This window comes from Vanellus vanellus (assembly GCF_965231255.1).
Source record: "Vanellus vanellus genome assembly, chromosome: Z".
Taxonomy (NCBI): domain Eukaryota; kingdom Metazoa; phylum Chordata; class Aves; order Charadriiformes; family Charadriidae; genus Vanellus; species Vanellus vanellus.
In genome coordinates, this window is record NC_138908.1 from 42,200,701 (window position 1) to 42,272,789 (window position 72,089).

General features: G+C 37.2%; 2 protein-coding genes across 2 annotated transcripts; both read right to left on the reverse strand.

Moving 5' to 3' along the window:
- Positions 1-998: 998 nt before the first annotated feature.
- LOC309682965 (DNA excision repair protein ERCC-6-like 2) lies at positions 999-23,471 on the reverse strand. The gene is made up of 5 exons (XM_082497148.1): positions 23,399-23,471; positions 20,484-21,681; positions 19,625-19,779; positions 4,106-4,293; positions 999-2,249 (listed from the first exon to the last, which is right to left on the reverse strand). The coding sequence occupies exons 1-5, from the start codon at positions 23,450-23,452 to the stop codon at positions 1,331-1,333; spliced, it is 2,514 nt and encodes an 837-aa protein (XP_082353274.1). The 5' UTR covers positions 23,453-23,471; the 3' UTR covers positions 999-1,330.
- A 1,097-nt stretch (positions 23,472-24,568) lies between these two features.
- LOC309683422 (DNA excision repair protein ERCC-6-like 2) lies at positions 24,569-60,428 on the reverse strand. The gene is made up of 14 exons (XM_082497704.1): positions 60,383-60,428; positions 57,350-57,774; positions 53,939-54,058; positions 52,353-52,546; positions 49,997-50,158; positions 48,553-48,760; positions 46,991-47,131; positions 45,380-45,493; positions 43,740-43,859; positions 37,403-37,474; positions 36,056-36,201; positions 31,016-31,111; positions 29,503-29,602; positions 24,569-24,773 (listed from the first exon to the last, which is right to left on the reverse strand). Exons 1-14 carry the CDS (start codon positions 60,399-60,401, stop codon positions 24,615-24,617), a joined length of 2,076 nt encoding a protein of 691 aa, XP_082353830.1. The 5' UTR covers positions 60,402-60,428; the 3' UTR covers positions 24,569-24,614.
- Between the last annotated feature and the right edge of the window lie 11,661 nt (positions 60,429-72,089).

Genomic DNA, 72,089 nt, shown 5'->3' on the forward strand with positions numbered 1-72,089 from the left:
GCAAAACTAACCCAACGGAAGATGACAGTTAACTTTCTATAAAAGTTACCTCACTGATTTTAAGAGCACACATGCCCAAGTTTAAAAGAAAGTGACCATAGAAATGCCCACAGAATTGCTCAAAATAAAATATCCACAGTTTAAATAACTGAAGAAAAAAAAAAAAGATCAGCCAGCAATCTGCACACGCAATTGCATATTTTCTAAGTGCACACGCAATACAACAATGTATTTAAAAGTTTTTCAGAATACAATGCTCTCAAAATGAAACTTGTTACATTAAGCCAAGCAAGAAATAAGTCTTCCCAGTATAAACCATGGGGTTGTCCTATCAGATACTCAAATGTATGAAACAGAGACAACAGTAAGTCTGAATTACTGAATGGAATTAGATTCTTCCTGAAATTCACTAGGAAAAAGTGCATTATTTTTTTTTTCTTTTAAAAGACTATTCCCGTTCTTCTTTCCTTGCACAGGAAAGTAAACACCAAAGTATTGTCCAGACCACACCACCTCACAAAGACATGACAGAAGTCTACAAAAATAAAAAGTGGGAGATGAAAGCATAGTGAAAGGTGAAATCTGGCACCTAACACCATTTAATGTGCTGTAGCTCTTGCACTGAAAAAGAATGAACAAGCAAAAATTGGTGATTTTTCAAATCAACCAAGCTGTGAAACTCACTGCTATAGGACACTGAAGATAATTAGGAGCTCCACAGCTTCAAAGAGAGACTAAGCAAAATCATAGAAGAAGAAGAAAAAAAAAAAAATCCATCAAAGCTTATTAGACAAAGACATCATCCCAATTTTATGAAGTCCCCGAGTTGCTAGCAGCTCAGAAAATATGTAAAGTACCATTGTCAAATCCTTTTAGTATCATTACATTCTGCTGAGGTGACTAAGGGTGTCCAAACGGAAGTAAGGGGGAAAGATTATTTAGTACTGCTACTGAGTCTAGAAATAAAATCAGGATGCAAGAAACCAAAGTGCACTCAGAACATTTTAAAAAGTTTAATTTAAAATTAATATATCATAGCTTACAATACTATATAGTACGTGTGTACTATATACGCACATATGTATTATATATTACATATGTAACTACATATATATTCACATCTGTAAAATGTAAATCCCTATCATCATAAATATGAATTCATCACTTTGCCTTTAATTTCATGGAGGTATCACATTTTGCTGCATACTGCTGAAGTTGTGCATATGTTAATGTTTAACTAAGATAATTATAGTGCAACTCACATAGAAAACTTTCATTTTACTACATTAAAAGACGCAGCAATGGATGGTTCATCTGAATCATCTGCACTCTATTTTTTCCATAGAAAATTTTCATTTTTTTTCCAAAGGGCACTTTCACACTCTTCTCTCTCTTCTGTCACTGGGGGATGAGGTGCTCTTTCACATAGCTTCTCTATGACTGCTACGTCCGTGAGCTTTCTGAGGCTCTCCTCATTCTGCTCATTCAGCATGTCCCAGAAGTCTTTTGGTCTCTCCTTTGATTTTTCTACCTGCCCTGAAGGGAAACTCCTTGGTGATTCTGTAGGCCCATCTCCATTATTTCTGAAGAGGTCATTGAGAATAGAGGTATCCCCAAGTAAGTCCACAAAAGACTTTTTCTTACAAGTTTGAGCTTTTCTCTCCCCATTTTCTGACTGAGACAGAGATCTTTTCCTTGGCAGCTGTGTTCCTTTGGAGTCCTGCTGTCCTTCACAACCTTTTACAGACGGCCCCTCAATTATTTCTGACTTACTGCTTAATGAGCCAGATACCACAAAATCCTTGAATGCTTGACTGTTTCTCCTTTCGATATGTTGACTAGCAACAGTGGGTGATTGTTTATATTTTGCATCAACACACATATATTGCACATAGGAGTCACTGTGAAGTTGCTCTGCTTCTCCCTTTTGGCTCTGCTGGCTCCGTGTTTCTGTAGTTCCGCTCAGAAGTAGACCTTTAGCTGATGAAGATCTAGACTTAGATCTTTGAAGATTAACAATGGATTTTCTTTTTCTGGAGCGCGTTGTACCTAATTCTCTTTCCTCATCATCATGTGAAGCTTGTGCCGGTATTTCAACGGTGAAGAAAGACTCCATCTCTGGATGCCTAGAAACATAGAATTCCTTCAACATCTTCTGCCTTGTTTCTGACGTAGCTTTTGCAATATGTTCTGCCAGTTCTTCCACTGATCCCATATTAAAGTGGGATACCATTTCCTCAAATTGTCTCCTGTAATTATCAAGAAGGAAAAATGCATTGACATCTTTAACTAGAAACAAAAGCAGCTCTCAAGCAATTCATTCAATTCACATACTTCACATATCCCAGAAAGTAATCACTAAAAGTAACTTCCTTATTAGGACCTTTGCTTGTTTTTATTAGCAAAGAGAGGAAAGAATAATGACCTTAAAAGAACTGCAGTGTCGTTTCCTCAGCTTATGACTCAAAGATTTATTGTCTTTCAGTTTAGGTAAGATTTTGTACTAAAGGACCAGAATTCAGAAGGATGCAGATGGACTGATGGTAGAGTGTTTTTTGGAAAAAAAAAAAAAAAAAAAAAAAACAACTACAAAACCCCAAAACCACAAAGTAGTTGCTCAAGCTCCTTTTAAAAGATGTACTATACAAGAGCTGGATGAACACATTCACAGAAGACAGGGACTGTCTCTCCATCCTCTCTAGTGAGCTACGCAATATTTGTTTCTGCTAAGAGACCAAGCTCTAACTAAAGGCGATCATATCAACCAAGTTCGCCATAGTTTGGGATCAGGTAACCTAACCAGAAGGCTGGAAAGGTGGGTTTATGCTCCCTTGACAGAGAATGGGTATGAAACATGTTGCCTTTCCTGTACAACGGCTTCAGCAGGTAATGAGAATTAACTCTGTTTGGCCTCAAATACCGCTTGACTGGCTAGCTCCAGCGATACCCTTTGCGTGTGGTGATTGCAGACAGCTTCCCACTCAGCCCTACAACTACAACACATCAAACTGAAGCACCTAACCATCCTCATTTATTGCACAGTGGATCCAGACGTGCTACAAAGTACACCTGCAAGCAAGGTGCTCAGATGACCTGCTTAGCGTTTACATGAACGTGCTTAAGCTTTTTGCTAGATATGGCTTTAGGATCTTGGAATAACATCCTTAATTGCTTCATTGCCTTTGAAAATCTTTACCTCAACAAATTATTGATAACTATGAATACAATTTCAAGTACTTTTGGCATGAAGGGTTCTCCTCTACCTGCCTCTTAAATATTTAGAATTTTCAGTATCTATAATAGGAAGTAAGTCTGGCACTTAACAATAACAGTTTGGATAGCCGAGGCCAGCTGGCTAATACAAGATTCTGAACACTTAGAAATGTTACCTAGACACCAACTCATATATAGTAATTTATTTGTCTTAAGACTAAATTAAAAATATATACCAAATCCCAGTTCTATACGTTTGCCTAATTAACCACAGCTTTCCGCTTTCTATAAAACATCTGGCTGTTGTTATTGAACTTCTATCTATGTAACAATGGAATTTCAGTATTTATATTAATAATAGAAATAGTTTGGGGAAAAAAAAAAATGAGGAGACATAAAAATTACTATCCTTCCAAACATGTGGAGGGAAACATATTAAAAATATTAAGTCCCATGTTAAAAAATAAATACAAAGTCATGGGTTTTTTTAAACAGTCTTTCAAATGGAAGTGATGAGAGATGGGCAAAACCAGTAGGCAGTCAGAAGCTCACACTGTAAAACTTTTTGCTTCCATACAGTTTAAACATTGGTTTGTAGTACTGCATGGTGCACATACCATGAATATTGGTGGCGATGACATCTGCACAGCTATGTAATATATGACACATTGAGTCAACACATTAAAGTGATTTGCGGGTTCAATTCATTTCATTAATCAATTATGGTATTCTTTGTACAGTGTGAGTGGAAGTTTCCCATTAGTTCAGCTCTTGCCACAGAAAATCATCAATATTCCCTGAGTATGGCTGAAACAAAGACAAAAGCAACTGCCCCGAGGTAAGTTCGTTTCAAGCTTAGAATTTTACTTCAATCTCACTGAAATAGTCTCACCTGCGGATTCCTTTGGGTGTCTTCCCAACCAAGAAGGTGGTCGAACCTACTCTATGTACTTTTTTGTTTTTCTGGGTCACAGGATGCATAATATACAGGTGGTGTCGCTTACTGTTCGCCAGTGTTTCTTGCCCTCCCTTAATGATGTTGTTCTCTGCTGTGTCTTCTTCTGGGTCTTCTTCATTTTTCTAGTAAAATCAGACATGGAAATCGTCAAAACAGCTGTGGCTGGGACATAGTGATGAGCTCTATTATGCCCAATTCTGTCACTCTTAGCTAGAGCTCAATAGTTTGAGTGCTAAGAATGGGGTTCAGAGCTGCAGTGTCAACTCCGTACTCAGTCACAACCTTTCAGGGACACTGACGGCAAGATTTGGTTCTCTAAGAGTAAGGTGGGATATTTTTTCCAAACGGTTTAATTGTGAGGCTAAATGAAAGATCTCTGTAAATTCTCTAATGCATAAACAGGGGTTACACAAATACTTAATACTGCACCACAGGACCCAAATCTCAGTTACAACCTCCATATATTACTATAAAATAGAAAACAGAAAACGTTAATAGCTTACAGTCTTAATGGATACATTAATCCAGGAAGATATTATGTATCAAGATTAATGGATTATTTGGATTCACTGGTTCCTGCTTGTTACTGTATGTTTTACAATTGTTGCACAGTACACATTCAGAACTCTTAGTTACTTCAGCAATTTATCACTCAAAGAAAAACCTTAAATAATCACAACACTATTCAAAGATACCAAAATCAAGATAGAATCATTTTTGTCAATACACAATCTCTAATACATACACACAATTATTTTGAGTTTTAAATATATTTTTGGGAGGAGGTACCACTATACTTACCCATAATTGAACAGGAAAAAAAATATTACACATTACACATTATAATACCAAGAAGATTAAAACTGGTAAGATTAAAATTTTAAATGTAATGGTCATAGAAAGCTAATGTTTTAATCAAATTCAAGCATATCCTGTTACAGATCATCATGCATTGACAGTCAACATCTTGCACAAAAAATATAATCCTATCTACACCTTAGTTATTTTTCAAAAATTCTTACAAATTCTTGACAGCTTCCGCTTTCCCAAAAGGCAAGCCAAGGGAAATATGAAAATTACAGAATGTGTTTGAAGAGCAACAAAAAACAGAGAAGCGATATCACTTTTTTTTTTTTTTTTTTTCTCCAAATGAGATCAGGGAGAGAATAGCTGCTTAGTGATGTCCCCAATCCCCCTACTAACACTATTTGAAAGATGAAAACACAAACTGTGTTCACACCTTGTCATCTGCAGTTCAAAATTTGGTTTTGGATCTACAGTGTTTCTTCCCAATGTGTTTCTGTTTGATCCATGTCCACTTCCTTTATTTCCATAGGCTGATCACAATGTTCTTGAGCTTTAGGATCTCACATCTGTTCTCAATCCATTACTTTGGCAAGTAACCTCAAACTAGCATACAGAGAGAAATGTTAATAGTAAGGGACCTACAGGCGTAAATTTTCACTCTTTAAGCTAAATGTACAACTCCGTAGATTAAACTTTCACTGCACTGTTAAAAGTTATACTACACAAAACTGAAACAAAGGTCTCAATTAAGATAAAAAACCTGCCTCCCCAAAATAATGTTATGATTATAGTAACAAAACTAAGATTGACTTACTAGACATTACCTATACCATAAATATTCTGCAGTTATCTTGCTAATTCTGTGTGCAATTAAAATGTTTCTTTTTTTTTTTTTTTAAGATATACATAGATAATATAGAACTTGAATTGGAAATGTATTTTGAAAGAAGAAAGCAATGCTAGTTTTAAAATATATTTACTTTGATGGAATTTCTGCTCAAAAAATATTTATAGTATTCAGATCTCACTGTAAGACCTAGTGTATTTGTCACTCTGTCAGGAAATCAGGACTGTATAATGTAATTCAAGCAAGCACAACCTGTGTAGAATACAAGCCTAACCATGTCAATGCCTGTCTTAAAAGTATTTTAAACCCCCATAAATGTGCATCCATCTACCTCTTATTAAACAAGACCAAAGTATATGAGGCAGTAACACTTTGGTTTACACATCTGTTCAAACACAGAAGATTAAAAATCTCTTTGGGAAAAAAGCCAAATCTTGTAAACACACTGAAAGTTGTAAAATGGCTTGTCTTTGCAGAGGATCAGAATTAATGTAAAATGTGCTGCTAATTGCAAATAAACTCACAAATGGCATACTTAGTTCTAGAAGTACAAAACTTCTAAGTCCATTGACCCACAATGCCAAGTCTGAAGGAACAACAGCAAAATAGCACTACATACACACAAAGAGCTCCTCTTCTTCTATCTAAATTAGCTGCTCAAAGTCTTTTCCTGAAGGTAGAAAAATCCACTATAAACAAGGTGTCCCAAGAGCTGCAGGAGCTAATGCCAGTGAAAGCCCATGGCCACTGGGAGTTACTCTTGAAAAACTTCTCAGCTTTCTGGAGCAAAACCATTTGACTAAACGGCACCCAGTTAAGTTAAAACACAATAACTGGCTCTGTTGAACCTATGAATGTTTTTGAAAGTTTGCCAACTTAAATTTAACACCCAAATCCCATATCCAATAATTTCTTTTTTTTTTTTTTAAATAAACATTTTGTCAGTAAAACTAAAACACTTATTTCAGTTTTTCTTAAAATGTCTCCATGTTCGTTAAAGATCAAATCTGAAGTTTGTTACTCTGAGTGATGCACAGATGAGGCTCTAGGTAGAGGTAAGCTTTACATATGTATAGATGAAAATATTACCTGTATCTTTCCACTAGCATTACCATTAAAGAGGAATGAAAACGTCAGTCAACATTCCAGCACTGTCAACATTCCACACTATTTTGCTTCCTTTTGAATTTCACTTCATGTATTGCTCTCCTTAATTCTTCCCTCCCAGGGCCCATTTCTTTCTGATTCTCTTTCAGTGTTTGCCTTCTAACTCACCGATTGACATCTATTTCATGATGAACATTTCCTTTCAACAGCTTTTTATTTTCTGTTCCTCAAGGACTTTCTCAACCAAACTATTGTGTGCTTGTCCCATTATTTGCTTCTACATGAAATCCCACGTTGACTTTAGTGCACTGGTCTTGTTCACTTGGATTATCAAGTGTATCATATGCATAAGGCAATCTTGCAAAGCAAGACTGAAATTAATACAATTTGATTCAGCTAGGAACCTCTGACTCTTGTTCTTACAATACCGGTACTAGTGCCTTTAATAATCTATTTACATCTTGAATGTCAGATCCTTTATGAATTAATAAATGGTATGACTGAAAGAATGGAATAATAAAGGAAACAAATTATTCAACACAAGAAGTATTCTGTGCATGTGGAAGTGCACATTATCTTTGTTTAACTTAAAATACTGTGTATTAACCAATATACTTCGGTAAATACAAGCACTGCTGAACTTCTTGAAAGAGCATTTTAGTGATCAAAGATCAGACTACAGCGTTTTCAAATCATTACTGGAAAAACGGGAAAGATGATAGTGATCAGTACATAAGCATTTCTCAGCAATAGAAAGAAAGAGCGATTCAAGAGAAAGGAAGGAGAATTAAGAAGAACAAGCCAAGTTTTTGTCAAAAAAATCCAACTGTTTTGCCAAATAGCAAGCCTGGCTTTGCTTTATGGCTCAGCCACGTAACTACTGAAAAATGTTAACAAATTTAAAACAGGGAGAAGAAAAACAGTCAAAAAATTCAAATTGCACAAATAGCAACACAATTCTTTCTCCTCAAATTAAGATTCCATCCAGTGCCTAAGTAAGTAATAGCATGTTTTTCCTCTCACTTTAAAATGTAAATATGCTTAAAAGCTTCAAATACATGACTATAAACAATTTATTCTGAATGACAACTAAAAATCACAGTATAGAAATCCAAAACCATTCTTGCCAAACATTGTACCATCACACATGTGTATTAAAACATATTCTTCATGCACTGCATAGCACATCTTCTGATTAGCCTTCTGAAATACACATGATGAAAAGCTAAAAAAATATTTAATATAGCATACAGTACCTTCTGTATGTATTTTAAAATAATTTCTACAAAAAGATTGACAGCATTTATGAAAGCAGTTAGTCTTTACTAAATGTTCCACTATATGGAAGACATTATGCATTTGCAGTGCATGTTATGAAATTTCCACTGTTCAAAGTGGAAAATTTTCACTTAAACTTGACCACATACTTACTGGTCATCTCACAAATTAAGTTCACCTATATTGAGTTATCTGTAACATCATTATATATTTGTGCCTTCTTCACATTTTCTCCTTTCTCAAACCAGTATCTTGGCAGGGGGAAAAAGGTAGAGCAAAATAATTCCTTCAACATCAAAGACAAAAAAATCTCTATTGAGTTACTGAATATAACATTTTTACTGTTTTATTCAACTTTGAGCACTTCCACTTTGCTAAGAAAATCTTCACACAAAGTTTAAAAGAAATAAACAATTTATTTTCAAAGGCATATGTATAAGACAAAGGGCCATAGATGCAGGTTGATTAGCAGAAGGCAACATTTTCTGGATTCAAAAAATTATGCGAGAAAAGGTTGCAGTACAGAAAATGTCCCAGTAAATGTAAAGAAATAAAGTTAATGAAAGTACAGTAAAATGAAATTGTGAAGTGCTATTGCAAACTAAGGAAAATAACATGTAAAAATGCAGCCGTTCCTTCCTGACTTTTACTTGTCTTTTTATCCTATCCCATCCCCTTTTTATTTACTACACTTACGCTGAAGAGGCTTTCCATATATTGCAATGGGAAAGAAGAGGGTTTACTACACTGTTGTGCAGAAAATAGTTTATGAAGTATTGAGAAAGCCTAGGGACTCTTACCTCACATGAGAAAAATACATCAAAGAAAGCATTTATTTTCACCTTTCATGTTCCATTTAGTGTATGGGATTTTCAACGTAAACACGTTATAACTTCCTACCACAGAAGACATTTTCCTCCACCACTTCTTTTGTTAGGTATGTCTCTTATTCTTAAAAGCATACAGCAATTTTTATATACCCAATAGTGAGCTTCCATTTCTTTGAGTTACATATTACATACAGGCGCTAATCAAGAGTCCAGCAAACATGGTAGCATCTGCACATTTAGAGTCCCACACCAGTTCACATTTAAGGGTAATGCTCTTCAAGAAGAATGAAGACATGCAGCTGAGCATCAACCAAGAATTTAAGTGCCACAATCCAGCAGTAACTTCTACTTAGAGATTCCATCTTGAATCTGCAACAACTCTTGGATCTGTTAGCTCCGTGTGACAATCCATCTCCTGCTGCATAGTTAGAGCAGTTTTAAAAATAGTATATACCTATCAAACCCAGTTTTTGTCTACCTTTGACAGTACAAAATTTCAGTATCTCTTCTTCCTACAACAGGCATAAAGAAGTGGCTCTACATTCTGGAGCAATGAATGCTAATCCACGTATAGGCATCCTCAGACACGACTGATCACCTTAAGCCTGTGACTTCCCTTTTCCTCTCTTTAGCCCCTTCCAGCAAGACAAAAGAGAACAATATTAATCTTTTTAAGTACAGCAAGATGAGAACGTATGGGAGAGCAAGTGAGCAGAGGCTAGGAATGAGTAGAGAAAAACCAGAAACCACAATTCAGGGATACACGTTTTTAAGCTGTCTCATGTTTGTGGCAATTCAAGTCACCAAACTTGGAGGATAATGAACTTCTTCCAAAAGCCTGAATCTGAAGTTGAAAATATGTTTGCATAATAATTGCTCAGCCATAGTTGTACTATGTCTGAGCATCATCCTCTCTTTTACTGCCTCACTACCAACAGCATCACTATGGTAAGTATCTTGCCAAATATTGACTTCCAGTCAGTGACAACCCCCTCTGACTTTCCCACTCACAGCTGAAACAGTGTTAACAGGCTTTTTTCCAGGTATGCATGAAACCAGTGCTGCCAGATATCCAGGATACTTTCCATTGCACAGTTTCATTGTTTGTTTTCATTTCTAAAACAAACAAGAAAGGCCTTCTCAAATACTTAGCTGCCTTGCAGTCATCTACATCATACAAAAGCATGAAATAGTGAATTCAGTAAGACTGTCCTCTTAAAACACAATTTGGAAGCAAATAACCCTTATACCATGTTGTACTTTGTATTTTCCCACTCTCATCAAAACCTGAGAAAAAAACGTGACCTTCCAGATATATTGGGAGTTGCACTGGGTTTTAGATGATAATTATTTTGATGAGGTGATACTTACTGCATTACAGTGAATTTCTCTACCCAAATTACAATTCTAAATTATTTCTGGTAATATTTTTTCAGTTTATAGTTTTCCATTCCCCCCCCCCCCCCCCCCCCCCCGGGAGTTTTTCCCATAATATCTATGAATCATTAAGACCTTTCTACATGCTTTTCTTGAACATATGCTATTCTTAGATAGCGTTTTTATTTTATGTATGTCTTCCATACTTGGCAGTACGTATATAAATACTTTGAAATATTTGCTGACTGTTCGTTCTTGGACTTGTTTCCTTCTCTCTTCTACACATAAACACACAAAACAAGAATTTCTTCCTAAGTTTTTCTGCATGCCAAGGAAGACAAAGCATAACAGTGTCCATATAAAACTACATGTAGTTTCTCTAAAAATGAGGTCCATATGGTCAAGATAATTAAAAAAAGTTAGCAAGTAATGAGAATGTGTCTACTCTCACCTGATTCATAAATAAACTAGAATTGCTCTTCTACTTACAGAGGATAGACTTCTGAACAAACTACATACTTCGGAGGGTTACAGTGACTTACACATTCCACAATTTGAAATAAGCCTGAATCTTACTGTATTTTAGAATGATTTCTGATGTAGACATTAGCCTTCTCTCTGAATTTAACTTTCTTAATTGAAAAATAGTCTCACTCAGACTGAATTTGTCCATTGTTCTAACAAAATAGATTTGTAGAACGAGAATTAGAGGTAATTCTATAGCTAATGGTCAGTACCTCAATTGTCTTCAAAAATGAAGCTAACCTACCTTAAAATTTTAGAACACTAGGATGATCACATCTATATTCAAACTTTCTGAACTGAGCAAGGCTACTCAGGGTGTTGGCTCTGAATACAAAGGTATCTAATATTTGATTGTATCACAGGAGACCAATAACCGAAATCTTCAAGCTATGAAAAATGTTAGACTTATTCTGGGTCCAAATTACTCCTCCAAAACATTCTCCCAACACCAAGATACCAATATTTAGCTAGACCTGCTGACAAAAGTAAAGAAATTTTATCAGAGTAATATGTAGTTATTTTACCCTCGTTGTCATATCTAGCTTTTCTGCTTGTATAAACCAAGACCAAGGACATTCCATAAACTCTAATCTTTTGCTTGGTAGTGGAGAATTGACTACTAAGTCAATTGATGATGGATTGTGTTCTCTCTATTTTGCATTTACTTCTGAGTCTCTTTCTTCTCCATTCAAGTAACAGGGCAAGAATTTCTCATTGGAAGCAGTTTTATTTAATTTGTTGAGTCTTTAATAAAAATAACTCCTATATGCTGTATCACTTTCTGGCACCAAAAGTCTGACCACAAATCAAAATAGTTACTATTACTGTTGAGAAGAAGAGAAGATAATCAGCCTGTCTCAGAATTCAAAGCTAAGATAATTGCTTATTTCAGCAGAAGCCTGTGGACTTGCACCTATTTTCTTTTGCCCTCTCATCACTCCACCAAATAGCAGCAAAACCAAAAGCCATGCACATACACCATAATGAATATGCAACTATATGCCTCACAGAATAACACGTACAAACTACCACATTAAAAAAAAAAAACAACACAAAAGCCATACTGAAATGGTTAATTCCATTGTAAATTGAAACTGTAAACTCAATAAAGCAGCATTGCAGGCCAATCATTTGGGAACAATTATTTCAAAGCTGAATAGCATTCCCCATCCTAGAAGAGCAAGGATAATGGAATGTTATCTCCCAAAAGCCTATTCTTTGTAAACAACTATCTAAACTTGTTGAATCTGAAAGCTGTGCAAACACACTGTAATCAGAGTTACTGTAACTGATAGAAAGTCTTTGTTTAAATAATCTACAAAATGTCAATGTAATACAAATACGATAAAGAGGAGTTCTTAATAACACAACTTTTGTATTTACAGTATTCTCAACAGCACTTAAATCTGCACTGGAGATACAAAGGGCATGTTTTTTCCTAGGCTGACAGCATGCTTAGTTCTCTCATTTACACCACATTGCAATAACATAAAGAGGGGTTTACCATTAATCCAGGTTTTACTACAAAGCATCCCGTTATTTCTCTGTCAAACACTGGCAAGAGTGCCAAATGTCTGTCATCCAATTCAGAGGATTAAGTCTTCTTTTATAGTGCAATTCTTGTACCAATTTATAAAAATACAGATATAGTTTCTTAGAGCTGGTCACAGTCTATATTTTGGCCTGAATTCATGCCGCAGAGGTTGAATATGACAGCTGGCAGGAAGCTGAGGGGAGAATACATCCTCCCCCTTTTCAGTCACCACATTTCTGTTGCCATAGTGATTAATCCTCAATTGAATGGCTGTCTTTGTACATTTCTTTTCAGTAAAACTTCAAGTAAACTTAAGTTGAAAACATGCAGTTGACTGAAAAAAAAAGAGACTCAACATATTCAACAGGTACAGTACAAGTTCTTGTGACTAATACTTTTCTACATACTAAAAAGTGCAAATTAGCTCTAATGTGAGACATCATCAGTTTTTCAAATTTAGTATGTCCTGTTCCCATTTTTTTGTCTTTTTTTGTTAAACCTCCATGCTCTACCCCCCCCACACCCAATTCCTATTGAAGAACTACTACACAAATTCAACTTTATAGTAATCAGAGAAAGCCTATTCCAGACTTCTGTACTTATGTAAGACATTTCACACAGGCTGTTTTTGCCAATTAACAGAGAAATTAATTAGGAAATTAATTAAGGAGTGCAGTCACTTACTTCAGAATAGACTAGAAATGTTAAAAGAATCTTGCCCCTGGCAGGCTTCCATTTCTTATGGTAGCTAAGAAAAATGACAGTGCAAGTTACCCCAAAACCAAAGTAACAAGCTCCTGCACTGAAAATCAATGAGGTTGCTTTGGAACCTGGAACCCACCAGAAAAAAGGGGTCAAACCCCCCAAATCTCTAAAAATATTTAGTAGATGACTAAGGTCTTAGAGAAAGCATTAACACTTTCATTTTCCCCAAAAAATTAATAATGCCGGCATAACTTTGAGCAAAGTATCACATGAATGACTCAGATACTTTTTTTCCCTGAAAGGCTGAAATACCTGAAATATAAAGGCAGACTATAATTTTCAGAGTAAGTCCACCATGTCCAGTCTACAGGTTCATTTCACATTTTTTTCTTTTAGAAGCTTGTTTTCAACATCCTTCTTTCTGTAGCCACACAAGATAAATGAAAAACAAAATGAAGAACTGGCTTCTTAACAGATAGTAATGGGGTAACAGACACAGTAACCTTCCACTTGTTTTGTAAAACACAAGGAATTTTTAACCAAGTCTATTTGTATACATGCACAAACAGAAGACTTAGTTGAAACTAAAATGCAGAACAAAGATGACTCAGTGTCACTAAATCATCCTAAAAAACCCACACAAAATAATGCAGGAAAACCAAGTTATTTATTCCAATAGGTTAATTTTTAATATAATGTTCCTCACTTGAACTTCTACATAGAAGACCAGAAAAACCTTGGTAGTAATAATCTTCTGTGAAACATTAGATGAAGTGATTTCATAATCATATGCATAAGGAAGCAACAAAGACCAGGTCTTAGTAATTTTTAATGGAGTGGATATCTGCCACACTAAGTGATATGCATTTTATACCCTCAGATTTTTAGAATAGTGAAGCCTTGTGTGATTCTCCCTGCATCATGGTATCACAGAACTGACCATAATTTCTACCTTAACACTTAGGAATTGCTAGGAAACATTACAAATAGCCAGAACAAAAAGAGACATGTGACCGCTTTCTGAGACAGGTTCTGGGACGTACAATACATTTTTAGAACTACAGAGGAACTTGAGATGTATAATCTGTATCTTCAAAATTTCTTCAGGAACAGCTGTTTGCCCCACCTCTGGACTTGTTTTGATTACTGGGGCTCTTAAACACCTCTAATTATTCACACTCCAGTGCCTTATGCTCCACATAAGCAACACTACCAGAAACATCAACTGTTTGAGGGACAATTATCACGCTGTTCTTCTGTTCTTTCTTCTCAAAACCTACATTGGTCTCCAAGTTGTGGTCAATGGTCAGAATATGGACAATCTTCAGACACAGGATAATATGTATAATTCAGGAACTGTTGGTAGTAAATTAAAGTATTTTTACTGTAATTCTAGATATCCCTTAAACAGAGAATACCAAGTATATAAATACCATGTCTATCTAAAAAAAAAATAAAATTAATCTTTTAAGTGCCTCCCTGATTATACTTGCAAAATAAAGTATAAGCAGATATCCACTGCCATAGACAACTGTTTATGAAAGCTCCCTCTATAACAACAATATCTCTCATTGAAAACGCTACTCCAACTTACTCCAACTACAGCCACAGAATGTTATTCTACTTTTATGCAATCCTGCAATCCTATGTACTTCTGTGATAAAGGGAATATATTCCCAAAACTACAATTGATGTTGATTTCTTCAGGATCACGTGATAAAACCTTTCACATTTGTTTGCTTCTACTATTGTCACATACAAACTACCTTCAAATAGTTATCTTTCTTTAATTCAGATGCTGGACAGGACTTAATTTGACTAATGATAGTCAACCAAAACATGGTTTATTCTCTTGCTTACTTTATATTGTTACTTTATGCATACTTTATACTGATACTTTCACTACTTTGAGATTTTATCTCACCTTTCATAGCTGAAAAATTCTAAGAGAGCTCTCATGATGTTCTACTTTTATTTCTTGATGTGAGACTTCATATTCTGATTGTCGTTACCTAACTGTATTTTCAATAGTCATATAGACTTTATACAAATACACACTAAACAAGCATTCAGTACAATAAACATGAACACTCTAGCTGAAGTAGTCAATTTTCACAATTCCTTTTAAAACAAACCAAAATAGAGAGTATGACTCTGCTTCCCTACCACCTCGGGAGAAAGAAGAGTCAAAGGCTCTGCAGCAGTCTTGAAGCCATGTACCAGGACTGTTATGGAACCTGGAGCACAAAGCAAGCAAGAACAGAAGAAATAGTAGCAAGACTTATTTGTCATAAGAACTACCAAGATTTTGTTCCCTTAAGCCTTTAGTGGCAGAGAACAACAGCAGGTTAAAATAACATGTTCTATTACTTCAGAGAAAAAGTAGCTGGGGTATAGGAATACTAGTACAGGTGACATTAAGGACAGACTGACTACTTATTACTGGATTAAAAAAAATAAGCTTGATTGAAACCTACAGTTTAAAAGATTAAGAGAGATTTGGCTGTGAATTACAGTAGTGCCAACAGTCCAGATCTAACACAGACCTTCTGAAATCAAGAGACTATCACCAAGACAAACATATTTTTCTTATCCCAAAGTTCAAATCTTACACTTTCTGTAACCAACTTAAATCCAAGTTTACTTACTCATTAGTTACTTATGTTCTTAAATAAGACATTCTACATACCTTCAAAGTTCTCTTTTGAGGAACAAAACTCCCTGCTTCCTATCCCTTCTACTTTGGCTCTCAACGATCTTCTCATGCAACCTCTCTCATTTTGAAGGAAGAGTCCTCACAGGTTTTGCAGTCTGCTCCAGTTTTAAGCAATTTCTACAACTCAAGTGACTACATTAGTCTCCGTGCTTCAGCAACAGAGGAAGGACTAATAAACCTAATTTATATGCCTTTTATCTATGTCAGAAAATAAGGAAGACAACTTCTTTGATACTGCTTTCCAGCAACTTATTTTTGCTTTTAATCATGTTCACATCATTTCCAGAAATTAGCTACTGAAACTAAAGAACTCAACCTAGGATGTAAAAGTTCATGGGAATTTAGTGAAGCCAAAATGTGATTAGATGACTAGTCAATAGCAAGAAATCAACAAAAAGTCAATGTTCTTACAAAAGGTTATCTTAATTGATTACTTTTGCTTACTATTTATTTCTTCCTCCTTATTACTTGTTATAACATTACTATGCCTTTTATTCCCGGTTCATATGTAAGTAGGAAGCAGATTTCACTTGGTCTTCAACCAAGATTTGTAGGAAAAGCTGTATTTCCCACCTTATAATTCATCTATTTCAATGGAATACTTTGCTAGCTTTTAAGTGTTCTTGCATTCCTTCTGTAGACATATTAGCCATTTCTCAAAAAAATTATTTAAACTTTATTAAGTCAGAAATGCATTATTATAGACAGACTGCAGAGAAAAATTGCAAAGCAGGAAGACAGAGTTGGCATAGGTGAACTGAACAGCACAAACGATATTTTACTTTTGTCCCAAAGAGGCCTACCTATGAATTGAAAGGAAGAGATCCTTTTTGATCACCCCTACTCAGAAATAAGACAAATTGATTAAATGTGTTAAAAAAGATTCATAAATATTATCAGTGCATTATTCAGGAGTCTTCATGATGCTATCAAATAAAGCTCCAATATAAATGCACTGTAAAAAAAGCTTTAAATTAAGAACATCATCATTGATACCCAGAGCAAACTGGAACAGCTACACATTTCTGAGAAACAGTTACAACAATGACAATAGAAAGCAACATCAGTGAGAAATTTCAGCTGACAAAAGTTTGGGGTTTTTTTCCAATAACTATCAGGTTAAAATCAGCATTCTAGTATTTAATACTACAGTTTTATTTACTAAAAATAATGACAGAAATTTAAACTGTTCAGCTGTATTTTTAATATAACACATAATGCTACTTTAATCTGTTGAAAAACTTTTTTATTAAGCTTCACTTGAAATCAGCATTCTCCTTATTACACAATTAGTTGCCCTGACAGTGAACATCTTAGCTTAAAGTGACGGCAAATAAGTGAAAAATGACCAGACACGGTAGATAGTAAATTATCCATGGCCCAGCAATGTGCCCTTGTCGCCAAAAAGGCCAATGGAATCCTGGGCTGCATAGCGAAGAGTGTGGCCAGTAGGTCGAGGGAGGTCATTCTCCCCCTCTACTCTGCACTGGTGAGGCCACAACTGGAATACTGTGTCCAATTTTGGGCTCCCCAGTTCAAGAGGGACAGGGAACTGCTGGAGAGAGTCCAGCGAACAGCAACTAAGATGATTAAGGGCTTGGAGCATCTGCCTTATGAGGAAAGGCTGAGAGAGCTGGGAGTCTTTAGCCTGGAGAAGAGAAGGCTGAGGGGAGACCTTATTATGGCGTACAGGTATCTAAAGGGTGGGTTGAAGGAGGATGGAGCCAGACCCTTTTCAGTGTTTCCCAGTGACAGGACGAGGGGCAATGGGCACAAGTTAGAACACAGGAAGTTCCGTTCAAATACACGGAAACACTTCTTTACGGTGAGGGTGACAGAGCACTGGCCCAGGCTGCCCAGGGAGGTTGTGGAGTCCCCTTCTCTGGAGATTTTCAAGACCGGCCTGGATGCAGTCCTGAGTAATGTGCTCTGGGCAATGCTGCTCTAGCAGGGGAGTTGGACTAGATGATCTCTAGAGGTCCCTTCCAACCCTGATAATTCTGTGATTCTGTGACCAAAGACCGATGGCTAGAAGAGTAACAATGATCATGTTTTTCATAGAACACCTTTTAAAATAAAAATAAAATAAGTAAGAAAGGAAAATAATAGCAGTAACATTCTAAGTAGATCGTGTTTCAAAGTTGTCTATGAAGCTCTGGCAGCTCTTTTTTTAAGCCGAGCACAAAAATTTGACGCACCATATTTAAGAATAGGCAGCCATCTAGGGATTATTTCTAGATTAGTGCCTCTAAGTGAAAGAAAGAACAGGAAGCAAAATAAGAGGCAGCCTTCTCCATAATTATCAATGCTTTTCTTCCTACTTAAATTTCCAAGAGAATCAATGCTACTATTGCTTCTGAGTGAAAGATAGATACCTTAGAAAAATTGACTGAGAAGTTAATCAAGAGAGGTTAATTTGTAATAGTTACAGTCACAGAAACTCTAAATAATGAGACTTAAGTTATATGAACAATACAAATGAGACCCACAAACTAGTTTTGAACATAGGTGGATCAACTGACATGCATTCAAAGTACTCTCTTCACAGTTTTCTTTCATTTATGTTTAGTTTTATTAATGTTGTCAGCCGTTGCCATAAAATAAGGACCTTTCTACAGTATTGTTGATTATTTTTGACCAACTTTTCTAAGTTGGTCATTCTAATGTCCCTAATAAGGGACATTCTAATGCAAATGTGTTAGAATTGAAAAGGCCTCACTTTTACTGGTTGGCCTGGTTTGATCTTCCCAATGCAAAAAATTCTTTGGCATCCTTGGTAATGGCTTAATTAAATACAGTACATCAACAACACTGGAAGAAATTCTTTTAGCCACTGTGGATGTTCAACACCCCAGAACAACATAGCGTTCTGTCTACAATTTTTATAGTAATTGCTAATATGCTTGTAAAGACTAAACTGCACATTCACCATTTACTTATTCTATGCTTATTGTTTAACTTAAGAATCACTCTAGGAAATGGCAAATGTTTATTACAAGGCAAACAACAAAGTGTCCAGATAATCACAGTAGATAAAAACCACTATGTAATAAGAACAGAAACCTGGAAGGTGTACCTGAATTTATTCCAGATTTGTATGCATTTCAAATGAAATTAAACAAGATGTATAACAAACAAAAAGCATAAAATGCATTTGTCACTGCAAATGAGCACTTCCAGTAAACGCTAGTTTTACGTTTCAGACATTAAGCATAGACAATAATAATCATTACTTTTATCCACTATAGCAACTGCATGTGTCCACCTCCCCAAATAAAGAAAAATCTGCAAACTGGTTTATGTTTACTTTATATGCCACAGAGATTCCAGCATGTACTGTGGCAAACGGATTTTTCTTAACTGAATCAAGGACAATCTGAAGTTTTTTCAAGCCTCAAATCAGAAAAACATGGTACAGAAATTTGATTTCAAACACCCAATCTTTAATCTGATCATTTCTCTCAAAAATCCCACAGAGGGTGCTCTGCTGCTTAATTCCCAACTCTTTCAAAGCTGGTTAATGATAAAAAAAAAAAAAGCAACCAAAAAACCAAAACACAAAAGTAATTTATTAGACCTCCATTTGAGCCTCCTCCTCCTCCCATCCTCAGTGGCTTTGATCATTCATGGTGGCCATTAACAGAAAAACAAGTTTGTTAGAGCTTTTTAAGATGAAAAATGAGGACAAAAACAGTAAAAACAACATTCCCCAAACATTTCTCTTTACCTTGGCACTACAGACTGCTACATTAGCAGGGAGCTGGGAAAATTGCTTCAACTCAAATACATCTCGCACTGCCCACCGGCTCAAGCGATTCTCAGCCTTGCTGGATCCAACCACATTCTGATTTGAATGAATATATGCCACTTCTTGAACACCATCTGATATAGTAGGAGAAAGATATAATCAAAGATTTATTCCAAAACCCTGAAGGTACACAATTGCACTGAAGAAGGATACTGTAATTCTAAAGAAGTTTTACATTAAAGTTGTAAAATTTGTTATGATTTCACTCAGCACCAAGTTTCTCAGCTCTGTGAAACTAACAACAATCATTACACTTATTTAGATTTATCCAGTTTAATACTGCTTCCATTTCAGTGTGGTTTTTTTCAGATGGACAAAGAAGTTTCAAAGCATCTATGATTTAATGGCTGCAATATTAATGTTTAAAGTGTCTAACAGAATCAAATCTTCTACATGTTAATTCAAATCCCCAAATCACGTAAAAACTTACGTATGCAAAAAAAAAACTTAGCAGCCCTGTCAAGATTTAAAGTTTTACAGTTCAAATATGTAATTTGTGAATTCTTAATAAATCTTCAATTTTAGCATCTTTCAACAGACAGTAAGTGTTTAACAAAATATTACAAAGTAACCCATCACTTCAGAAGACAGGAAAGTGAGGCTAATTGATAAAGAGAGATATAGAAAGACATTACTAAATAATTTAGCACAGCATTTATTAGTATGTAGTAACAAAAACATGTATAGAAGGAAGAACTTCAAACCTGCCAACTATGGTATGTTAAACATGTTACTATTTTAGTTGAAATAAAATCAAAGAAATTAAATGACTAGTTACCTAAATATCTGTCCATTGATTCCACTTTTTGCTCTTTATGTTCAAATTCAGTTTTCCTTGCAGAAGTTCTATGCACAGCATAATTGCTAGACTTCATTTGTGCTACAGAGGTATCTTGAATAGGATGAAGCACTTCAGACCCAAACTGAACTCTGCCTCTCTGTCTTTTACACTTTGAGCTTTGCTTTCTGGCATGAATTTTCTCAACTGGTAAGTTATCTTCAGAGGATGAAAATTCATCTATATTCTGAGAATCACTTTCCTTTTCTTTTCTATTGGGCTTCTTTGATTGTAGCAGAGATTTGGAGGAGTTACTTAGTCGGCTGTTACGGGCATGTCTGTCTTTCCATTTCGGAAAGCTGAACGTTCTTAACTTTCTTGATTCAGAATGATGGGAAATTCCAATATCATCAGACTCATCACTTATGTCACTAGCCCCTTTCAAATCTCTTGTGCTGTTCTTGATGTCTTTAAAAGACATGACTTTGCTGAAATTTGACTCAGTACTATGGAATCCAAGTTGCCTACTCTCTCCTTTAAATACCAATCCATCTTTTTCTTTGGCAAACTCTTCACAGTTTTCAGATGCTGACCTGTAAATTTCAACTTTTTCAGTAAGCACTGGTTGCTGGTGTGCTGAAACTTGGGTAGGAAAGATAACATCATCACTCTCTTCAGAACTGCATTCAGTTTCAATGACTACATTGCTTTGCTTTGAGATGCATTGATCCTCACTTTCTCTGTCCCCTTCCTCCTCAGAGTTGGATAAAATGAGCCAGTCTGTACTACGTGTATCTTGTTTATCAGTTCCATCTGGTGACTGAGCAGCTTTCCCATGCTCCAAAACATGCACATGGCTTTGACATTTCTGAAAATCACTATGCTTACTCTTTGCATTTGTTCTTATAGTCTGATCATCAGAATTCGAATGATCAGAGTTGTAATTATTATACTCTTCTTTGGTAGTTTCAATTTCTCTTTGCAACAACTTGGAGAATCCACACTGCATTAAGGAAAGCTGTCCCTTTGTTACCATTAAATTATTTGCATTGTAAGGCTTCCTTCTGTCACATTTTTTCACAGAAATTTCCAGAATATCATCATCACTGAAGTCATCACAAAAATCCATTCCTTCTCTCTTTAATTGTACTTGAATGCTTCCGGGGACTCTATCTTCTTTACAGTCTAGTTGTTCATACTAAAAATAAAAGTAATTTACAGAAAAGGTATTTAAAACATAATAACATATGGAACACAACTAATTCCAAAGCAGTATAAAAAAGCAGATTTTCACTATGTTAATCAAAAAATATACAAAATAGCATTACAATACTCAAATAGAAAGCAAATACAAAACAAACCATAAACTGAAATTATAGGAAAGTCTTTGGCAGAACAAAGTTTTTAGCAGAACAATAAAAATAACCAAAAATATATTTGAGACTATATATGTTGGACACTGCTAAAATAACCTATGTCTTCACAATCCACACCCATATTTTTCTAGTTTACACTGATCTTGTTGCAACTTTTAATCTTTCAAATTTAGTTTGAAAAGCGACTTCATGATTCAAACCTAAGTAGTGTGTAATGACATTCACAAAAAAATAATCTCCCAAGCATGGCCAACCTCCTTATATATGGAGGGTAACACAATTTAAAAGAGCTATGAGTACATAACATTCTGCTCTTAAAATTAGTTGAGGCCTACTGTAATCAAACAAAAATTACATCCAGGCAACCTTAAAACATTTTGAAGCGACAGAAGTCTGGAATACAATTCCAAAACTGTGTACTACTGAGACAAAAATTATGACAATATGTAAATGAAAAGTCAAATGGGTAAGTACTAAACTTTTGTTTAGTAGAAGTTGTAAAATTATTATATTAATCCTGATATTACCCTGCTTATCAAAAAGCATTTAACACAAGCTAAAAAAGTTAAGTCACCAAATCCACTGTGAGATCATGACCATGCAGTGTTGTATTAGCAACGTAAGGTTATGACCAATGTGATGGCATACCAATTTAAATTAATACTGACATTTACCCACAGAAATCTCCAAAAAGCATAAGAGACATTGGATAATTTTCAGTACTGTTCAGTGTCATCTAATCTGATGGTATTTTCACCCTTAGACGCCACGTTTTAGGCCTAATTGTTTGTTTCCTAAATCATCTGAAGATAGTGTTCAGTCAAAAATGTTCATAAAAATGCTCCCATTAAACCAAGCCTTTACAGGAAAAAAAAAAGAAAATCTTGTTCGAGAACAAAATTATTAGATACATTATTAAAAAAAAAAAAAAAAAAAAAAAGAAAAAGCCAGCATTGAACAGACCACTGATTTGGTGGGAATCACTGTCTGATTATATCAAATACATAGCCCATGTCTTCCACAGAGATCCACAAAACCTGAAGCAACCTTTCAATCCTCTCAATCAATTATACTCCTATCCACAATTCCCTAACCAAAATCTTCAAAACAGTAGGTGTTAGATTCTCAACTGACTTCTTCATCAGAAGGCTGTCATATCATATCATGTCATGCCATGTCATATCATAAGGCTGTCACTCTTAAGACACTACAGAGCAATGCTTTAGTAAACAATATCGCTCTGTAATAACAGCATGTTCGTAACACCTTCATTCAGACTGAGCATATCAAGTGTTGTATACGTCATAGAATACCTTATTACCAGATGTTCAAAATATTCCACTTTAAACAAAGACAGCATGTCATTATCTAATGCTTTACAATACGTAAAACCAAAGGCAAGCAGACAATAAAAGATGGCAAGCGCAACCTAGGGTAGAAGCATTACCAGCCTAACAACACACTGTCCACATTTGCCACTGCAGTATCAGGAACTAGAGGGACTGTCACGCTCTGGTCTGTAGTCCACAGACTCCTCACCTCTTCTGAGCTGCATGGAGGATTCTCTTCCTTTAGCCATGTAGTTGCTGTCATGACTCCTGCTTCTACTCGCCCTTCCCTCTAAAACAGTCAAGAATGTATAGAATAAAAACTGTACCTGTTCCAAGTTAAAAAAGGCAAGCCCAGAAAAAAAAAAGTTTTTCTTTTTTTCTACAGAGATATAAGCATCAGAAGTACAAACAGCAAAGTCCAGACTAAGACTTACATTTTGGCACTTACTGCACATTGATCTAAGCCATAACCTGTAGGAAAAGTAACATGCTGCATAAATTGGGAGGATCTTATGCATAGACTGTTTTAATAATTCTTAACTTTTTTCCAAAACAGAACATCTGCTACAACGTTCATATTACATGCTATATTTTCATTTATATTTAATTTAGAGAACTTTGGAGCTTAATATCCCCCCAAAATGTGTTCTTATACCACATTATTCTTTTGGTTATGCTTCCTCCATACCGCTATATCATATTCCCCAGCCTCTTCCTAGTATAGGCAAAATAACAAAACAAAGGGAAGGATGGAAAGAAACCTAGAATAAAGCTGCAATAAATTCCAAGATGTAAGTTAGCTACAACAGACATGCTGGATAAAAAAAGATGTAATACTGCATATACTTAAAACCAGTGTGCACTATATGCTATGGAATTGTGCCAACAGTCTTTTTAGAGTAACTAAGAAATAAATCTTAAATTAGGAAGCCTCAGTTATTTACTTCCACCTTGTAACATTTTTAAATCTAGCATGATAAAAATGTATTTTATTAAACAGTTCGACATCTCAAAATGTACTATACAAAGGTTACTATGACCGTAAAAAAATATTTTTATTATCAGAAGTCTGTCTTAAAAGGTCACTTGAGCTATTGATGAATAAAAGGTATCAGTGCACAAAGTTGACAATAGATGAAAGTGCCACAAAAAAAAGTTACAGCATTTTTATTAGGAAAAGAAATATATTAGAAAACTTTTGGAAATTATAATCCAAGTTTCTTCCATTTTTTTATTTGATTTAAGGAAATTTATCTGGTCTACATCAGAGCAAGAAATTAGCATGCCTATTTCATTTAAAGCACTGCATAGACAGGTACTGTTTATCTCTTCTATAAAGTACTTTGTCATACTTTTGAATGGAAACATCTCATGGGTAAAGAAAAAAATGTAAAACTAATATCCAGAAGTAAAAAGGTAGGACTTCACACCTCCAGGATGTCTTTGGTAAGACAGGACCCATGAGTCCTAAGTTTGAAAAGGTTATGAATCCCAAAAAGCTCTCCTTGATGTTCCTTTGATCCTTGCACTGCCTCGAAATACCGCTTGGCATTTTCACTTCCAACCACCGCACAGTGAAGTTGCTAAAACAGAACAACACAAGAGATTTCAGAAGTGTTTTCTCCAACAACATGTCAGAATTTCCTGGCATCCACATTATACACACAGCTTTAGAGTGAGCAGGCAGAAATTCCTACGGGAGGATATTTTGTTTTAATTTCCCCAGCAGATGTTGGTATAATAGACTGTGGTATAATATGAACCTGGTTGGTTTTACTGAATAAAAAAATAAAAATATTTCAAGTCTTTTACTTCATTGCTGTCTAATATCAGACACCCACTACACACTCTACTGACACTCCTCTATCTTGACTGCCTGTCCTTCTTCAATATTGAATTCTTATTATTTTTTCATAGTCCTTTGCATTGCATGCTTACTTGCTGAGGACTACATAAAAGCCACAAGATTACTTTTACTGACCTCTGAATATTTTAATTATCATGCACTCTTACTAAATAGATTGAACAAAAGTGTCTTAAAAATCTTCCAGGTGAAAAGGAAAGACAAGTAAATAGTTTGTCAGGCAGGATGAAAACATTTCTGAAGCCAGGCAGGTTTAGCTGCATTCCAGTGACTGCAAATTTTCAATACTTACATAATTGGTATATTTGAATTTAAGTGGAAGAATGTCAAAACCATGGTTTTACAGATACCAGACCTGTAATAATTTTTGTAACTGTCTCTAAGCAGTTGGTAGTTCTTCAGTTCTACTCACTTTTAGTTCTAGCACTGAACAGGTACTTTCCTAGACAGCACATCTCTTGAATTATGTAGTAACTATATAGTCAAATTCTAATTTAACTTTAGCTAAGCACAGTTTACTTATTCTTAAATTACACATGGTTTTTACAAAAGAATGCTTTAGGATACACATATAACTAACTTATTCAGGTTTCTATTATGTTAGATTTCAATTTTATTTATATCAGATTCTTCATTCACATACAGCTAGGTCAGACAACTAAACACCACTAATAAAAAAATTCAGCAATTTTGAAAGCAAATATATCCCTCACTAAGAATACACTACAAACATCACATAGCATTTTCACATAAATTCATTTCATGAAAGGGATGGATGACAAGATTTAGCTCTGAGAGCACATTCGTATAGTTCACCAAGAGCCACATGTCCACACACACTCATGGTTTCTGAATTTTCAACAGCACATAAAGGCATTTTCTTCACAACTTACACAAAATTTCCTACCTGCACTCAAATGTCAATAGCAGGGAATGCAATTCAAGTGTAAACTAAAAAAAAAATTCCCAGATTTACAATTAGTCTGTTTATTGCTTCTTGTTTGACTTGAAAAACACAAGTCAACTTGAAAAAAACAAAACAAAACAAAACAAAATGAACAAAAGAAGAGCCTTTCAAGTAATTTTATGCATGCCCTTTGGAAGTCCAAACAGACAGTATCATCCAGGTCTTCTTTATCTACAAGACCACCATCATCAAAGACCTCTGTGAAGCACAACTCACTCTTTCAGGATTTTAGTGAATATAGTTGGTCATAATCAGCTATTGATCATTTTGTAAGCCTTTCAGAGATTTCTCCTACTGATACTTGCTGTTGAAATGAATCCACAAAAGTACTTCACACAAGAGAAACTTTGCAACAGGATGCTTTCTAAGCTTTTCCATGAATGTGGATATAAAGAATAAGTCATGTGGGTTTTTTTTGCAATGAACACTCCCTTAAACCTCTCTCAAACAACACCCAGAGAGCAATACGATTGCTGCTCCTGATGTGTTTGAAAAATTAATTATTGGCTTTTATGTTTTTAGACCACCATCCCTCATAAGTAGTTTTTGGACTTACTGTGTTTTATATTTAGCTTGCCTTATCGGTATACTATTTCAACTCTTAAAACAATGTTTCTTCACTCTGAGCTTCAGATACAGAGTGTCTGAAAATTGCCCAATTACCTGCAAGCACATCAGCCCATCACCTACTTTTAACAACTTCTTAACAAGTTTTCTCCTTTTTATTTAGATAATTTCGTCAAAATTAAGCAGAACTCTTGTTTTTTTTGGCTTCTACAAAAGATTGAATTTAAGTCAGGTAAAGTAACTGTTACACTTTTGAAAGTAGTATTTTAAAGCGGGCCATACACATTAAAGAGAGCAGTTCAAGATTTGATCTTCCAGCTGTGGACTTCCTGACTATGTGCTCTGTGAAATCAGATACCATGTCTAAATACTTGATCTTAGAACATTACACAGATTTAACTACATGACAAATAAGAATGAGGATAATGACAGTGCCTATTACTGCATTTCCTACTCATCAGCCTCCAACCTCCTCCTTGTAAATAATCCAGCTACGGGAGGGTGTTGTCACTGAAGACTCAATACCAATTTTTTTCTGTTTATGGCCAAAAATTGAAATTATCCAATTTCATAAAGCTTTCTTTAATGCATGGTATCATCTGCCCACTGAGGTGACTCACGTCACCTTTTCTATGCAATGCATTCTTCAGGACAACTTTATCTCACTGATTTTCTTCCCTTCTCCAAGTTTGTAAGTCTATAATGACAGTATCTTAACTTAAAGTCAATAATCTTAGTTCTTAACTTGCAATTTTTATTGAGAAAAACATGTTCATATTTCATCTAGTTTCTTATTCTGCAGCCTGCTATTTGTTGTTCATGTTAAAGTTTGATTATTTTTGGTTCTAATTTTGATGTCATTAAGAAACAGTTGCTAGATTATGTGTTCCTCAAACCAGACACTTTGTTATTACCACTGTTAGGCTTTTACACCTATCCATGCAAGCAGCAAAATTTAGAGAGACCAATTGCTTCAGGCTGAATATTCTGACAGACAATATCACTTCTTATCTTCATAACAGCAGCAGCTACGAGCTGTTTCTGCCTCCTTTTATAAGTGAGTTTACAAAGGCAGGAGAGTAGCAATGTCATCTTGCTTTTCTTCTATAGCACTGGAAAGATTTTTGCTTTCTTTCTTCAACTTTTCAAAAAGAAAAAGCTGCCTGAATCAGACTACTGCAGATCCTAACTACAATTTTCACAGATATATTTAAGTTTTTAAATAAAATAGTTTTCTTCTCTGTATAACCCAATTAATGTATATTGCACAAATAAACTGTCAAAAGTTACAGAAAAGCTTGAATACAAATACCATTCTTTTTTGATTCTTTCACAACTGCTAAATGCTATCATGGAATCATGGAATTTTCAGAGTCGGAAGGGACCTCTAGAGATCATCTAGTCCAACTCCCCTGCTAGAGCAGCATTGCCTAGAGCACATTACTCAGGACTGCATCCAGGCGGGTCTTGAAAATCTCCAGAGAAGGGGACTCCACAACCTCCCTGGGCAGCCTGTGCCAGTGCTCTGTCACCCTCACCGTAAAGAACTGTTTCCGTGTATTTGAACAGAACTTCCTGTGTTCTAACTTGTGCCCATTGCCCCTCGTCCTGTCACTGGGAACCATTGAGAAGAGCCTGGCTCCATCCTCCTTCAACCCACCCTTTAGATACCTGTACGCCATAATAAGGTCTCCCCTCAGCCTTCTCTTCCCCAGGCTAAAGAGTCCCAGCTCTCTCAGCCTTTCCTCATAAGGGAGATGCTCCAAGCCCTTGATCATCTTCATTGCCCTACGCTGGACTCTCTCCAGCAGTTCCCTGTCCCTCTTGAACTGGGGAGCCCAAAACTGGACACAGTATTCCAGTTGTGGTCTCCCCAGCGCAGAGCAGAAGGGGAGAATGACCTCCCTCGACCTACTGGCCACACTCTTCCCTAAGCAGCCCAGGATATGGCTGGGATATATGGCCTTTTTGGCAACAAGGGCACATTGCTGGCTCATGCATTTACTATCTACCAGGACCCCCAGATCCTTCTCCTCAGAACTACTTCCCAGCAGGTCCACCCCTAACCTATACTGGTGCCTAGCATTCTTCCTCCCCAGGTGCAGGACCGTGCAGGACCATGCACTTGCTCTTGTTGAACCTCATTAGGTTCTTCTCTGCCCAGCTCTCCAGGTCACGCTGGATGGCAACGTGGCCTTCTGGAGTCTCAACCACCCCTCCCAGTTTAGTATCATCAGCGAACTTGCTGAGGATACACTCTGTCCCCTCATCCAGGTCATTGATGAATATATTGGACAAGATTGGACCGAGTATTGACCCCTGGGGGACACCACTGGTTACAGGCCTCCAACTAGACTCTGTGCCACTGATCACAACCCTCTGACTTCTGTCCCGCAGCCAACTCTCAATCCACCTCACTGTCACCTCATCTAGCCCACACCTCCTCAGCTTCCTAATGAGGATGTCATGGGAGACAGTGTCAAAAGCCTTGCTGAAGTCAAGGTAGATGACATCTGCGACTCTCCCCTCATCCAGCCAACCAGTTATAACATCATAGAAAGCTATCAGATTGGTCAAGCACAATTTACCCTTGGTAAATCCATGTTGACCGCTTCCAATAACTTCCTGTTCCTCAACGTGTTTGGAGATGACATCCAGAATGTGCCGTTCCATTACCTTCCCAGGGACAGAGGTGAGACTAACTGGCCTGTAGTTCCCTGGGTCCTCCTTCTTGTCTTTTTTGAAGAATGGAGTGATGTTGGCCTTCCTCCTTCCTATGTCCTCTTAATAATTTAAGGTAACAGTATGTATCATAAAACCAAGGTAAACTACAGTTTTGCTACAGGGTAGCTGAGCCTTCAGTAATTGAAACAGCAGAAAAGAGCTCCCAATTTCAATAGTTTGTGAACTTTACCTGTTTATAAACTTGTCGCAAGTACATCATCTCCTCCACAGTTCCCAAGGATATTAATCTGAACACTTTAACATCTTTGTACTGGCCAATCCTATAAGCTCTGCAAGGACAGTAGCATATTAAAACACATATTTTTTATCAGTTAAAAAAAAAAAAAAGACAGCTCTTAAGGGTAGTAAAATGAATCATTTTTTTAAAAAAAGCATTCCCATAAACAAAAGTGCTCTAAATCATTTATGAGTCAGTTGGGTTTTGGTTTTTTTGGTTGGTTTTTTTTTGGCCATGTTCCCCCCACCCTTCCCAAGTTTTCCTCAATATTTCATTCCCTTTTCCTTTACCCTTAGTTTTCCAAGTTTCTTCCCAGGCCTAGCTAGTTGAAAAAGCTTTCTCCTCAATTTGTGTCTCAAGACCTGTCTCCCATCTCCCTTGAAAACCCATCTTCCACGATGTTTTCTCAGTTTGTATTCCCCCCACCCGCCCCACCTCCACCTGCTCTTGCACAAGATATTCTCCTAATTGCATTATATAGGAGTTAGATCATTGATTACTTTGGGGACTATGTTCTTTCTTAACTTTATAAAACACTTTGCAATTTACAACATAACAAGAACAGCTAACAAACAGGTAGTACTCTATCTAGATAACAAGCTCTGAGGCTTCTAATAGATTATATGGTGAAAATTCAAGACAGGGTGAACCAATTCATAGAAATATGGTCTTACAAGGATTCTTTAAAGAAAGTCTCTTTCAACAATACACATTTCTGTTACACATATTTCTCTAAAACAGGTGAACATAAACACCTCTTAAAAGTCAGAAAACACCTTAAAAGGGAATTAAGTAATTGGATGAGACAACAGAAACAAGTTTCGTTCTGTTCACAATAATATATAAATCTACTGAATTTTGAAGGCTTCCAATATTCTTTACTTTAGCTATTCACAGGTCTGTCCTGAATTCCTAGGGAAACATCCTACAATCAAAAAGCAATGAAAGAAAAATCCAGATTCCTGGAAATCCTCTAATGGCATAATATCAGAGATAGAAGTGAGTGCTGAAAAGACACCCATCTCCACTAGGGTGAAGCAGAAAAGAACATAAATGTTTTTCTTCAAGGATTCTGGAATTCAAAACATCACTTGAACTAGGGTCAATTACAACCTACTCTGTCCTGACAAACACAGGAAAAATGCCATCCAGCTACACACACACGTACTTGTTCTAGAGATCAAAAAGTTACAGTAACTATGGCTTTTTTTTTTTTTTATTATTTTTAATGAGCCCATCATCACAGTGCCACAAAAATAAAATGGAAAATAAGTTGTAAAATTCAGGGTTAAAAACAAGAACAAAGCTAAAAAAATTTAGCTAGACATTTCTTACTGTCTTGTGGACAAGTCAGACTATGTAAAAAATGTGTTCCCTTAGGAAAGTTTAGTTGGACAATTAGATTATGGGATCATAGCAAAAGAAGAGTACAACATGGATTAAGTTCTGTATTTTGAGTGTGTACCTGTCAATAGCTTGAAGATCATTTGCTGGGTTCCATGTAGGATCAAACAGTATAACGACATTGGCACCAACAAAATTAAGACCCAGGCCACCAGCCCTAAAAACATAAAAGTGAAAAAACAGAATTATTTGACAGTAAGAAAAACAGAACCATTTTTTTTTCAGTGTATTAGGTCTGTATTAGCATATCTATCCCCAACATAAAAAAAGAGCACAATAGATACTGAAAATAGTGGGGTACAGCTTTTTCTTACAGTTGCATTAATAAGTACCAAGTACGTAAATAACCACTGCTGTAAAATGCAGTCATCTTACCTAAGTAGCAAGAAAATTACAAGCTGTATGACTAGCTGAGTCATAACTAACTGATGTCACATTACTATAGTAAAAGTCCTGATTGCTACTTTATACCCAACTGAGCCCTACACAGGCCAACTCCCCCAACAACTATACTGAAATTCATAACTACTTATGCCAGCTAACATTATAGAAGGAGGAAAACTATGGATTCAATAAAAACTTTGCATTACATTTTACTTCCTCTAATCCCAGAACACAATTTTGACAATAACACTGTGTAGCTTCCACTAAAATAGTCACTGTCTAGGGTAAGTCATATCTATAAGACTGAATAACTGTCACAAGTACATTTGTACAGTAGGTAAGTGAACTGTTAAAAATATAGCTGGCCACACAGCTGCATATCAGCAACATTAATAACTGTCATTCTGTCATTAAAAGGAAAAAAAAAAAAAAATCACTGTAAGAAAATTGTCTCCTGTGGGGGTAAGGAGTCACAGATGTACCAGTTACATAGTCTTAAATGTTCAACAGCTGTACTGTGCTTTCGGGTAAAGCCTGCAAGCCAGTAAAGAACTTAAGCATACACTTAACCTGAGGTAGCTAATTAATGCCCTTGCTGAATCTAACAAAACTGTTACTTGGAACACATCGATGGATGATTTGATAGGAACAAAAGTGAGGAAAATACCACTTCTCATCCAGCTGCAAAACAAGCAAATACTGAAAATTCTTTTCAACTGGCTCAACCAACTTTCCTACAAAACACGCCAAAATAATATTATTAATTTAACTACTAAAGTAATTCTTTACATTGACACAAACAACACTAATTTCAAGTGTCTTTTTCTGAATGAGATACCACAAAACTGCAAAAAGTCAATCCAATTTAATTTACCAAGCACCTGGTTTTAATAGATTACTTTATATTCTGCTTGTTTAAAGCAGTGGGAAAGGTAAAGTTTCCAGGTATGTGAATAAATGGAGGCAGAACCCAAGAGCTTATGGAGCCCCACCACCTTTCGGTCTTCATGGAATCTTTGTTAATGTAAATACAGTTGTGGCCTCTTCCTTCCAGGTGTGGTGTGGTGTTAGGTTAGTTAAATCTGGAATAGGAGAGGATGTGGGAACCTGCCAATATTAACGGAGGTTTCCGGAGGATGAGTGCTGTCAGAGTTTGAAACGCTGAATAAAAATCTTTGTATTTTTCAGAATACCTTACTGTATTTTGCAATTTTGGTATATATTTCTTTTCAGTGAGGACAGAATTCAGCATCTCATCTTACCAAACTGACCCTGCAGTCAGACTGAAACATAAGTCAACATGTTTTTCCAAATGCTTTCTCATAAAAATTGCAATATTTGGAACTGAAAAATGAATTAAACCTCAGTGCAAAGCCTTAGTGTTAGTAAAACAGACTGACTACGGAAATTAACTAAACAGGATACTAAGCTTTATAAAGATTTTCATTTTCAACATTTTTAGGTATGCCAAAAAACTTTAGAGACTCCAAAACAGAAAAAGAACTACTCCTATATCCTTCATGGACAGAAGGATGCAGTAGTTAGTTTGTGCATTGTAAAGAATATCTTACATTTTAAATGTGATTTTAGCCAGTGGTTAAAGTCATTATTGTAAGATAGTACATGCAAATTACTATAATACAGCTGAAATGTAGTACCCTGTATGAAATGTCTCATAATGGTTCTGTTCCAAACGATCATCTTATTTAAAACTGCACACTGTGTTAAATAAATAGCTTGTGTTTATATCCTGTCTCTGACAACTTAATATCACAATGTTCAGAAGGTACAAAACAATATCACATTATCAAAGTTTCCATGAAACCTGTGACTACATAATTCTCTTTACTGAGGTAAGTTTTTCATAGTTTATAAGTTCTCCGTTTCAGTGAGACCTTGCGGGTCAGAATTCTTTGAATGTGTTTACATGCACATTAAAAATTATTTACAACACAGTTGTGAAGAATTCAAATTAAGTGAAGCCCTGAAAAAGTACAAAGTAATGGACAGCACTCCAGTAACAGAGAGTAACTGAGAATGTGCATGGATGCACATACTATAACCTTTCACGATAAAATATATCTCCAAATTTCTCTAACCATCATCTCTTCATCATCGAAGCACTCCTCTTTACATAATAAAGAAAACTGAGAAGCAGAAATAAACTTTAATTTATAATTATTCTGAAGGAATTCATCTACAGAAAAACTATTGTGGAAAACCCAGAGAATAGTGATTTAGCTTTAAAGGTGGGAACACTTGCTGCTCTTATTTCTTCCAGAACACTGCAATGGATCAGGACTGCACAGACTTCAGTATTGCACATATGCAGTTCCCCTTCTTCAGGCTAAGCAGCACAAATGGAGTTGCAAGCTACATTCTCCTATCAACTTATAGCAACTCCAGCAGTACTTTAATGTTTCTATGCATGACCAAAAATCCCCTTCCTTTCTTCCAAATAATCATACATTTTCTCAGTAACACCAGCAGAGTACTGAAGTATTCTGAAACAGACTTTACTTCATAAGCCTTAGAAGTTCCAACAGATGCATATCTATTTTTTCATAATGCTCAAGGCTGAAATCATAATCTATACCTACTGGTTTGATGGAATTTGTAAGCTCTGAAGAAATCAATCATATTTTCTCTCAGACATAAAACATTTATCCCTATAGCTGTATTAGTCATACCTATCCATAAAAGCATTATGGATAGCTACACGACTTTGTTTGATACTAACATTAACTGCAATACTTGAGGTTAAGCTATATAGATAGGCAGTTTTTGTTTCGGCATTGTTTTGGGTTTTTTTTAACTTTATTGTATAAGGTCCTATTTCTCAAAAACTCATCAACCAATTAAAATTAGGATTTCCAAATTTCTATAGGCAATTCCAGGCAGAAACAGCATTTTGCCAGTATAAAAATATGGAATATAAACCAGGAATATTGTAAATTTAACAGTGAAGTCATCACCACTGTCTGCACTGTAACTCACTAATTTATAGATTGGAGCTTCCTGTTTAAAGTTATTTTAACTGCGCCAGTGGAATATAATGGCAGACTTAAGATCACTATGCGGGGAATTCGTCCTTTGCGGAATGCATTTTTGCAGCCAAAAGACTGTGCAAGTATTTTCAGTGAAAATCAACATTTGGCTCTTCAAGCAATGGGACTTTCAGAACACGTACAAATTGACTACACAGAACAGTCGGCCAAAAACTTTGCAAGAAAGTACAGACAGAAGAGCATGACCCAATTCTGTCAACTTACTATGTGTTGAAAAATAAAGAATATACTGTGAAGCCCTAATGCCTGAAATCTGAGTAAGAGGAAGGATGAATCTCTTGTAGAGTAGAACTGTGATAAATAACTTTCTGATTTCCAAAGGATTACAAAATCAAAGCTGCTTCTATTACTTGTATCAAGCAAGCAAAAAGGTAACATTTTTTTATCTGTGATAAACTAAAAATAGAATTGCACCTTCTGTTTTTCTTAGCAAGCACTGATTATTTTGACTGCAATTCCATCATTGTTTGTTCCTTCCATTTACTAATATGAGAAACACTAAGAACAACAGAATCAAGAGTCTCATCTCAAGCACCACCAGCAGGCACGGAAAGCTCACCAATCTCTGTATTCACAAGCTCTAAGAGCAAAAAGTCCAGCTCTGTTTTACTGACCTTCATTTTTATTTCTATGTAAATTAATGGAACAGAACTGAAAAGGTTATAATTACACAACTGAACTAGACTGACAGAAGCACAAACTAGAGAGTCTTTCCTAATGCTACAGATGCAGTAATTTCCTGCAGTCTTGGCACAAAGAATAGGGACCCATGAAGGTCTTAGGGAAGCTGATGGCCAGGTTCCACAGTTGACAGAGATTACAAACAAATGTGCACGACCAACAAAACAAATCTCTTCCCACATGCACCAGAGAGTATCTGAAGACAGTTCTGACATGCACGTGTAACAGTCTTTAGGATTATGTTTAACTTCTTACGTTAAACTTATGCTTAACGTTAAACAGAGGTAGTGTAGATCCTCCTATCTAACTCCAACACGCACACTTTCAGTAAAGAAGGACCAAAGTGACCGTATAGGCAAGAAAAGCATATCTGCATGTTTCATTGAGTTTCCCTGAGTTTCCTCTGGGCAGGAAGATTATCTTTGTTTGCTTTCTGCCCTTGCCTGGTAACAAACTTCCAAGATGAAACATGGAAGTAATTGGGGAAGGGTCATCATATTTTCATTAATTTTAGTTGAACATCTTGCTCTATTTAAAAAGAATTCACTATCCTTCATAAACTGATAAGCAAACCTGATAGTCTAATACATTTTTAAAAGACAATCAAGGATTGTTTGAAGTATTTTAAATAGACTTACACTAATCAACATGGTCAATAAATTACAGGAACACTGAAAGATAATTTTTAGTTCAATATAGCATTTCACGTTTCCTCACTCTTACAGCAAGTGGAAATTTAAAACTAGGATTCAGGAGACCTGCTTGTTTCAGATCAGTCCTCATAAAGCAGAGGAGAGGGGAAGGGAGGAAGTCTTCAGATATTTTAAGAAGCTTCAGTCCACAGCCAAATGAACAACTCACTCTCTCAAAAAAATAATCCCTGCCAAGGTCACCACATAAAACAAAGAGTAACCTATTTACTAAACACTAGCAAGGCAGAGCAAAACAGACAAGTTAAATTTTCTTACATTGTAGATACAAGACATATGTTAATTTCTTGAACACTGTTGAAGTCTCTTACAATTCTGATCCTATCTTCTGATTTTGTACTTCCATCAAGTCTTCGGTAATCTAGCCCAGATGCCATACAGTATTGTTCCAGCACATCTAGCAACTGGGTGGAAAAATAAAGAAAGACTAAGTGCTTAATATTATCTTTTCAATTAAATGTAACCACAGAGGCCATGCTTCTCAAATATATTTTCAATAGAACAAGCATTGAAAATAAGCATAGATCTTCCCCATTTTGATATCAACATCCTTGACAATCTTTAGCTGTGATTCTACAGCACTCAAGGTCACTAATGTTGGTCTGCTGTGGTCTCACTCAATCCTCCAACCCTGGCTGCCTGTCACACCTCTAAATGATGCTGAGTCAGCTCAGCCCATTAAGCAGGCAGGCAACTTAAACAGTTTCCTACCGTCATAGCAAGTTCCAATGACTTCAAGTATGGTAAATGAGCACCAGAGCCAGCACAGAGAAACAGGGTGGTATGCACAGGCAGAGTTCAAAGGGACAGAGTGAAAGAGAATGCAGTAACCAGCAGTCAGTCTGGTCTTAAGCACTGTGAAGCCTAAGCACGTGAGCATTTTACTACTACATCTAAATATTAAACTTGCAGTCTGCCTTAAAGCCACAAATTTATTGAATATTTCAGACCATTCACACCATTATTCATTATTCATATTCATTCACACCAGTATTTTTTAATACTTTTTAATGCTATCATTATGAGTACTTAAGTAAAGAAAACCATATTACGTTTGCATCATTTCAGGAAACATATTATTCCCTAACAAGAAAATCAAGACGCAAGTCCCTTGAAAATTAAGTGTGCGTACACCTCTTGCTCCATTTAAACACTGTTTTCAGTTCAAACCATCTGGCGTAAAAAGTCTCAAGGTTGAAGTTTCATCACTGGTCATGGTCAAAAGCCAGCTGAACAGAGGAAATGTAACTACTTGCAGTGCTAACACAAAGGCTGTACCATATTTCAGTTGTATTTTGCCATGACACTGCTCTAACTGAAGACACAACAGCTGAACTCAGCATGAGCCATCTACAACTGAAGTAATACAACAGTTTTAAAAAACTCTGAAGGCAGCACAGTGTTACAGTTGTTTTACCATCACCATTTTTATCATGAGATAACATAAAGTTTCAACATGCTTCTGGAGTATGGCACACTGTCCTTCTCATCACTATTTCCCATAATACAGAGAGAAAGGAAATGTGATTGACAGCTGTCACCTCAGTACTTTAACCTTGAGAACCCACTGCTGCAGTTAACTGATAAAAATCATATGGAGCTCACCTTTGTGGAAAAGGAAAAAAGAAGAACTTTATCCTTGTTTTTTCTGAAGTGATTTAAAAGCTGCTGAAGGACCTGTAACAAACCAGAGAACACAAATGAAGAGATTTTATCTACAGGTCATCTCACACACACTTACTTGTGTTTTCAGCCTTTAAACAGGCTACACTAATTAATTGTTCGCAAGGTGAAGCAGAGGCATAACAAAAACAAAAAACCACTACCATAATAAATGTGCCAAATGTTATGGAGATGCCAGACTGATGCACTGTTTGGTCATCTACATGGAAATCCTGCTATAACAAAGCTCCTCATACTACTAACAGGTAAATTCAGAAGCTATTTGTGTCAGTGCATAGACTGCAACAAAACGTTACTCATCTCATGTGCTAGCTCAGCTTGTGAATTTTTGCATTTAGCAAATCCACACAATTCCCCTGAAAACAGGAAGGTCTGTTTAAGTTTTCTGTGCTACATCTGAGTTCAGAACTTCTTGGAACTTGTCTTCTTAAAATAATCAGTGAGATGTATGCCACTCCCCGCTCCCACTCTCGTCTGTTGCTCTGTTTACAGTAGGATCCAGCTTCCCAGACTCTCCACAGACCTTGAAATGCCAATAATCCGCCCACACACAATGTTCTTCTGGTGGGGAAGCAAATAATCCACAGCCTTGTGTATAATAGTGATACTGTTATTTTCAAAAGAAGCATGTCCACATCTGGCAATGGCAGCTCCAGAGTACTGCGCAGAAGCAATACACAAAGGGGAAAGCAGAATTTTCTGTACTATGTCTGTAGCTTTCTCCCACTGGGCAATAAATATTTTAAACTTACATTTATTCAGTGATAAATACATAAACGGTTCATCAACATTGATTTCTCTAAAAGCCTAACAAATTTTTGACAACCAAATAATGAGGAATGTTTATATTAAATTTACAGTTCTGGATAATATCTAGAATATAAAATAGTAATTCTACATCACTTATAAGCCCTTTTGTATATATTAGCCAGCCAGTAACAAGTGAAAACAAGGTACAAACAAGGTAATTTTTCCCTGGTTTCATTGTACAACAACATATAAACCAGAATTTATTTTATTAGGAAAAAACTCACACCAGGTAATTTAACAAGAGCTGAATGACTTATATTTGCGTTCTATTTAGCCACATTAAGAAACAGAAAAAAAAACAGTAACATGCTTTTAAAGTAGGATGAATTTGGCTACTGTATTATTGTTGTTATTATTAGAGAAAAGTATAGGTCAAATAATGAATTTCCTATAGGAAGACACACAAACAAATCCACCCAGTCCGTTTAAATAAAATGGATCAATGTCATGCCCACTGGGATTTTAGGTATTCTGGAGTAAAGAACAGCTCAGATGAACAGGGTTTTGCACCACAGAGAAAGAAATTATGTGCTCGCACACTAGAGTATTATCCTGAAAGTCGTTAGTCTGAAAAAGAAATACTTTATCACATTCAAGAAAGAGTAACATGCTCTTTGTAAGAGACCGTATGGATTTGAATGCGTACCTCCCCATTACTTCACAGTGTGAGCAGACTGTGATGAAATTTTACCTCTCACATCTGAGAATACCTTGTTCGTATCCAGCCTATAGTGGTTTTAAGCCTTCAAAACCACGCGTGCCTGGGTTAAGGTTATGTTTAATAGTGGAGGTTACTATTATTTGCAAGGTGCTCCAGTAGACTTCCATTTGCCTACTGAAATCTTAATAAAATGCCAGGCAAAATAAATAAACCAATCAAATATAGTTACTCCTATGAGATTTCTACTAATTAAGGACACTATTCCAGAACTCCACAAATGGATGTCTGTGGAAATATTACACACACAGTTTAAATAAATAAAAAAAAAAAAAGTTGTTTCAAGCACCCAGACATTTAATAGCCCTTTTCACTTAGAAAGAATATAGAGTATCTCTGAGCCAGAATTTTAAGAAAACTGTAGAAATAGTCAGACAAAGTAGTGATGAGAATTACTGAGGGCTTTTAAAACTCCCCTTATTTTTCTTACTTCTTTTCCCTAATATTTCTGTGTGAACAGTCTCCAATCTTTGTGTTTAAAAAAGCAATGGAATCACTTGTCCTTACACTTTGTGGGTCCCCCTTTCTTCCTTCATGATGGAAAAAGGTGGTTTCCAAACAAGGCACTGAACTCCTTTCACTTCAGTCCTCACATATTCAACTATTTCAAGTTCAAAATCTAGGCATGAAATCCACCTTGTGATAGATAGTGTCAGCAAAGTCTTCTGAAAACTGCATGTTCTGCAGTATGATTGAAAATGAAGGGATAATTCCACAAAAATAGCTGAAGTTCAGATCACGTCACTGTGTTATTACTTACCTCCCACCATAATGAGGATGTATTAGCCATAGGTGTACCATCAATGCTTATAGGTGTACATTTGAATTATAGGGACTGTTTTTTCCAGGCTCTTGTTATAATCTTGAATAGAGAACAGCAAACCTGGTGTGGTACGCTGTTAAATGCTACAGCTTGCAAAACACGTAGAGGTGACTGCAGCCACAACATAAGGTAGGACACAAACACCAATATGCCACACTCTTACACTCCATTCAAACAATTCTAGTTTTACTAGTGGCAGTAGGCATGTTCCACAGTACAAAAACTTATGCTTTCCCATGTGTTTTATCTCTGCTTGGTGAGAGAACAGAAGGTGTTTTAGCAGGTTAACCTTTTCAACCTTTCAAAACAGTTACAACTGCTTAGCTAGTGAACTTCATTAACAAATCCTGGCCTTTCCCCTGCCCTAAGTATATTTAAATAAATACCACAAACTTTTCCTTTGCAAATATGCTCATCTACAAAAGAATAATCACCTGTGCCAAAATTTCCAGGTAACCTGGAAAGTAAGAAAAATAAGGGGAGTTTTAAAAGCCCTCAGTAATTATCATTTTCATTTAAAGGACTAAATAATGCCTAATCAATCTATGCTACCAGATGAAAGTTAGAAAAGTATTTCAATTAGTTTCTAGAATTTACATCTTCTGTTCTTTAAATAAAGTATTATAGTGGGACAAGGCAATCAAAACCATTTTACTATAATTTGTCTCATTTATTTCCAAATAAACATGTTAAAAATATATGAAGTTGTTTTAAAATTCGAGTATCTGATGACTCTCCTCTAATTACTGTCTGATGGTAAGAGGACCTTCTAAATAGAATGCCTTCTGAATCACTTTGGGATGATTTTGATTTTTATGCTCTGGAAGCAAACAGCTTCTGTTTTAAAATTCAGAACAGAAAACAAGATGTAGACAATCTCTTCTCACAAGACAAACCTACAATTCAATCAGCAGCAGCAAAAAGAGCCACCACAATACCAGACACCTATGAACCAATTTTTGGCATCATAATTATTCTTAGGTCAAATTTAATGGACTCAAAAAACACCTTATTTTTCAATGATGGCTACTTGGCCCAGTACATAAACTCCTCCTTCCAGGCACAGACATATCAGCACACAGTTCAGAATATTATGTTTATACTAAGATATATTTCATGAACTGACACAAAATTTGAGTTCCCCTTAAAAGAGAAAGCAGCCCAATTTCCCTCAAAGTAAGCAATTCTTTCAATAATTCTTAGATAAATTCTATCCACTTTGCAATGGACCAAAACAGATTTCCAAAATAAACCATCACATATACAAAAACAGAAGTCACTAACAGTAAAAAACATTCTATAAGTCTACTGGGCTGTCATAAATGCAGCATTAGAAAACGCTTCTATTCTATAATTCATAAAGTAAAAAACAAACCAAACAAGCAGAACACCTCCTAATATAACGAGGTCATATTTTCTTATGTCAGAGGAAAGAAAGGTCCGTGTTGCTTTGTACCTTTGCCTACTACTACTGCAGTGTAGTGTCTAATCTGACTTTTTTTAAAAGGTCAGAGTAATAAAATGTTCTGTGAAAGAATTATAGCAATTTTTAAATTTCCTTTCTTAGTTTTCTACAGAAACTTACATTGCACTTATCTCTCACCTACCAAGCATACTAAAGAAGTACTTTTCAATATAAATATTACTTCAAAAACACAAGGTCAGATTTTGAAATCCAGTTTCCCATGAATACACTTTACTTTTTTTAAAAAATGGAAATTCTCCATACCAAAGCTCTTCTCAAGAATATGTGCTTATGTAGGATTTGGGCTTGGGGTTTTTGGGGAGGTTGTGGGTTTTTTGTCCTTTAGGTTTTTGTTTGTTTTTTTCCCAATTACCTACAATCTATATAAAAAATATCTTGAAATATGGGAATATTGATCAGTACAGACTGATAACAAGATAAAAGATCAAAAATTAAATAAAAAGTGTAATCAGGAATTTCTCTAGTGAGACAGAAGGAAGATAAGCATTTGATGATTCATTAACAATAAAAAAAAAACAACAACACAACAGGAGTAATCACAATGCTAGTAGCTTATTACTTTTAATCATGCATTTCTCATCTTGTTCTACTTGGGCGTTGGACTAGATAACCTTTAAAGATCCCCTCCAACTCAAACTATTCTATGATTCTACTTATGTTTGGGCAATTTATCCAGATACGTAAATTGGCCTATCTACCAGTAGCTCAGAGATTCATTTTTCTAACCATGTGGATCTCTCAATGTCAAAAGTAAACATTCAACCTGCCTAACATCTCATTAGTATCAAGGGATCAGCACAAGCTCAGGATACTTAAAAAGGTCACAGCCTCTGCTCTCTTGCCACCTCAGTTGTGCTCTTACTCTGGCACTGCAATATAGCAGAATCTTCTTCTTTACCACCCAAGGCCACTCCACACAAGCATGAGAAGAGCTTTACTGCTACCAGCCAAGGTTACACCCAACCACACAGCCACAGACAGCTGCAGCCCTGAGAAGACACTGTAGTTCATACTGTCCCAGAAGCAACTTGGACTTAAGGTCACGGTTTGGAACAGATTCCTCTGAAAAGGCAGCTCTGTAAACTGCAGACTTTATAGGCGCATAACATTGGAACCTCTGCCTTAACTCAGGCATTTTTGCTTGCCAGTGCTGTTCACTACTGTGTCAAAAAACACATAATGAAAGTGTCATGAGGCTGTGCTGGTGTGAACTACACAATAGCCCCACGAGAAAAATTTCTAGAGAAAGCAAAATTAGTTTTAACCAACAAAAGAAAAGCTTCATAAGCACTACTGAAGATCATGGTCTTAGTTTTTACAGATATGTATTGAATATTTGCTGATAGCTAATTAACAATAAATTTCAGTTTCATGAAATATCAAACTGTATATAACGGAGATAATATGCAGGCCTCTCACACGTATGTAATAACAGAAAACAAAGAAGTTGCTTGCATAATAACAAATCAATAAAATGATAACAACCACTACTGTTACAAAAAACATAGCCTGGCTACTGCCTCCCTTCAGTCCCAACTATCACCTGAATATCCAGGTTTATATGCTCATCTACATAACAAAAATATAGTATACTCCATTCTGCATGGCTTCTCACCCTCCAGTTACTTTTAGCTCAAGAACACTCCCTAAAGCTAATATGGTTTTCTTTTTAATTAGGTGCCTTAGATATCTTTTTCAGTTATTCATCCTGTTCCCCTCTGAAACCAGATTCTGAGGTAAGCAGTTTTACAAGCTTAGACTTAATATGTTTATTTTGTTCATCTTTAGCCTGGCTCCCATTAGTTTCATTTAATGTCCAAAGGGTCAGAATAGACAGTAAGCACCCAGTACGTCTTCACCAGTTCCATGTTACTCATGACTGTCCTTCTCACATTCATCTTAAGACATTTTTTCCAGGCTGAGCCCCAGGAGAGTCCCAGACTTCTCCTGGTTGCTTCTGTCCCACAGCACTGACCACCTTTGTGGCCCTTCTCTGAACCTTTTCAAGGTCTAACACATGCTTTTTGTGAGGAGGAACTGGAACTACCCACAATACGAAGGCATACACAAATCATTACATTCTTAAGGATTTTGTTTTGCTCTCTTTTCCTTCCCCAAATATTTCTGACTGCCACCGAGTCAGTGGTTTCATGGAACCCTTTTGACTGCAAGGTTCATTTCTGTGATCGTCACTAAACGCATGAACCTAACATCTTAGGACATCTTAGCATCACAGATCACACTTATCCAGTCTTTGCCCAGAGCCACTCTGATCCAAGACAGGAGACCTCTGCTGTGGTACCACTACCATAAACAGAATGACTAAAAACCACAACCATTAGGTGTACATTTTCTTATATCCATATACTACAGCTGCAGATTTATTACTAATATTTGCTTTCCCTCTAACAAACAGGTTTACCTTCATTTTTCCACTGTACTTTGGATCTGAAATGGTTTCAAAGGCTGCATCTTTGCTTAACTGCACAAAATCTGGAAAACTGGAAAACACCTGGCTGCACACACGTTTGATATGTGCTTCCTGGAAGAAAAGCAGAAAGTTTGAACAGGCATTAAAAGTTAGACCTACATTGGGATACCAGTAAGCCATACAAGGAGTTAAACAGGTTGAAACAAGTAATCTGCTGAAGTAACTCAAGCAGAAAGAGTTATGTGGTTTTATTCAGTTCACTACACAAGTGCTGGATAAAACATCTTCTGTGTGTTTTGGTTTTTCGTTCATTTAAAAAAGAAAGAGGATTCTAATCTGAAACCATGGATTCCAGTTACCGGAGAGAGAGATACCCAAAATTTCTTCTCCTGGGCACAGACTGCAATAGGATTGGCCAGAACTGTCAGTCTCAAGAACTCTGTTGGCTTGAGGTTTGCATTACCCAACAGTTGTGTACCAGCATTTTTCTTGACCCTCTGGCATGATAAGCCTGTAAGGGAATTGCATATTGTCCCACCAATATGACAAAAAACAATATGGGAAATGCATTTAGACTGTCCAAAAGCTACATTAAAGGTCCACTGCTAGAATTTGGGTAGCTCTGAACTTGAATGCAACCACACACTTTAATTCTACTTCTCCAGAGGAGCAAAAAAGATCTCATCTCTCACCTAAGATTAACACATGTGATGGACTTTAATACTAAAAGTAAGAAGTACCACAAAATATCAGTTTCTTCAGCAGATTTTGGAGAGGTTAGTAATCACGTATGCCATAAAAGACAGTAAGTCTCAAAATACTCATATACTGCTATTTCAGTGGCTAAACTCTCAAATGTTATTACAGCAAAAATTACGTACACATTATAAAAAAAAAAAAGCTACATTGAAAATATTTGGGTATTTGCTGCATATAAGGCCCTGGACACTAACAGTAACATTTCCTAGAAAGCAACACTGCTTTAATGGAACGAACTTGCCAAAAGTGGCTAGGATTTTTCATTTCCGTTCCCTTACAGCTTCTGAGAAGAAGTGATAACATCCCTAAACCCCTTTGCTTATTTTCGGATCTTAAGGATCACATACAAGTATTTTTAAAAACTCTGCCATTTGTGTGTCTTGTAGGTTACTTGCCACAGTAACAAGATGAATTGACACTGTTCTCTTGTTGAGCATTTTCTAAAACATGCTTCTCGTTATTTAAAGAAGCTCAGCTCTGAATATAAAATACTACCAAAAAAAACCCCTACATTCTATTTGTTTATTATTTATTTATTTGCACACTGACATTCCTCTTACTAGGCACTTATCACAAGTGGAACAGAAATAGCATTATTAGAAGTCACTAGAAATTACTCTTCCCCCTAAAGCTCTCCAATGTTTCTATAACCCTTATATTCAGATATGCATCAACTAAATGAACATACTGTTATGCAACAGCACTACCTGTTAAGTAAGGGCTACATTCTGAATTACTAAATGAAAAAGGAATTTTGCAAAATATCTTAATTTCAATTAGTTAAGACTTAAAAAGGCGGCCAGCAGTAATTTTCATTCAGGAGTTTTAATCCTGTTTTCCACAAGTATTTTTTAGATACTTCTGCAACTAACCTGCTGCTTGCTAGTGTTGTCTGTCTGCAGCAATGCAGCATGATTTGCAACCTTCTGTAAGATTGTCAGGTAACTGAAGCGCAGCGATTTAATTGTTTCACCATAAGCATTTACCTACAAAAAAAAAAAAGTTATGTTTATGCAAACAAATATTCCTGAAAATAAGAAATAATCTAAAATAAGTGCTATTCTTACAAGGTTTAATGCATCAGCACTTCTACGTAGTACTATAATTGATCCCAAAGAGATGCATACTGTATTTCTAACAAAAATGCAGCAAGGTTTTTTTCCTCAGCTTTGTGATCCTAACAGATAGAAAACATCTTCTCAAAAAGAGAAAAAACCCAGTGATGTTCACAGTTTGCTAAACATTCCAGATAGCATGATCTCTACATAAATTACTAAGATAGCTAATAAGTCCTTGGTAGACAAAAAGACAGTAACTTTCCAACTGATTTAAATGTAAATTAAACCAGAGCTGTTTGAATGACTTCCTACCCTACAACTGCGAACTTTACTTTTCTCTACAGCAGAAATTTATAAAGGTTTATAAACATCTCAGGTAACATAATTCAAACAACTTCAAACATTCTACAATGCAGCAGCAGCAACAGCATCAGCTATTTTTCTGGTTATGGTTGGCCAATTCAACCACTGTTAGTTTTCCTTTCCCTTCTCAAGTTACTAAATTTCATGGTTAACTTTGGAATAAGACAGTCTATAAGAGCACTTAAGTATCTGCAGGCCTGCATAATGCCCTTTGTGAGTGAAGTTCAACAGTACTTTACTTTTTTCTACAAAACATCATGAGATACAGAAGCCTGCAAAGAACTAATGCTAGCATCCATGGAGTACTAAATAGGCTGACAGAGGGACTGTTTTTAGTGAAAGGTGCAAAAGATTGAATAAGCTACATCATTTGGAAAAAAAACCCAAAACACTGTACAAGAATCAAAACAGGCCAGAAAGAAAATAAAGAAAAGCAAGTATAAGATATATGCTTCTAAATGTTAAAAAGACACGCTTAATCTGAGCCTACTGAGCGATACAGACAAAACAAATACAAAGCTAGACTACTGGAGTATTAATGAAGTCCAGAGACAATAGAAGAAATCTGCAAAGCTGTTACTCCTGAACAAATTTCTGCTTGTGCTCTATGTCAGGAATTCTCCCTTCAACAAAGCAAAGCGCATGAGCCCAGACAACCTGCGTGGTCCGGGATGCCTCTGATTTGCAGCTTCTGCGCTGACCACCTGAGGTGCATGGGAGCAGCACGCATGCCACGTACTGAACATCCCAATGCAATATCCTTGCCGACATCGACTGTTCCACAGGTGCACTTAATACAATAAATCTAGAACGTACTGCCTAAGTAACCACCACCTGCTCAGGGCATGTAAAGCAGCTTGGCTGTAATCCCAAAGTGCCTAACTCCATCACGCTCACGATGCAACCACCCATGTTTGCAGTCAGGATTTCCCAACCAGATGGCCTACAACCATGCAGCTATTTCAGTTAGCTATTCATCGGGAGAGAGTTTCTTCAGAAAACCTATCTACCGCTCAAACCAGAAAGACTATGTTCTAATATCCAAACAGCGCAAGTTCTTACTTTGTAACAACAGTTCTTCCTTTTACGGCCGCTGTTGCAGCTACAGGGCTCTCCTGCTCGTAATACTAAGCTTACGTCCTCTGTCTCTAGCACAGCCTGGTACAGAGCTTTCTGGAATTCAGTCAGGGAACAGTACACCATCTGTTAAAGAAAGAGAACCCCCAAAACACAATTATGTGCAGAATACAATGAAAAGCAAAGAGCACTGCATCAAAAAACATAAAACGTTGAAAATAAAGCAGAAAACAAGAATATATTTTCTCAAATAGTTATATGAAATTAGTCCACTACCAAATGAAAAAATCGGGATCTTGACACCAAAATAATAAGAAATTGTAGCCAAAATATATGTCTAGTTATTTTATCCCCTCCCAAACTTCTACAAAGAGTATCAGTATCAAGCTACAACAACCTGCTGTTAGGTTTCTACAAACCTTTCAGTACGGCTTTTGTGGAGGGACAGAAGAAGGGAAAAGTGAGAGAAAAAAAACCAAAACATAATTGTAATTAAGGATTCCCCTCTGCTTTGCCCTTTGCTTAATTTACCCTTTCTTTCCTCTTTTTAGGCACTAGCTGTTATAGGGCACTACCACAGGCAGGACAAATAGAATAAGCAATGAGAAGGCAAGGATCTACACAGTGCTATGGCCAAAACTCTTATCCCTCTTCTTAGAGACCATGGGTGGCATCTGCATGACATCTTTAGTCTTAAGCAGCAGGAGACAGAAATCCCAAGATCATTCCTTAACCTAGGCCACCCACACAGCAGCAGCACCATGCTGAGCTATAATAATACAGCAGTAACTTGAACATATACTCACATTAACAAGAGAATGAAAAGAATAAAACCTGCTAGAGCTAGAAAAGCAACTGACTGACATTTGTGTTAATCTTTCCTTCAGAAGACAGTTTAGATAACATTATTACACACCAAGAATGAAGAATAAATACCAACATTTGAAAACAGAACCAGCTGAAAACTAATGTGTCTACTTAGAAGGAAAGCACAAATATACCTAAGATCTTATCACAACTCTTAGCTATAGTCATAAGTATCATCACTTTATATAATATTTACAACATCATAAAATGAACAGGATTACAGACTATCAACAATCAGCTTCAGGATCGGTGTTTTCCTTTTACTTAGTGATCAAAAATGAGGGAGTTAATGAAAAGCGTACTGTTCTATGTACAAAGTGTCAAGCTGCAAATTCAGAAGTCCTACATAGAGTTTCAAAAGATTTACCTACATTGCATTGGGTTTGCACAGATAAATATAAAAGTGCACATAAAACAAACGTGTAAATCACTAGTCAGAAGTCTAGCTGAGCATTTTCATGCTTGATTAACTCCATTTCAACATGCAATCATAGTAATTATGTGAACAAAGAGCACTATTGCATCTGCATTTTTTCCAAGGCTCTGAATTCTTCTTAAATTTAAAAGTCCAAAAGAAAACCATAAACTACTAAAAGCATAATGAAAGAGAAAAAATACAACAAAAACAAAACAAAGATATATTCATTAGCATTGTATTTGAAATGTGCAGGCACTCTTACTCTGTCTTCCTTTTTTGGCAACTGATCACTGATAAGCGCTTTGGTACGTCTCAGAAACCAGCCAGACATTTTTCTTGCTAGCTTGACCATGGCCTTACGACCTGTTGCTAGCTCTCTTTTAGTTGCAGTGTGCCTCTGGCCATGCTCCACTGGATCAGAAAATTTGTTCTTGAAATGTACTCTGCTACCCAAAAGTCCTGGTACAGCCCTATTAAAAAACAAAAGGGGGGAGGGTGTGAAGAAGTAACAGCATTTTCTTTACTCTAAGGCAGTCTATCCTTTTCCATTGATTAAAAGTATACCATAAATTGTTTGGCTAACAGCAAGAGATCTTAAATTAACAATCACAAGAGAAATTAATAAAAATTGGGTATATAAATAGAAACATACCCTACTTCCAGACATGCTGTTTTTTCATTTACTGACTGTGATCCTTGAATGTTAAGGCAGTCTCCTTAGGAAAGGGTTGCCATCTCCAGAAAAACTAAAGCTCAGCAGAGCAACAGAAGTCAAGTTCACAGAACCTCTAAACTACAAGGCTGCTACTGTTCAAGAGACTAAACTGGAAGCTAAGCAGACATGCTTCCAATTTTCACTGTTTATATTAAAATCAGGTTGTTCAGATACTGAAATTTACTAAATAAAATCTTAAGAAACCCAATAGGAAAAAGAATTTGGTAATCATTGTTCCAGTATGTAGCGGTGTCAATCTATTAATACCAGCCATAGGACACAACACTACGCTTACAGTTAAAGTATTTCTTTCCTGATATTTCAATTCAGTTTGTATTTCCTTGTATTTAAGGCATGTTTGCTTTGTTCCTCCTCCATAAATCATCCTCAGTAAGTTTTCCGTTTAGAGTTATATCTATGGTTATTTACACCTCTCCCTCTTCATTAAAAGTTTTCATGGACAAGGCCATTGCTTTCCAAATACAGGCACTTGTGCATTTTGAAAAACAGCAAAATACTATTACTTTCAACTTCCAAGTAAGTCAGAATGACCTGCACATATTGAACAGAACAAAGGCACAAAATTGTTCAAAACTGTGTAACGATTCTCAGCCTACTGAGTGGAGGGGAGACAAAGAAGAAGAAAATAGTGTCCTTAAATAAATTATAAGCAGGCAGGGGGGGAACAAAGGGAACAAAATAATTATAACTGCTTCCCAAATTCCCCAAAAAAGCCAGATAAGAGGACCTCCAAATTTATTAAATAACTGCAAAATACATACTGCTGATGTATCTACCAGGAGCTTACCTCCAATACATCTATTGAAAAACATACTTACATTGCCACAAAACACTGGGGGTTTTTAGGGGAGGATTGTGGTTTGTTGTTTTTTTGACACAGATGGGTCCAAATCATTCAGCCCTATGCCAGCCGCACTGCATAGTTAACATATAGAGGCGTTTAGATCACAAAAAAAGGTATTTTATTTACCAGTCCATAACACACCAGAGTTCCTTCATATTGTTTTGAAGAATAGTTCCAGTAAGACCTATGCGAACATTGCATTTTAATGATTTCATGGTTTGTGTTATTTGAGCCTTTGGATTCTTGATTCTATGCGCTTCATCCACTATCACAGCAGACCATTCTACACTGCAGATCAACAAGAAATATTGTATTAACTGAAACTACTTATCCCATCAACCCACATACACATACAAAGTGAATTCAGCCACACACGTAGCCATGATTATTATATAACACTTACTTTTCGGTTTTCCTGTCTTACATTGTATTATACTACGCAGTTTCCTTATTTTCTGTTTGTTTAGTAAATTCAGTTGCCATAGCTGGGTATAATGGCTAAACTATATTGCCAAATAAATAAACTACTGTTAACTGTGTCAAATGCTTTCTGTGAAGAAAGCAGATTTTGCTCTCTGGAGCAATAAATCCAGCACATCTCACCAGTGCTCATTCCACCTATAAGATTTAGAAAAAGTAAATAAAACTCTGAAGGTAAGCTACTGAACCATGCTTAACACAGGTGTTCTTCATTTTTAGAACAAAGCAGTCATGCTTTGTTGTAACCAGAAGTAAACTGAAAGCATTTCAATCTCCGTGGTTTCTTACACAAAAGCATCACTCAGCTTCTTTAATATCTATACGATACCAATATGGCAGACAATCATATTTCATGATTTCATGACCAGGAGGAAAGTATCTAGAAGCAGGGACTGAAAGACATTTTGCAGACAGTTCAAGAAAAAACTTTGAGGCAGAATGACCTGTATACTGTGATACTAATTTAAGTCATCAAATCACTAGGAAGGTACTTGTTAACTTTATGAGATCGCTTTACATACATGAATGAATATTTCAAACAAAATCATATCCACTTTGATGACACTTCAAGCAGCAAAAAGCTGAAACAGACACTTTTAGAAGGAAACCTCTCTCCTGAGCAGGCTGCATTTAGTTCACCAATCTGAAGGCTGATCTTGCAGTGTTTTTGATGCCTGCTATATACATTTATTCCTGACGGAGTTCCTTGCACTCCTAAAATCTTCTAAAAATTGGGGCTCTGAAAGAAGCCTAATAGATGACAATATGCTAGCTCCTTCAACTTAATCTCTCGTTATGCTGATTTACATGCATAACTGAGACTATGTCTTCTTATTAGTGATAATTACTATTTAAGACCAGATTTTGAGGCCAATCCATCATTCTAGCTAAGCAACACATAGCTTCTTTCAGTGTCAAGATCATAGGCCCATCCAGTCACATGCTCTGCGGAAACAGTTTGGTAAATCCATATGCTGAAGTAATGTATTTGCAAGCAGTCGATCACACATCAGATCTGCTCTGCGCATGCACCTATTTCCTGATCACTGTCTATTCAGTGACCAAGCCTGAAGAGTTCCTCAGCAAGACAACAGCAAGAATTAGCATACTGGTAACACAACTCCTTCTCCTATCTGCATTTCTTTTTCAGACCTGAGCACAGATAGAGCTGTAGATCTGATTGTTTTGGTGATGGCTGTCCAGAACACTAGGACACTCACAGAGGCCTGGACCTTTCCCGACACCTAGAACAATAAAATCTGCAGAGCCACTAACAACAGCAGCTGCAAAGGGCAGGCTGCTACTACTAGCTATTCACGCAACTTGTACCCTACTTCTAAGATGACATAAGGAAAGAGGACCACTAGGATCAGATGAGAGGCTAAGTACTTCTGAACATAGCCAAAAGAAAGGCAACACTCCTAGTTTGAAAATGCTGACAGCTATGGAGCAAATAAAGTAGGATTTCCAACACAATCTGCTGTCAGAAAGACCTCAATTCTGATAAGTCCATCAAGCATTTAAAACTACACAGACACACATACGCATCTTACATCTCAAAGTTCTTAAGACTCAATAATTTTGTCAAGCGGCTGCAAAGTCTAAATAACAAGGAAAATACCTTTTGAACATTTGCTAAAAATTCTGTAATTTTTTCTCCTTACACTACCAAAAGATAAAAATATCTTCTGCATATCTTTTAGCTACCACAGGTTTTCAGGCAGGCAACTCCTGCATCTTTTAGAGAACAGTTCATGAACGTGTTAGCAGCAAAAACTTACTATGAAAACTATTCAAACTTCTCCCAAGCATGCCACTACAAAGGTAGTATAGGGCAGACTCTCCAAAGACAGTTAAATGGGATTCTCCTCTTCAACAAAACGAGTCATTGGATTTAACAGTAAATATATTACACGGAAAGAGTAAGTACGTGTAAAGAACGATGCAAAATTAGACAAACAGTTAAAATTCTGTATGTAGAAAAATACATTAAAAGCATTACCTGTTAAATTCATCCAAATACAGGCGAAGTATCTCATACGTTGTAAGGGCAACTTCACATTTCCCTTGTTTGATGCGACTCAAGTCATCATCCTTTTTACTGCCGTGTAAGACAGAGATCTTAAAGTACCCCCATGTGTCTAACTCATCCTTCCAGTTGTACAGCACTGAAAGAGGGGCCACTATCAGGAAAGTCTGAAAACAAAAAGCTGTCATAGTATTACCGAAAAACCACAACATAAGTCAAAATCTTGAGATTTATTTTACTGTTTTATAGTTTGAATTGTTTAATTGTCACTTCAAAGCATAGTATAGAAAAATATCTGAAGAGTCAATATAAACTCAGAAGTAATTAGTTTACTCAAATTATGTAAACAGTACAGAAGAAAAATACCGTAATGCTACAAAAGATACCAAAGTAGTACCACTTACTCAAGTTATGCTCTAACAACTGCAATAAGACATGAGATGCTCTCACTTTGCTTTGTTATAGCATCTGTATACCATAAAATGTTTTACAGATGGAGAAAACAAAAGGATGAAGAGGGTGAGCAGCTTCCTTCAACCTACAAGTCTAGTCAATATATGACTTCAAAACAGAAAGACCTGAAAAGGGTTTAAAAATTTAAGATAGCTTGTACAACCCATTTAATATCATGGAATAATAAAATGAATGAGGTGAGAAGGGATTCAGGAGGTTTCTAGCCCAACTTTCTGGTCAAAGCAGGGGCAACATTGAATTCTGACATTTAGGACTTTCTCTACCCAGGTATTCAAAACCCCCAAGGTTGGGGAGGACCTCTCTGTGACCTTTTCCAATACTTAATTGTTCTCAAAGTTAAATTCTTCTTCTCTTATTCCGAGTCAGAAACATTCCTGTTTTTTTAAATGAAGTGCTATCCCTTCACATCTTCTTCTCTGCCTGTCTTTCCTGAGGAACCGGTATCCATTATGACACTAGCTCTGTGAATATGAAGCATTCTTCCAGTTAAATACTCCAATTATTCCAATAAAATAAAAATATCAATGGAAAACAAATTGCATGGGTCCTGTGATGAGTAAAATTAACATGATCTTCAGATTTGTCTCATTCACACAGAACTTTGATTACCTAGATTATCAGCCAGCATTACTTCTGATATTATGACAGTCATTCAAGAAAAGATGCGAGGTTGAATATTAGCAACACATTTTCTAAATATATGCATTTGCCTTAATTATTTAAATATCATGTTAATATATACACACATGCTTTTTGTACTTTAGAAACACAATCACACAAAACATAATTTTGTATTCACTGACATGGGCTTTTCAAAGTACGCTAGTCACAAATCTCATCCAAATACTTCCAAATGTTTTGTGTTAGTGCAGATCAACAGCATTAACAGATTAGACAATAACAGCTAGATAATGCACTAGGACAATCTGGAAAACTGGAGGCTCCCCTAACACTACTAGGAAGGCCACAAACCCCTATTCTACCTAAGTAGCTGAATATTAAAAATTAATATATATCAACTCCTAAAGCAAACAAACAGTGTCACTCCAAGTACTGCCTTTTACCAAAATCACTAAAAGCTGTACCTTCTTGGGGTTACACTTTGGCTCTTTTTTCATTGTCCTCCGTAAAAATTCTGGCATATTATTTTCAATATCTTCACGTGTTCCCTTTTTGTGCAACACTGCAGCCAAAAATGAAATGACCTTGAGAAAGAAAACAACTCTCAGTGATTACATACAAAAATGCAAACACAAAGTGAATTAGTTTCACCGAAAATAAACATTTAGGACAAAAACCTGGATGGCATTTAGAAAGGGGGGTTGTTTTTTTGGGAGAGGGCTTTTTGTTTCTCTGTTTTAAATCAATCTGGTTTTAAAATGGGAACCCCTTCCCTTGGAGAAGTCCAAATTCATGGTAAGAGCAATTAATTGCTCTATTTTACTCTTTCATCCTCCACTCTAAGTGCAGAAGTCCCCAAAATACAGAACAGATTATGAATGAGCCAGCAAAAACTAGAGATGAGGCATGCCTTCTAATTTTCCTCCATTTTCAGGAGGACATTTGAGTCTTTGATGGGAAAACAGAAGGAAGAGATACTTGCTAACCATACTCCCAACACTACTTCTGCAAAAGGAGGAAGTTTTAAACTAGAGGTCAGACTTTTACCGATATGTCATTTTCTGTATGTTCCATTCATTCCAATTCCTGTTCTTAACTTCAAAACCAGTTCCTTCTGTTTTGTTTGGGCCTATATTCTCTCATCAGACTCAAACCAGTCAAGATGTTTTCCCTTTGATTATGAGAAGATGTTTCCTATAATACACCACAGTGGGGACAAACATCCCAGCACAGGCTATTCCAAGCTGCTCCCATGGTAATCCAAAACAGGAAAAAGGGCACAGCCATATCTGGCCAGAACATTCAAATCCGTAAAACCCACTTTGTATCCATGGGGCTAAACAGCAGCAAGAACCAGATGCATCATCAGAGAGGTGCTCTTCTTTTGAAAATTCAATAGGCCCCCTTTACTCTCAGCAGCCAGCTCCAGCCGCTTCCTTTTGCGGCTGCTACACAGCTGCTCATAGCAGGGTGTATGTAAAGCTGTCATCTGTTGATTTAAAAAAAAAAAAAAAGAGGAAATTTCCAGAGCTTTCTCCCTCTAACAATGCTGGGAAAAGAACCAGCCAGGAGCGCAGAAATGCAGGAAAAATACCTGAGAAGAATAAAAGTAGATGAGCAGAAGAGAGAGGAAACCCATCACATATGTGGCCACAGGGTGTGAAAGGGATATGTGGAAGAAAAGAAAACCAAACATTTTTATACATAATATTTCATATAAACTGAGGCTAAGAGGAACTGCCAGTTTGCACATGTTGTCTGAATTTATTTTTTTTTTTAATCCCTTCAAGAATAAGAGTAAAATTCAACTTCACATAAAATTTCCATGTGTCTTCCAGATCCTCCATTTTTGGAAGAATTATGCATCACAAATTTGTAACAATAGTGGAAGGCTGTAAAAAGGCAACTCTGCTGAGAAACCTTTGGCTCTTGCAGATAAAGCAGGAAGCAACCTACAGGCCTTAATAAGAAACTTTAACTTGCTGCAATCATGTTAAGAATCAACATTATTCTACCTGCCTCCACCTCAACTTCAGTTTGAAATGAAAGACCCATACAGCCAGGCCATTTAAGCAAAAATCAGTTCAGAAGTACAAAGAATATTAAAATGCAAAGTCTTCTAGAAAAGTCTTTATCTCATAAATCAACCTAAAATTCAGAAAGAATAAGATTCAGCCAATTGACAAACAAGACAAATTTTCTGTAAGAATAAATCAGTTACTTTCTACTTGATGAAGTTTAACTAATGTTTATTCTTTCATACATACTAATCTTTTCTAAACAAGTGAAATCCTCTTCTACTTTATATCCACTGAACTGCCTTTCCCATACTAAACTTGAAAAACATAAATACTGTGCTTTATAAAAAATACACAAGATATTCTTCAAAACTTCTACCTTTCTTCTGCAAACTTGACACTGTGATTAAAAGAAACAACCATCAGATGTGAATTCCACACAAGAACACAGTCACTGTGTGGTAAGTGTGACCAGGGCATTACAGAATCAAAATTCAAAAAATACAAGAGATGGAAGCAAGACAACTCCATTTCCCCCCTGAGTTCACTGCTACCTTATATAGATGCTTCTTACTATATGAAATCAGACGTTTGTAGTTCTGAGCACAAACAAACTTCCACAACTACCAAGTTCTTAAACTGCCATGTACAAGAAACATGGCCAAGGCTAGGTAAAACATAAGGTAAGTAGATGCTGTTTAGTTTTAATAAACATCTGTTAACAGATCAGCAGCAGCTACACAAATCCGTGAGGCACCTTTAAATGTTCTACCCAGAGAAGTTTTGCCAGTTAGTTTTACTCACTCCTTTTGTCAAGCTTGCTACAGAACAATAGTTCTTTGCACTGATTGGTGTCTGTCAACATTCTCCTAATTTGTCAGCGAAGGAATGAGCTTGCATTTGATGCGTGGAGGAAGAAAAGAGAGAGGGACAAAGACTAGCCACCATAAGATTCATGCTGCTAACTAAAAACCAAACAGATTAAAATGAATTTTCTAACATAAACCTACCTAATTCTAGTAAAGTAAATAAACGAGTTGGGCCACACTGATATAAAGCATAATGGAAAAAAACAGCTATACTTTGTCCTTCCATCAACCCAAGTTGTATTTCCAAAAGAGTGACAAAAATAACATGGAACATCTAAGCACTTTTTCCAGAGATGGGAGTAAACGTGTCTGCTCCCTCTCATTCCCAGTACAAACTATTGGAAATAGTTTGGAATAGTTTAGGAAACAGACAATAGTTTAGGAAACAGACAATAGTTTAGGAAACAGACAATAGTTTAGGAAACAGACAATAGTTTAGGAAACAGACAATAGTTTAGGAAACAGACAATAGTTTAGGAAACAGACAATAGTTTAGGAAACAGACAATAGTTTAGGAAACAGACAATAGTTTAGGAAACAGACAATAGTTTAGGAAACAGACAATAGTTTAGGAAACAGACATTTCAAGACCTGCAGTCAGATAATAGCTGTAACTAGTTTTAGCATACTCCAGTGCAAATCACTTTCATGATGCACAGGTAGCAATCCTCCAAGTACATTCAACATAAAACAAATACTAACATTTTACCTACCATAACTGCTTGTGCTTACACTAAAAGAGTTCACATCCCAGTTTTGTGGCCTGTCAGAAGTGAATCTTAAATACAGCAATGACTCCTAGCTTTAAGTGCTGTCCTGGATGGCCGCATCCTGCCTCCTCCAGCTCCACAATAGAAAAGGAAGGTTAAGCTCCACCGAGCTGCCTTTTCTTAAATATGTTACTTTTAAAAATAAGATTTACATCTCACAGAAAACCCACTGCCAAAAAAAAAATATTCTCTCAATGTGTAAAAATCAAAAAGAATACCTGTATTGTCTTTCCAAGGCCCATATCATCTCCAAGAATACACCCCCTTTTATTAGCATAGTGTCCATACAGAAATTGGGCTCCTTCCCTTTGGTAATCACGCAGGTATCTGTTAATTGTATATGGGATAAAATCACCATTGTCAGATAATTTAAAAGCCACTGCAGGAGATGGAAGATTTCGGTCAGGAAAATAAGGCTTTTCCAGATCACCATCATCAAATATTAAGCTTTTCCAGGATCCTCTACTGGCTTCGACTCTACGAAGTTTAGTTATTAGTATTTTCCTTTCTTCAGACTCCAAGAATGATACAACAGCAAATGATTTTCCATTCTCGTCCTTTTCAACAGAGGATATTGTTCCTTCCTGAAGTTTCCCATTTTCAAGACAAGGGGCAAGGCATTTTTCCCCAATATGCCAATTATCTATATAAAAAAAAAACACAAACACACAGAGTCATAAACTGGCCAAATGTACAAAGTATTTCACTATGTCACACTAATAAAACATTGGATATAAATTTATTTGACCAAACGCATACAACCTAAAAGATTTTACTGAAGGTAGCAACAGAATTAGGATACCGATTACTGAAGGTAGCACTGGAATTAGGATACTGATTACTGCTTAGAATGAAATCCTGAGTTAGATATTAAATTATAATTTGCCGAAGTGCTGCTATTTTATAAATATCTTAAAGTTTATATGAAAAAAATTCATGTTAAAGCCATATTCTGATACATTATGTTGTTCCACAGTGGCTTCACACAGTCAAACATCAATATGCTGATGCCTGCAGGTTTACTGCTCAATTAACAGACCATGTGACCTGGACAAAAAATCCTGCTATATTAGATACACTCTTGATCTACCTGAACCTGGTACTGCAGTTACAAACATAATCACATAGGAAAACATCACCTTTCTCCTAACAAAGTCTGGAACAGGTAAAAAAAAAAAAACAACAAAAACTTATGTTTAGAAACAACAGAAGTGTACTTTAACAACACTTAGTTGCATATCATTTGCCTATATTGTCCATCAAAGTGACTAATTACTCAGTAAACTGCTTACCTAGCAGTCCAGTCTGGAACTCTTAAAGTCTGTTCCTCTGTGTGATCTCACTACGGCCTTAACACAGCATATCAAATATTAAGAACTGAGATGACTGAACTGCTTCGTTTTCAGCTATGTCAGTTTTGTATTTCATGCACAAAGATAATTTTTTAAATGGTACGTATGCTGCTAACAAAGAAAGAGGAAGATAAGAACAGCAGTGTATCAGAGTCCAAAGAATCTATATCATACTGACAAGGAAAAACCCAACAAAAGATCTCCATCAGAAGAAAAAAAAAAAAAGAAGACACAAGCAACACAACCTTCAACACAAGCAGATTTCTTGCATTCAGTGTCTTCCGACTGTGAATTTCTCAGGTCTGCTCTTCAATACCTGACAAACTTCTGCCTGCTGTGAATTCGGATCCAGTAACCTAAACTGATGGCCCATTAGTTCTTATACTAACCAGGTCATAAACGATGACCTGTCCACTAGATTTATAATCTTTCAGATCTCTTTCATAACACCCTCCCCCCCATCATCCTTGGTAAATTCAACCCCACACTCTGTGACCTGTACATAAGCTGCTCCATACCTTCAGCCATTCCTGCTGACATTCTCAGAGGCTTGAAGCTCAAACATATCTTTTTGAGGCAAGCGGTAAAGTAGAGACAGTATATTCAACAATTCTTACATAACTAATCTTTTTAAGTTTAAGGCATTTGTACTGTCTCTCACACATGCTGAAATCCGTGAAAAAAAAAAAGTGCACATGAACTTCTCCCAGTAGCATCTAAGTCTGAGCAATTTCTCAAAATCAAGAAGCAAGACTGAAAAAACGAAACCAGCAATATACAGCACACTGTTAAATATGCAAAACAAAGTTTAAAATAAAAGAGCATTTCCATATTTTTTACAGTAATATCTGAAGTGACATGTGACATTAAATACTCTCAAGTTAAAACTATGATTTAAGATGACAGTGTCTTTTTTTGTAACTAAGCGTTTTCTTGAGTTTAATTAGTTGCATAGGACTTGTCAGAATTAGGGCTTCAGTTGCAAAGTGGAATAAATCACACTGGACAACAGTTTCGGTATTACCAAACTGCAAACCTTGTGAGAAACATGGAAGAGAAAAAAGGGAAAGAAAAGCAAAGCAATGGTATTAAGGATACCATTTCTACAAGACCCCAGAAAACAGTGCTGTACGAGCCAAAGCAAGAATTGCTGCTTTAACTAGCCTGATTCACTAACTTCTTGGGCTTCCACAGCATGGTTCCAGGATACTTGCCATCAATGACAAAAGCTGGTATTTAAGATGCCTGCTTATCCTTACCCCTTTTATCACAGCTGAAAAAAAAGTGCTTTTATATATATTGACTGTACTAAACGATGTTGCTAATGGCCTACTGTCACACATCAGGTCATTTCAACTACTCCCCTAAAAAAAAAAGGCAGAATTACCATGAATGCTTTCTAACTATTGAGGTTCGTCCACTAATGCAGAGTGCAAAGGTTTTTTTACCCTCCAATATATGGCTGTAAAAGCAAAATTCCAGGATACTACAAAGTAAAAGCATTGCCCTTCCTAAATTGCAAAGCTTAACTGCATAGTTGTTAAATAAAAGGCCAAGAAAACCCTAAAATGTTGTCTTCCAAAAGAAACGTTTTGAGTTCACTTAACCATACATTTCCACCTGCCCCAAGAAACTAACTCAAATGTTTCTGGTAAACAGAACCGATTTAAAAACAGTTTTCTCGCTGAACGTTTCCAAAACACGTATGCCACCACACTCCGTACGCCTCCGCTTTGCTGTCAGGCGAGGCCTCGCAGCGCGGCAGCACAGAGGCACTGCCAGCCCCCATTACCAGGCCCCTCGCAACTTCCACACCTGCTCTCTCTTCCACCTGGCCAAACGTCAGTAAACCATAAGCGCCTGAACATCACTCTGGAAACACGCACGGAAGATACTTACCTGGGACACCATCACACATTTTAACTGTTTGGCCGCGCAAAGCCCAGCGGAGCTCGGCGGCGGGGACACCCGGGGGCAGGTGGGGACTAGAATGCAGCCGGGCCTACCGCTCTGGGGGCCTACCGCCACAGGGAGGGCGGGCGGGGGGGTGGGCAGGGGCCGGCCTAGCGCCCACACCTCTTCGCTGGAGGCCACACACTCCCCGGGGGCAAGGCACGGGGGGGAAGGGGCTGAGGAGACCTATGCGGCGCCCAGCAGTCACCCGCCGGCCACCTCACGGCCTGCCAGGGAGGGAAACCGTCGCTTGTCCGTCCCCCCCCGCCGCCCCATCTCCGCACCACTGCCGGCCCCGCGGCAACCGTGTGCGGGGGCGAGCGGCCCTTTCGCCCCCACGCTCGCCTGCCCGCCCCGCCGCCGCAAGGCTCGGCCACAGCCGGTCCACAGGGCGAGTACCGCGAGAAGAGCGGCGCGGCGGGACTACCGCGTTACGGGAGCCAGCGGCGGAGGGGAAGGGGCGGGAAGTATCGCGAGGTTCGGCGGCGGTGTCGCGAGAGGCGGGCGGGGCGGGGTCTGGCTGTGGGGGCCAGGGCCGCAGCCTGGGCCTCCGCTGTGGCGAAGGCCTCTGAGGCAGCCGGTAGCTGAGGGCGGCCGTGGGTGCCGGTGGGGCGAGTCGCCGGGGGAGCGCAGGGGCAGGGCGGGCAGTCAGGCGGGGCGCCGCGGGGCCGAGCTGCGCGCACCCGGTTTCCCTGCGCGTTCGCACGGAAACGGCCGAGGCGGAGCGCAGTGCGTGTGGCGGCGGTGTAGGGGCCCTGTCTCACGGGCAGGGTGCGGCGCGTTGGCCCTGCAGGTGTCCCCTGAGCCGAGCATCACGACTGCAGCCGGAATGGTGGCATCTTGGCCCGCAGTACCCGTACTGGGACTTGAGTTTCCTCCTAATGCGGCCCTTGTTTGTTGCAAAATTTTTTTGGGGGAGGGGGGGGGTGGGGTGCAGGGGAAGGGATCTAAAGTTGTTTTCCAAAAAATGGTGGTGGTGAGGAAGCAGGGAAAACGGTCAGTAAATGGAGGGTGCAGCCGGTGCTCTGGCAGACAGCGGCCTTGGCGCTGGTGGGGTAAGAGAGGGTTTGGCTGCAGTGGGGTGGTCGGAGCATGGTGCGAAGCAGGCCTGCAGCGAGATCCAACGTTTGGGGAAAAAGCTGGAGCGGAGAGAGGCCCATGTTCGACCTTTGCCTGCATTCAGAAGAGCTTAACTCGAGGCACTTCACAAACTATAAAGACAGTAATAACAATCTTATTCCTGTTGAAAAAATTCAGCCCTGTCAAGAGATCTATCCAGATTGCCTCATACCTCAGGAGCAATTTAATACGATGTTACGTGAAGTTCCCAGATCCTTGCTATTACTTTGACAAAATGCTTTTGACATGCATTTAATAATGCAATACTAAGTAGTTTCACTTATGAAAATTAAGAATGTATAAATATCATGCAAGATCTGTTTTTGAAGCAGCTTTGATTTTTTTTAATGCAGGAGACAGTTTGGGATGAATCTCTGTCCTTGTTCCTAATTATCTGCTAACTTCAATCATTTCAATGACATGTTAAGGAGGGATTAAGCATTAGAGAAAAAAAAAATCGTTTTGGCATGTGCAGTAGAATTGCATGCAATGAAGATGGATAGCCAGACTGGCTAATCAAAGTTCTACATCCTACAATATTTTCAGAAACCAGGCAAGGCAATCAATTTTCTAATACGTGGGTCTATGTGCTGTGTCTGCATGCAGCTGACATGCAGGCAGCTACCTGCCTGCTCTAAGAGTAATGAAGGCTTATGCAACCTGGAGCAATGTTAAGTTGCTTCTTTAAGTTGTGTGCTGTTAGCCAAGATTTTGTTCTAACAGAAGGTAATGAAAGATGTATGGGTTTTGATTAGCTGGTTATATTAGAGTAATGGGAGAATAGCAGGCATGAAAGCACTAATACAGTTGCTGCAACAATAAACTAGATGAATATCAGGCACCACATATGTTGGGGAAGGTTGTTCAAAAATAAAAAGTAGTATAGAACAAATAAATTACATTGTTTTAAATATATACACGTAGTCAAGCACTTAACTGTATTCATTCCAAAGGAATGTGCAAGAGCTATACCATCATAAAACAAAAGCTGAAAACAGGATGACGTTTCAGATCTTTAAAATTTGGCAAAATAAACACAATATAGCTGTACCGTGATATCAGAGACTTAATACACCTCAGCCTGCAAAGCATCATAGAAAAATCAGTGAAGACTCTAAGGCAAGCTTTTACATTGTATCATGTTTGAAGATAAATGGGTGTTTATACCACAAGGTGTTTATTTAATGAATACTATGTTGCATTTGATTCTTGCTGAGATATTTGTCCTTAATAAGGACTCTTTTCATGCAGAGTACAGCTGTTATTTTATAGTCACAAATACAATATTATGACTTCACAATAGAAGGAAATAAGAAACAGATTAAATTCTTGCTTAAACACTTTAATTTTTCTAAGAAACAGGCAGTAAAGATCTGCCTACACTCCAAGGATCACGTTCTGCTTTTATGTCAGCGGTAAAACCTCAGTGGCTTAGCTGGAAACAGAATTGCACCTGAAAATCCCAGTGAAGTCACTGGGATGAGTCCCCATTACCGTTAGGTGTGCTCTTGTAGCTCTTCCCATAAGGAGGGAGAACAAAGGGAGGAACTCCCCCTTAACAGGAACGGTTGGTTAGCGTGTCAACAGGGAGCTTTCCTCTGATAATTAAAATTCCTCTCACAGATCGCAAGAAGTTTCTGTATCTTTACTCCACTTTGGAAAAAAGCTAGAAAGCAAGCTGGCCCACTGAGATTAGGACCAGGCTTGTAGTGACAATGTTTTCAGAGGTCAGAAAATTTTTTGTTCTGTTAAGTATCTCTGAAAGTTTTTGGAGTATAAAAGTCCTCTTCCAGGAAATCTTTCTAGCTCAAGGTAGAAGTTATTTGCTAGGATGTCAAAAATGTCTCACACCATGTTTCTGCAGGGAAAGGTTTGTAAAAGGATTTTGTTTTGAAAAGCTGTTGCCATTACTGAAAAGTTGAATATATCCAAACTGCGTGAGAAAATTTGAACTCTGCTCATTTTTGGCTTAGTTTAGATTTCATAAGAGAAGTGTTAGGCTCAGATAACAACAAAAATGAATAGGATAATGGGGGTAAGCACTTTTTAAATATGTGCTATATCCCTGAAAGCATTTCACATGTAACATTGTGGCCTTCCGGTTCACTCTTTGACAGAAAAAGGAGATAAATTAACTGATGTGCATCCAAAAAGGACAGCTTAGCTACATTTACAGTACCCTACACAGTCAGTATGTCTGAAAACAAAGTAAGTTAGTGATTCTCAGACGCACTCAGCATTTGCAAGTCTAATGGAAACCCACGGAAAGTACAGGCACCTAGAATTTTTGAAAATGCAGGTAAGTCAGTTGTTCTATACTAGAAGAAAGAAGAGGTGGTTCAATTCAGTGGTATTAATTAAGCATGGTAGCATTAAAAGTGCTACAAAGAGGAACTCGGTGATGTGCACTGAATTAACATTTTGGAAGGCCTTTTGTCTCTCCAGCAGTTCGTTTGCCACACATTACCTGTTAACAGTATTCAAGATACTCAGAGTTCTTTATGGAAATCAGACCAACAGTGCTCTGAAGTGTGCGTCCACTAATGCACACCTCATGGGGATCAAAGAAGGGACATTTGAGCCCTTGTGTGCTGCTGCAGGGCTAGTCTCTTTGCAATTACAGAGACACGGCAGGATAGCTCACATGACCGGAGTGCTGCTGTGGACAGACCTGGACCAGGAAGGGTGAGCCAGGACAGTGGGGAGCAGAATTGGTGTTTTATGTGAGAGCAGCAGGGGTACATGGAGGTCTGCCTGGTCTGTAGTGACCAAGAGATGGTGTAGTCCAGGATCTTAGGGGAACAAGACAAGTAGGAGGATGATAACCCTGGACTTCAGGAGATCAGACACATGCTTGACCAACCTGTTAGCCTGAAATGTCTGGCTTGGTGGACCTGGGGAGAGCAGTGTATGTTGTTTATTTTGACTTCAGCAAGGCTTTCACCACTTTCTCCCATAACATCCTCTTTATGGAGGCTGATCAAGTATGGACTAGATAAATGGGCAGTGAGGTGGATTGAAAACTGGCTAAACTTCAGGGCTTAAAGGTTTGTTAGCAGCAGCATAAGGTCCAGCTGCAGTCCCATTACTAGTGGAGTATTTTGGGGTCTGATACTGGCACCATTTCGTTAATGACTTGGATGGTGGGACAGAGTGCATCCTCAGCAAGTTTAGAGATGATACACAACTGGGAGGAGTGGTTGACAGATCAGATGTGTCTGCTGCCATCTGAAAGGGACTGTGACAGGCTGGAGAAATGGGCAGGTGGGAATCTCATTAAGTTCAGTGAAGTCCTGCACCAGGGACAGAATAACACTATGCAGTAGTATAGACTGGAGATCAACTAGTTGGAAAGCAACTTTGCAGAAACTGACCTGTGGGTCCTGGTGGGCTGCAAGTTGGCCATGAGTCAGCAGTGCACCCCTGCAGCACAGAAGGCCAGTGGAATCTTGGGCTGTGCTAGGAAGAACATCGACCAGCAGGTTGAGGGAGGTGCTCCTTCCCCTCTGTTCAGCCCATCTGAAGTGCTCTGTCCAATTCTTGGCTCCCCCCGACAAGAAACATGGACATACTGGAGAAAGTCCAAGATGAAGAGATTGGAGCATCTGACCATAACAGAAGGGCCTGAGAGCTGGGACTGTAGCCTCAAGAAGAGAAGTCTCAGGGTAAATTTGTCTGTGTGTATAAATACCTAATGTGAGGTTATAAAGAGGATGGAGCCATACTTTTCTCAGTGGTGCCAAGACAAGAGGCAATGAGCGGAAATTAGAACAGGAAATATCATTTAAATATAAGGAAAAGCTGTGAGGATGGCCGAACACTGCCACAGTTGCTCAGAGAGATTGTAGAATCCCCATACTTGGAGATATTCAAAACCCAACTGGACTTAGGCCTGAACAATCTGCTTTAGGTGACGCTACTTTGAGGTCGGACTAGGTGTTCTCTAGAGCCTTCTAACCTTTAGGGATGAACTTTTTAGCAGGGCCTGTTGGTGATAGGACAAGGGGTGATGAAAAGAGGGTAGATTCAGGCTAGCTATAAGGAAGACTTTTTTTACAATGAGGGTGGTGAAACATGGGAACAGGTTATCCAGAGAGGTGGTAGGTGCCCCATCCCTGGAAACACTCAAGGTGAGGTTGGACAGGGGTCTGAGCAACATGATCTAGTTGAAGATGTCCCTGCTCATTGCAGGAGGGTTGGGCTTGATGACATTTAAAGGTCCCTTCCAATCCAAACTACTCTATGATTCTAACCTCAGCCATTCTGTGATTTGTTAAAGCAGTCTCTAGGACAAACAGTTCTGGCTAACTGCTTATGCTGTCTGTTGGGATAGGACAAGGGGTAATGGTTTCACACTGGAAGAGGGGAGATTTAGATTAGATGTCAGGAAGAAATTTTTAACTATGAGGGTGGTGAGACACTGGCACAGGTTGCCCAGAGAAGCTGTGCATGCTCCATCCCTGGAGGTGCTCAAGGCCCGGTTGGATTGGGCTTTGAAGCAACCTGCTCTAATGGGACGTGTCCCTGCCCATGGCAGGAGGGTTGGAACTAGGTGATTTTTGACATCCCTTCCAACCTAAACCATTCTATGATTCTATGATTATTTAGAAATTAAGAGCTTTAAATGCCAGGCAGGTTGCTTAGCCAGAGCCCTGTTTGTCCTGTAGCCTAGTGCCAAAAGACATGACACCAGTGCTTACGTAGCTATACGCATATTTCTAGTCTCATCCAATTATTCTTAATAACTCCTAAGGTCTTCAAGTCATTCTTCTCTTTTGTATTGTCAATTGCAAAATAAAAGCTTGAAAATGCTAACTAAGGATGTCTGGAAATGCTGCACAACACTTTACCATGCACAACACGTAAAAAATAGATAACACCTTGAGAGTTTAACTCCATAAATCAGATATCCCTTGTATTGTTAACTTATTCTCAAAAAGTGTCTAGCCAGTCCTAAATATTACTAACTCTTAGAAGCCAGGGTAGTATAATTCTTATAACCTGCTGCAAAATTGTCCTTTAAAGTTTGTCTGCCAGATGATGTGTTACTCAGCTTGAATAAACCTGAGAGACTGATTCCACAAGTGTTACAAAGTATTGATTCATTTCCTTCAAGTGTCTGGTTAAAGAGTGACTTGAGGAAAATGTAAAGTTTTGTCCTTAAATAAATATTGTATATAAATGGATCATGTCAGCAACACTCAGATTTCATGATTGCCTAGAGTGGGAACTGGATAATGAGGCTTGTCAGCTCCATTGGATTTGTAACAGATATTTGTGTAGAGCAGTTTTCAATGTTTCAGAAAAATATGTGAACATTCGAAAGACTTGTGGACCAGTCTCAGTTATGCTCTGGGTCTGGTTAAACCAAATCAGCATAATTGTCCTTCAGAGGATCTTTTATTACGTGTTACACATTTCACTTTACAAATAAAAATTATTTCAGAAATGGAACAGAGCTTTCCATTAGGAGTAGTAGTCATAGAAATGGTTTATGGAGATTACAGTTGAGTTTGGTTCCCGTAATCCCTTTTTTCCTTGAGGAAAAAATAAAAAGTATTTGCTTCCTCAGGTTTCATTTCACATTTTTGAGTTTTGATTGACAGCAAAGCATGAAGGGAAATACTTAAAAGCACCACACACACAGAAAGAGAACAAAAAAAAAAAAAAGACTAAAACTGGAAAGACAAAGTTTTTTGTTTTCTTTTTGGGGGGGCATAACATGGCAAGCTGTCCTCAAGAGGTAAGCAAGTCATGACTTAAAGCCTCCTAAGCAGATAAGATGCAAATGTGATCTGATGTGGGAGACTGGGACATGCGGCTTTCATAACTAAAATCATAAAACCTGGAACACACAACCCTTGTAAACAGCCATCTGACTTAATCACCAGGTCCAACCAAGCCAAAGCATCTCTAATCAAATGAAACTGTAGGCTTATTTTGGAAATGTGATGCCAGCTGTGAATTGCTAGGCTCCTATGGTGATCAAAAAATAAAGAAAAACTGTACGTAGTTATCCTCTTAAATCTTTTTTTTTCCTTTCTTACTTGTTTTAAGCGACTTACCTCATTAGTTGTGTGGGCCATAACCTGATATGTTACACCTTTAAGGAAACATGCAGAGGCATACACACACACACAAAAAGGCGTATGAGGCAGCAGCTCTGAAGCTCTCTTAAAAAGATATGACTCCTGTTTAAACAAAAAATCCTATTCCAATGCTGTGAGTAGAATGCAGTGCTTTATACATGTTATTTCCTGTATTTCTTCTTTGTGTTATCTATACAACACATCTAGCAAAACAGGGTAACTTGATGAAGTGGCAGCTTTTAGGGGAATATTATAGCTGTGTACAAATATGCGAAAGATGTAAACTGGAGCTAGAAAAGCTAAACTGGGGGCTTGTCAAACAATTCACCAGTCAGTTCCCCTAAAGCATGTAAGAATGATGCGTGTTCATGTGGAAGGCAGGGATATTTTTGTTTCTGGGGGATTTTTTCCCAACTCTGAAGTCAGTTAACCTCTTTTACTAGGAGGATCATACTGCTGGTGGTGCCAGAAACCACAAACGTCTGGGACCAGTATGTCAGAGATTATTTCTGCTGAATCAGCTCTCAATACAACAAATATATTAAACTAGTAACCCAAGCACAGAGACATTTCATAACACAATGGGAACTGCACTGTGAAGTATACGTTTGATTTAGAGAAAATCTGAGCCCCTGCTCAATGTTTACTGTTAAAAAAAAAAAAAGGAAAAAAAAATGAACAAAACCCCAACTTTTTGTGATACTAACAACCAATTGCAATACTAGTAATACCACTGGTACACTCTTCCAAGTCTTTGCTTATGGATAACATTGAAGATAAAATAGGAGAAATACCATTATATGATTTGTAAAGCATCAAAGAAATTATTAAGCCAGTTATATGAAAGGTTAAATTAGTTAAAAGGAGTCATCAGAAATACATTACATATTAAATGAAAAAGTAAGTTGCTGTGCTTTCTTCTTCTTGTTGTTGTCAGTCTAGCTCTGGGATTGGACCCCAACCTTAATGCTTTTTTCTTACTTTTAAACAGAACAAATTTCTATATTTTTTTTTTTTGTAATATTTGCTATTAAATTTGTTTTAAATTAGTGTCTTTGCTAGCGCATTATAAGGAACAGACCAGGGCCAAAGAATGGGAGCATTTATTGGAGTTTGGAGGAATACTTTTGTTTCTGAGGAGGATTGCTTGCTGACTTTAAGTAGACTTGTAATCAAGTTAATTGCCCTGCCACAGGGCAGCACTGAGCCATGGACATGCCTTCTTCAGTGTGATGCTTTCTCATGCTGAATGCTTCATTTTGCCCTCCAAAACCAAAGAAGATTAATGCATTAAGTACAGTAAGTAAATAAAGCCAAAAGGGAAAAAAAAAAAAAGAAAGCCATAAAGACAAAAATATACAGCATTCAATTGCTTGGGCTTCTGTATAGGCCCACCAGTGTATTCCCAATGAAGATTACTGCCAGTCCAGAGCTTACCAGCCCTTTTCAAATTCAGTCATCCCTCCAGTCCTATGGGCTGATTATGTCCATATGGGTCTTGGGTTGTAAGTGTAAGGCACAATTAATTGACTTCCCAGTCCAGTTGTCAAATGTAGTCCATTGACTTTCACAAAAAAAAAAAAAAAAGGTACATGGAAGAAATCCAAATCTGCAGTCATAGGTCTAATTAAAGGAGAAAAAAATAGCAGAAAAAAACGTTTCCAAGAGCATTCTTATCACAGTCAGTCACTCATAGTGCATGTCTATTTTTTTCTTAAAGAAGAAATTAACCTGTCACTTGTACCCAACTCTATGTGTGTAGGTGAGTGGGAATACTTCTGTGTTAAGACAGATGTGCTGTTATTATGACTTCACTGATGTTTATCATCTAACTACGACAACTACTGGAGCCATAAAAATAAATGGAGTAGCAGCAGACACCATGGAAGATAAGGCAGAAGAGAGATCTTCTAAGCCAAATTGTTGTCTTGAGATTCTGTGTCTTCTGGATGGTACAAATAGCATTTGGATTCATGTGCGTTGATGCAATGTTTTCAAAGGATACTTTAGGCAAAATATAGAAAGATTAAAAAATCTCTATTAGTAGGTGACTGTACTGATTTATATTTGTATGTATATGCAGTTAATATAGCTACTGCAAAGCAGCACAGTCAAGTCAGTTTCCTACAGAATCTGGGGTGTTCATTTACAACAGAATATTTGTATAGATATACAGAAGAAAAAGACTAAGTGCTTAAACTTTTGCTTAATGAACATTTTCTGATCAGTACCATCCTTTCACAACAGACAGTAAAACAAATAATTTTAGCTGAGTGGGATTAAGCCTTAGCTTAAGTGACTTTCTAAACCAGAATGAGATTAGTCAGTACATAATGTTAGGACAAATGAGAGCCTAGGTTATTATGTCATCTTGGAAAGACCACAGAAGGCAGAGAGACTTCCACCTTGTTTCTAAAAAAACATGTAATATGGATTCCTTTAAAAAAAAAATAAAAGGAAGGCTGCTATTAACTCTTGTGAGGTAATAGGTTGTTTTGACAACGTCATTATCCAGATTTATGGATGTATCTTGCAGCCTTACTCAAGATCTAATTCTCCTCAATCACTCCAAAGACTTGAGGCCTAGTGATTGCTGGAATCCTCCATGGATTACCTACCCCTGATCCTCAAGGACATGAGAGTGATTCCAAATTAACTTCCAAATACATTTATGTAAACTGTGTATCCCGCCTCAGAAAGAGTAATCCACTACATTCACTTATAAACAGAACCTTTAAATATGCAACAGATGTTCAATTTTTTGAAAAGCTCTTGAATTCATTGACAGGCCTTTGGCTAAACTGATGAATTAATTTGTTCGGGGCGGATTTCATAAATCCTCTAATAATTCTTACCCTTGCACATCTTGACTTGATTTCTGAGATCTGCGGCATGTGTTTTAAATGTTTTAACCTTTACTACTTTAATCAGGTAACATTTATTTCAGGGCTGGATGATGATCGGTCATTGAAAGATATAGTTGACTAGGAAATATAATCCAATTTGTCAGTTAAACAAACCACATCTGAAATAAGAAGAAATCAGTCTGTATTACTGGATCCCTGAAAAGCTTAGCGGTTTTGATGTCACTCTCCCTTTCAAGAATATATAGTGCCGAATTGCTAAGTATTGCTGGATGCAGTGCTGGTTTGCAGAAACTACAGTTACGATGCTTATGTACAACTGATTTCTTGGGGTAGTTTGAATGTGCACCTTTACCTCTATATTGAGATTTATTTCTGTCATTTATAGCTGTTTTTCTTTAATACTTAGAGGCTAGGTACCATTTAAACACCAATGAAATCAGTCTGAAAAACAAATTTGGTCTAAGCTGTTTGCTTTGGAGAGGTCTTTAACTATGTTAATGCCTCTGATGTAATGTAATAAATTCTATCAAATAATTTAAGGGGTTTTTAATGATAGATGTGTTTGATAGAGTGCAATAAAATGTGCAGGTAAAACTGCATTAGAAAGATTTTTGTCATCTATTGCTAGAAAACTGGCATGCCAGCCACCCACTCAATAAACCTTTATGTATTTTCTTACTCTAATGGGACATTCAGAGGTCCAGAAGTCTACAGTTTCTAAGATATAGTAAGAATATATTACATTTATAACGTTTTTATTTTAGATGAAAAACATAAACAGACCAAACAGCCATTTTTTGCCTCTTCCATGACATCTGCTCATAAATCTAGGTTCACCTAGATTTAGAAGACTCTGAGTACATCTGTATGAATCCACAGAATTATGAGTGCTACAATCTAATTAGAGGTGCTGACATCCATTCTGTTGTGTTTGATGCTTTCTTGCCCTGATGTATTTCTAAATGAACTCCACTACATCAAGCAAAATGATGGACTTATGAAAGAATTGCAGGATTAGACAGTACATAACAAAACCAGACCTGCCCAGCTGAATTCAGCCTTCAGAAATAAACTGAAGTTGAGTTAAAATTCATCTGGGTGGTTTACATTTATTTAAAAGAGGTCTGCAATTAAGGTTTCTTAGTCTGAGCCAGTTATGTATATATGCTTCTTATATCTTTAATGTGAAAATGCTGTTCATGAAGTAGAACTCCATTTCATGAGGGAAAAAATAGTTAAAAAATGAAAATTCTGTTTACCGTGTTGGTTTTTTTTTAATTTTCAAAGCTATTCTGGAAACAGGAGACTTAACAAAACATATTTTTTTCCCTTGATATGTTCACCAGGTGCTATTCTTACCAGTTCATTATTAGGCCACAATAATATCAGCCGTTAGTTGACTAGCAGAAGCCAAGGAAAATGTGTATTAACTGCCTCCTATCTGCCTTTCCTTTGACAATGCCACTCATATTGACTTCTCTACCCAAATGACAAATTTCATTACATTTTAGAAATGTAATTATAACAGAGATTTTTAAAACTTGACCAGATATAAAGTCCTGAGCAACTTATTCTAAC

Excerpts from the sequence above, each read along its gene's own strand:
- LOC309682965 (XM_082497148.1), bottom strand. The coding sequence starts at position 23,452 with ATGACAGCAACTACATGGCTAAAGGAAGAGAATCCTCCATGCAGCTCA. Across the intron at positions 21,682-23,398 it reads CTCCATGCAGCTCAGAAGAG|TATGAACAACTAGACTGTAA; the intron begins GTGAGGAGTCTG and ends TTTTATTTTTAG. Across the intron at positions 19,780-20,483 it reads ATCAATGGACAGATATTTAG|ATGGTGTTCAAGAAGTGGCA; the intron begins GTAACTAGTCAT and ends CTACTATATCAG.
- LOC309683422 (XM_082497704.1), bottom strand. Across the intron at positions 45,494-46,990 it reads GGAAGAACTGTTGTTACAAA|GTAAATGCTTATGGTGAAAC; the intron begins GTAAGAACTTGC and ends TTTTTTTTGTAG. Across the intron at positions 31,112-36,055 it reads ATATGTCTTGTATCTACAAT|GGCTGGTGGCCTGGGTCTTA; the intron begins GTAAGAAAATTT and ends TTATGTTTTTAG.